Below are 72,089 nucleotides of genomic sequence, written 5' to 3'. Positions count from 1 at the left end.
AAAATTATGTTATTTTGCAAATTCTTTATTCATATATCCTTGAAGCTTTAAATCTCTTTTCAACATATTAATACTATGCTCAATTTGTTTTTGTTGGTTGCACAAGAATGTTTTGAAATATTTGCTATATCATAAATGTTCTTATGTTTTTGTGTACACAAGAATATAATTGCTTTAAATAACTACATTTATTGCTTAAGGTTATTTAGAAGAATCAATAATAATAGACGATAATAAAAATATGCTATTAGAATGGAAAAAGTTTTAAGAAGAAAAATTATTCTTAAATCTTTTACACCTTATTGTCCAGGAATACTTGACCTTCAAGATAAGAATCTAAAAATACCCTATTTGTGTTGGCCTTTTATTTTAAAATAATACTGCCAAAAATAATCCCCACCATGTTGGCTCCTATTGCCAACAAAGACAAAAGGCCGCCCCATTCGAGCATTGATCAAAGCAAAATTACCTTTGAACAAGTCACAAAACCATAACAATGTGAATTACCTTCTTTGGTGACTTACCTTTTGAATCTTCTGTAATACCAACAAATATATAATGGGCAACACAAAATCAATCTTTGGTGGTGACTTAGTTCATCATACTACAACATGATGCATTATGATATACCAAAGAAGTTTCTATCATAGGAAGAATTTAGATTAATGGATCAGCACGTCATACCAAAGTAGGATGGTTCTTTATGCAACAATGTGGGTGCAACTTTGACTTACTAATGTTTTTTTTAGTAGTATATTGACATTGAATAAAATAGGCACACCAAAACAGGTTTAAATACTTTTCATGACCCAGGCCGTAATGTGCTGACAAAATATTTCAGCCTTTGGGATCAGACTGAAGCTGAAAGCGCCTGATCCGAGTTCTACCTTTCAGGGCCAAGGCTAGTAAATCAAGTTCTTCAACATACCAGAGCTCCTTAACTGCAGCCTGCAAACACAAGGCTATCTTCAATATGCAACTCGAACAGATTTTATTCAAGTGCAGTACAAAAGATTTGTCGATTCCAAATATGCTTCACCCTGCTACAAGACATAAACATCACCGCAATTTCTGGAAGATATTCTGCAATGTTTCGTGATTCGTTCTCTACGACCAGAATTGTGTATATTGGTCCAGAATATACGCAAACATTCTATCTTTATATTAAGTCGACGTACATGTTGGAGGGAAAAAAATAAAGAAGAGGAAGCGGTCACATAAAAAGGTTCAGTGCTGGTGAAACATGCAGAACTTTTACCTTGGAGCACAGGTTTTGATTCAACTGAGAAACAAGCCCTTTCAAAATCTCCAGAACCGCATCTGCAGAATAATCCTGTTCACGGCAAAGAAACAGGACAAAAAGAGACAAAAGGCCAATTACATCAAAAGCCTAACCCAGAGGCGGTCGTTCATCAGTATTCTGTGTGCCCCTTGAGTCCACAACCCAACTTAGTTCGAGATATACTTCCTATGTTAGCAATTCTAGATTGCTTTTTAAGTGCAATAGTGCAACATGCAAGGATGCAGGAAAATACCTCAGACCCTTAAACTTACAGGTGAATTAGGAAGCCATGCTAATAAACAATTGTGATACTTACTACATCCACAAGTTTTGACTAACCTTGCGAGCTGTGAGCGGTGCACTCAAAATTCTTGCAAAAGAAGTATAAAAAATAACTGGATTATACTGTAACAGGCGTACAAACAGTGTGATTCCACATGTAAGCGCTATTGCAAGATAATACCACAGTGCAAAAGTGATTTGCAGACAACTGACAATAGAAAAGATAGGATCAAGCTCCATTCATCTGAAGCGGAGATAATTCCTACTCAATCGATACATCTAAGCGAACAATTGTAATATCAATCTCAAGTTTATGCACACATTAGTGACTGCAAAAGAAACCACTAGAACTTGAAAACAAGTGAAGAACAAACGCTGTAGAACTACAGGTAACTCACCAACTGCTTTGCTGGCGATCGAGGTAGTGCATTTCTCAACTCTTCTCTTATAACTGCCGGATCTGTGCCCTTTGATACCTGTTTGGTGCACAGAGTAAGCAAGTGGCGGCAGATGGACGACAGAAGTTATGAAGAGAAGATTCATACAAATTGTAGAAACAAACGATCACTTCGCTGAATCTCGGATCCCGACCTCGTATTTAACCAGAGCTCATGGAACAGGAAGTACCGAAACTACAAACGTTTTGATCCAGTAGTTGAAGTCGAGAAATAGAAAGAAGAGTAAGCACCTGCCAGCATCCTACGAGTACCCCAGAAGGAGTAAGTACCACTCTTTCCAGCTCTATCTCCAGAATTAGAGATTTTTCAGCTACTTGCCTCACAGCTGCAGCCTCAGAATTTATCTGAACCATAAGAGTAACCACATTACACAATGTATTAAAATACGTCACAGAAAAAGCGTGGCAAGTCCCCTAAAGAATCTACAAGCTAGGTGTCTGAAAGTCTAGTTTTCTACTACTTTAGTTCAAACTATTCCGGGTTCGCTTTGTCAGTACCTAAAATAGTACAACCAAGATCACATTTAGACTTCTCTTACCTCCTCTAGAGTGGCAGGCACTGGGTTTTGATGGTGCGACGCATGATGCATGCTAAAATGGTAAAGATCTGGATCTTGAAACCATAATCCTGGAACCATTATTAGGCAAATTAGAGGCAGATAATTAAAGTGCAGCTTAAATCAATGTTCAGCAATGTTCAGGACAGTGCAGAACATTAACTTCGATGGCAATTAAATCCATCAAACCTGAAGATTGCCGGATTCAGATAATGCTGGTAATCACCTGTTTTGGGAAAATGACGAGATAAAATACTCTCTATTGTCTGCCTGCAAAAAAGAAAGATATTCCCAACAACTTTTGTCAAAAACATTGATGAGATTTTAAGCAAAATGCTACAGGAGGTAACTGTCACGAAACTATCAATCGAAGCAGGTGCAATGGTATGCATACCAAATACCTCATGGTTTAGACCAGCCATCCTAAATCATAAGCTCAACTCCCTCGTACTCGAATTCCCACTACAAACATCAGCTCAAGGTTCAGGGCGTTTGGTTTTAACCCACACGAGAACCGCTCTATCCAGTCCACCGCAAGCATTTAAGCCAGTCTCCAGTGGAGAAAAAGAAACTAAAAAGTACCTATCTATATCCTTACAGCCATTATTTTGTACAAAATCCAGTTTACGATGCCCGTCCTAAACCAGAACTATCGCTGATCAAACCTACCCTGAATAATTCCAATTAATTGTAGACTGTCAAAACCATACTTCACATAGTAAAAGTGGCAACCAATTCGCAACCGTAACAGACTGTCAAAAAATCGGGTGAAGGATGCCCTCTACAAGGGCTAATCCAGAACAGTGTCCATTCAACAGCGAATCTACAGAGAAATAAACTTTCAAAATATTAATCGAATGTGACTGTTCCAACATGACATCTGAAATTCAACTGCAATATGAATTCAAAAATGAAACAAACATACTTTATTTCATGAGCTGCATCAGGATCAAGGTACAAGACTACTGCTCGCACTGGTGGATTTGCAACCTGTACAAGAGAAACACATAGTTGAGAGAAGCGTTTTTAAGCTTACACCAAACAACCACCTACAAGTGAAGAAGTAGCTGATACCAGTCACGCTATGGCCTTCAAATATAAATTCTCGTGTCATGATAGACCGCTTTGAGTATTCAAGCAGAAGTTCACAAGATTAAAAATACTAATAATCAGTTGTTAAAAAGAAATGAGTAACGCCAATGATGACGCTGGGTACCACTAATTTCATCCATGGATATGAACAGATTTTATGTCTGTTGTGATATGATTCTGGACAGGACTCATTAGTACAGAACTGCATTACCGACTTGGGGCAATCAAACTCAATTACGACCTACAATTGAATATTCAACAGAAGAGGTTGTGCATGACATACTTTGTGTACAGGGACAATTTTCCCATTGATTACAGAAAATAAATCTGACAACTGCACGCACACAACCAATACAGCGATTCTCAGCAAGTGAAACAGATGCGTAACCCTCTAAAACACCGACGAATGCAGCAAAGGTGCAATGTAACCAGAGCTTGCAAGCACCAACAAGAGGCAACGTAGAATGGGAATACCTTCAAAGATTGTGAGGTCTTCCCGTCCCCAAGAAATAAAGGCCCCTGTTTGTCAAGCTCCCCAGTCATGTTCTCGTACAACTTCAGCCGCTCATCATTAGAATAGCTGGATGTTCTTTCTACGATAGTAAACGATAAATGATGGTATGTAAGATCATGGAGGCTTATACAGTAGAAATTCCAGCACAATCCGAAACGATGCACAATTTACATGGTCACTGGACAACGTCGAACAGCATTAAAATTGCAGATTTTTATCGCTATCAAGGACAGTAAAACGCATGCGCATTTAGACAATTTGATATTGCCTGAGCCAAATCCTCATTGAACAATGAAAAATTCCGTTGGCATCGCAAATACTGGTCGATCGGCTATAGACTACATTTGTTGTGGCAAATGACTCGCACCAGCCAAAATTGGACAAGTGCGATTAAATCACTACTCTGATCTTGACACTGATAATAATAATAATAATAATAATAATAATAATAATAATAACAACAACAATCGCTGAGCGCAACAGCACGTAAAAATAACGTGATGAAACACATCAACACTGTCGCGATGGTGTGGGCTGAAAACTCCCCACCAGGAAAGGTATTCCTCCACCAGTTCTACACAAAGCAGCTTTAAATGATCCAAATTTTGGAAGGGAGAAAAAACCCAGAGAAAGGAATGCCTTGGAAACACAAATTTAAGGAAAATGAGCTTGGCATTCTGCCACAACATGGGAGTGGGAGCACTAGGGAGCATACTGTCATTCAAGGACTGCAGGAGCCTGCATTGCTGTACACGAATGCGTGGAGTTTGAATCAAACTCGCCAACAGCAGCCATGAGCAGAGCACTACAAACACTAGAATGTAGGCCACGTTGAGCGATCTCGTCCCCATCATCCGGGCATACCGACGCCATGCCGTTTCCATAAAAGCAAGCACCTGATCCACAGTTTTTACAAAGGCGATCAAGTTCATCTGCAGCAGCGCCCTGTTTTACATTCGGCTCCAGAAAGTATATCACATCACAGGAAACGGCACACTTCAATCTCCTCCAACGCACAATCTCCTGCCACGCTCAGATATCCTGCCAACCCAAAATAAATCTAACCAATCCAAAGAAAAGCAAAGGGTCCCTTCGTCCCGATCATCCGTTACGTGCAGGTTGTTGCAAACGAGAAGCTCTCATCCGATCGAGCAGCACGAAATCTGAATCTCAATTGCGGCCCGATCGCGGAAATCAGAGACGCGTAGCACTCCAAACCCTAAGTTAAGATTTTGTCTTGCTTCCGACGTGCTTTGAGATTCCGATCCGGTATGTGTGAAAAGGGATTCGTGGTTCGGGACAAGTCCCAGAAAAACGAATGGAGAGAAGAGAACTGAATTTTTTTATTTTTCCAAATGAAAGAAAAGTAAAAAGTAAAAAATGAAAGGACTTTTTTGGAAAATTTGGTCGCTATTGGTTGCCAAGATTTTCATTATGAACGATTTACATTCAAAGGAACAAATTTGCATTTGAAAATGAAGTATGGAGTGCTCTCTATGCTATAACAATAATTTGGCAAGGCCTTATAGATTATGGAAAACTTAATAGCTGAAAGTTCTCACAAAAAAAAATAGACAAGCATTGAAGACAAGAGAAAACTCTATTGAAAAAGATGGGACAAGTTTTGGACGGAAAATATATATAAATATATATAAATATATAATAAGTTACAAAAATAAGTATGATAATTATATAGAAATTTAGAATTCCACTTGCTTTTATAATATACAAAGTATATTATTTTAAGAAGTATAATTACTTACTTTAAGTTGTACTCTTAACTCCACCCAACAAGGAATCAGGAATTAAGCTATTCTATGGTACTTTACAACACATCAATGTATTGGATACACCCAGTCTTTGTGTCAAATAAAGGAGAAGAAAATGAAAGGATTTGAAATCCTTGAAAAGCAGGGTCATCTTGAAGGAAAAATTAATTAAAGTGCATCTTCTCGTCGAATAAATGAACGAACACATACTTTCATCCACATGGATGAAAAAGATGAACCGGTTCGCATAAGAGGTGTGAACAGACGTCGGGGGTGTTACGAACCAGGCTCCCCTCGCAAACTCGGCTGCGAGGGTTTATGGTCTCTCGCTGTTGTTGCTGCTGCTCGTCCAGCTATGGATTTGAAGCTCTCCCGCTTCCAAGAATGGTGAATGCGAAGCACCGGTGGCCTCGTGCCAGCCTCCGTATTGAGTTCCTGTCGCTCTGACCACTCTCGCGATCTCTTTCTCTCTTTGTTTTGTGAATTGAGTTGTGGGAAACAGCACTGCTTGGACTTTTGTAGGGCCAGAGTTCACTGAGAGTTTCTGGCAACTAAGCTGCAGGGATACTCATTTTTGAGACCTTAGGATTGGTGTCATCACAGAAAATGTAAGAGTGGGACTTGTTGTGCCCGCTTTAGAATTTTTTTCAGTTATTTTTTTGTCGTTGTTTGAGGACTAAGGAGAGGTATGCTGAATCGGTATATCGGGGGGAGAAATGGGAGCGTTTGTTGTCGAAGATGACCCTGCTGTTGAGAAGACGCCCCCTGTGTCTGAAGTAGGCAAGGGTGATGATCAATCCCTGGGGGAAGCTTCGCGAAAGGAGAATACATTGAAGGCGAACAAGAAGAAGCGGAAAACGATTTTTCAATACGGCAATTATAACCAGTACTATGGGTACCGGGTAATCCTCTTTTGCATTGCTGAATCTTTCGGCATCCTATGTGTGTTTTTGCCTTGTAGATCCGTGCCTGGCCAATTCTGATGTTTCGGCATGTACGTGAAATACTTGGTGTGCTACGTTTTCTTTGCTTGCAAAGCGGGCATGTAGGTCATCACTTTTCACTTCCCCTTTCTCTAATTTTTACGGTGACGATCGTGCATTGAGAGGTACTCGGGTTCCACCGTGCAGGTTGGCAGCGCTCTTGGAACAGATCCACGTATGCATTTAATGCAGAAGACCTGGTTTGATAACAAGGACGTTATTGACATTGGCTGCAACGAAGGTGTCTTTACCATTTCTTTAGGTAATCTAAGCTCATTAAATTTTAAGGTGCCCTCAATGAATATTACTAGGCGTATGATTGCTGTACTTACTTGCTTTCAGCGTTTTCTGAGACAGATTTCTGTATACAGTAACGGGATACTCACGAGTAGTTGACGGTGGTATTCTTGAACAGTTCAGAAATACCGTGTGCGAAGCATGTGTGGCATTGACATCGACCCTGGTGGGCTGTCTTACCATATGCTTTTATCATAGATTTATTTGAAATCTATAGAGCTAGCATGGTCTTCACAGCTCCAGTAGAAAGTGCTCGTATTTCTAGCTTCAACATGATAGTTTTCTATTAAATGCCTTGATTATGATAGTATCAACGTCTGCTTGCTGGATTTTGCTAATAGATTCAGTTGGAAAACCAGAAAACGCTTACACAGTTCCGATTCACTTCTGAAATGAACAGGATTAATAAACAAAGCTTCGAAAAATTTGGAACAGGCAGCTGGAAACACCGGTGGCAGGACTGTAAATAGTATATACGTTTGGGATGATTACGTTTGTGAGAATGAGCTCGACTATGATGATAAGGATGCAAGGAAGTTTTCCGTTTCGGATGTGATCCCAGAATCGACGGCGAGTGACAACGTTGTGGATGGACTACAGGGAAAAGAGCTTTTAGAAAGAGTGATTTTCAAGCATGCTAACATACTCCACTGTAATTTACGCAGCAACGTTGTTGATACTGTTCTATGGTAAGTTTTTTTGACTTTTCGATGTGGAAGGCTCTATCTTCTAACTTTTATGTCAAATATGCACAACTATATTTATCATCTGCTCATCATTATTAACATATCTCTAGCATAAGGAAAGGTGTCGTGTTTTCTTAATTGAAGTAACAAGTACTAAATTCATTTAAGTTTTTTGGTTTATCTGCAGCTTGAGTGTAGTAAAATGGATACACTTGAATTGGGGAGATGAGGGCCTTGTCGAGTTTTTTATCCAGACCTATCGAGCCCTTCGCCCGGTGCGTTGTCTTTCAAGCTTTTTTTCCTGTCCTTCTTCACTATGTCTTGATCACAGTAAGAGTTATCTGGGTATGTCAAAACGAAATGAGAATTTAGTAACAGCCACCAACTCTTTTTTAAAACTGAAAATCATGATCTCCAGGAATCAATCGTATTTGATGTAATATTCGTCTTACTGACATGGAAGTGTTTCTCCCAAAACTTGAATCTGCTAATTACTCCACTTCATAAAATATGAGCGCTTAGTGTCCGCAACACCTATGACTAAATCAGTTTCATTTGTTCTTTACGAATTTAAATAGGAGTGACTGAAAATAGCCATATTTTCAGTCTAAGATTTTCTTTTTTGAGTCCAGTGACGACGATGTAAACATTTATGTTTCTTGGAATGATTTGGGATCTTTCTTAAAGTGTCAGGTTTGACATGGACATCTCTCAAATTTCCAGCTGTGTCTGATCTAGCACATCTCACATTGATGATTGGTTAAATGTCAGGGTGGCGCATTTATCTTGGAGCCCCAACCGTGGTCGTCATATTTGAGGAATTTCAGAGTATCAGAGGTATTATTTCGATCGGAAATTTACCCTGTGTCATTGGAAATAGTTTATACAGTAATTATGTCGTCCTGGTACTATCGATAATATGATTATATATGGTTTTTGAGCGCACTCTTTCAGTCTGTTGGATGCACCGTGTCTTCTTAATAACAGCATGTTGAAAGTTCTGCACACAATTAAAGAGCGAGGGACGGTGCTTCCGTTGCAGGCATGCCGCCAAAATTTCAGAACCATGATCCTTCGACCAGATCACTTTCCTGGAATATTACTTGAACATGTAAGCTCGTAGTCTTTATACCTTTACGCATCAAGTTTTTCCAAAATCGCAGAAAGTGAAATTTGCACTGTGTCTCACGTATCTTATTTACTTGCAGGTTGGATTTAAGTTCTGTGAGGAAATTAGTCTTGAAGTTCCCAACAGCACCCAAGGGTTCAGCCGGCCCCTCTACTTGTTCACCAAGTGATTTAGATAGCTATTAAAATTTCCTGAGATGTGCGAGGTCCGGTCCGCGGAGAATTTCATGCCAAGTTTTTTGGAGGGCTGAAAGCCACCTTCAAAGTGGACGGTGTGTGCAACTATTTTTGGGATTAAGACATTACAGGACATTGAAATCAGCTGGCGATCGTCAAAGCTGAGGGTATTGAGTGTGCAGGATATGTTTTTTATGTCAGCACATCATAATCTGCTATATGTGTTCGCATTGACCAAATTGTCATGTACTCAGATTGGAACACAGCACTTGGTGCCCCTGATCTTGCACTGCTCTCTACTGTTTCAGTTTCTGCCCTATTCCAAAATGAATAAGCTTGTAAATTGCAAAAATATTTGGAAAGATGTACATGTTTTCCAACAGACGAGGAACCTGTTTTCCTGTATTTTAGTTTGCGAGTTGAAATCAGAAGCATGTTCATGGCCTTGTTGCTACATCCTTCAAATACTGAACTTGAGAATGACACAAGAGGAGCCACGTTTGTGATAAAAGACTAAGCATAGATTGATAGAGACATCTGTTGATAGTAGCAAATTAACATGTCTTTGTTACAAGGAGTTTCAAGAAATTGTGCGTCTAGAGGTGTCAAGTATTGTGGATAATATAGAAAATGTTGCGGTGGGTCTTTTTAGTAATGTTGTATCATGTATTAAAAATCTATAAGTATCAATTAAAGAACTGAATATTAAAAATATAATAAAATCAATTGGCCCAATTACAACGGAAACACTTTTTCAATGCAGAGCCAACTGGATGTACAATCACCAATGTCATCATCAATCAACAATGATTTCAAAGCAATATCAAATAAACTAGGCCAAAAGTTCGGTAAAAACATTGTTTATGCTTGTGCTCTGCAATAAGACTTAACAGGTGACCTGAACAAAAATTACTAGACATGGTTTCATGAAGAAGTATGTGAAACGCAACATGTTATGCCGGCCAATTCTCTGTGCATTTCATATGTAGAATATCAAACTACAGCTGACAGTTCAGATGTCGAAGCTGAACTCATTTTATCCCAGAACTTGCTCGAATGTTGATTAATAACAGGTACAACCTATTTGGTGTATACTAAGCAGAGGAGGACAATCAATCACCAAAAAGCTAGGTTCATCTTTGAAATATCGTGAAAATTTTAGAGCTGGGAAAGGGCAGGTTCATTCAATCACCAGCTTCAACGCTATTCAACAGAGTATTCTTGCGTACACATTTCATATAATGATTTCTCATTCAGCCCTGGCATGTCGCTTCATAAGAGCATGGATGGCTTACTTACGACATTAGAGCAACACTGCTGCCGAAATTTGATTACCACTAAACCGTGCAACTAATGGTTGCGAGCCTACCATTCTAGATGCCCCACTGTACAACCCAAAGACATTGCTTCAATCACATCCATAGTAGCAACCAATCGAGGCTTTGACGTGGCTCCAGAAGCAGTTGTTGACAAAAACACAGTACATCGGACATGACCGTTCTACATCCTCTTCCTTAATGCTAGTCGAAAGGTCACAATTGAATATCCAAATTAGACTCCCCTCTTTTAAGAAGATGCTAGAGCACGGAAGCTGCACAGAAAAATAATGCACCATTAATAGAAAAGATTCTCAGGAAATTACATGTAAGATCTCTGATCGTATATACTTTTCAATAAATTCAGAACTAACATTAACGCTAATTAAATGCAATTTCAGCAACGGGTTGAACTAAACTGAACTGGACTGGACTAAATTATCTGTTCGAATCAGCCAATAACCGAAGTGAGGAAATGAAGCCAGTAAGTGCACTTCCTACCTGGTATGAACTCCTCATCAGGAAGATACAACCTTGATGCTGACTCATCTTCGCAAGCTATAGGCTTCTGGCTGCACCATTCCAACAAATTATAATACTTGGGTTATGCCTAGAATACCACAACGTGCTACTCAATTTCATCACTGAAAAGTAATTCATAACCATTTGCCCAAGTGCTAGATTGATTTGTACAAAGAAGTCTATAAAAAATACCTAAATCATATGAAATTACAGAAAATTCATCAAACGAAACCAAATCAATACAGAAGCTGTATTGATAGATAAATGAAGCCTCGAAGATTTGGTACTTACAGTCACGTACTCTGTTTTAAAGCAGACCGAACACTAGAAACCCAGTCTCTGATCCAGCTAATGTTTTCAGCTGCTCTGCAAAGCTGCCCCTACTGTCTGTCACAATTGCCTGGTAAATATAAATGAGATCAAAGAAATAGAAAACAAGTCGATTACAGATTTCTCAAAATTTTCAATCGGAAAAAATCAAGCCAAAGGAAATACACAGTAATCGCATCCACATATAATGCTACAACCAGGCTCATATTCCACTTTCCAAAAATGTGCGTTCAGCTAAATTTAAAAGAGGTTTGACGATGACCAAAGAAGCACCTATACAGAAGATTCCTCGGCATGAATTCCTGCACAAGCAACCGACATCAAAACGCTTGATATCACATGAGATGATATATTACAATGATCTAGGAGCATAGAAATGTTAATGGTTATCATGAAATAAACAAAAACGAAAACAAGTGACAAAAAAAATAAAAATAAAAAAACTGCGTTTCAATGTTACAAGGTGCACCAGAAGCTAAATTCCAAACGATCGTTACAGAAATACACTTTATGCAATAACTACATAATTCCTTCAGACCTCTACTCAGTGTCAAATAATTATGTAAATCGTTTGTAGTCTACCTCTCATCCGTCGTTTACAAACACAAATGAGGTGTGATTCACAGCTTTACTCTTTTGATTTCATTTCGACTTCAACCAAGTATTTTAAAATGAAGTAAGCAATGACAAGTAAGATTGACGGGAACAAGGCAACGGTTTAAATTGGGCTGCTTCTACGCTCAGTGACTCCCTTGCCCTCTTATAGAGGGAACCTTACACCTGTGGAGAACCTCCATAACATACACTACATAGTAGAATCCAACTTTCATAAAGATCACAATTATGCAGAATAAAAGACTAACCTGAAAGAAACCCTTCAATCCAGTGGTTATACTCCACATTTGCAGCTCTTGAGGTTCATTTTCCTCATGCGTCTATACATGATAGGAATTCACTTGTTCAGGAAGCAAATAGGACTTCAAATAATAAATAAATAAAAGGCAGTTTGTATTAATGAACATGAAACTGATTTTTCTTAGAATTTCATTTCAACTATTGTATGGAGATCGACACTATGGTCGCAGCAAGATGTTTAGTCACCAATAGCTGCGTTCACTTGATGGCAAGAGCGCACACAGTAACCTATGTAAGGAAACTTTGGATATATCGGATTAGATTCAGGCTTTTGGAATAAGACCAAAGGCTTTCATGATCTCGTAATGTAAACTTTCTCGTTTAAAAAATTATGAACAACTCAGAACAACGATTACCTCCTTAGACTTCCGCTTGCCATCTCCATCACTGCATTGCTGTTGACGAAGGTACTGCGACCAGGCTTCCTGTTTATTATTCAGGGCTGCAATCTGCTCCCAATTACAACAGTTAACTCAACGTGACTGAAACCTGTATCAACCCAAGCTAAGAATTGTGGATTCGGGCACCTGAACGAAAGGGCTTTTTAGGGTCACATCTCACCTGAACCTTAAGTGACTTTAATTTATGCAAACGAGCTTCTTGAAACTTCTGCGTATTTTTATCTGAGGATTGCGCGTTACTTTCAAGTTCCACCAGTAAATTGTCCCTCTCCGTCTGCAACAATGAAGATTGAGATCGTCTGTCATACTGTCTATCATAACATTGTTCTACCTTTCGTTTAGAGTAATAAATAACAATTGTTACAACGAACCAGTATATTCACACAGCTTCGTTTGATTAATTGGCATTTTTTCCAGACAATGCTCATGTTGTGGATAAACTCTTGCAGGAACAGAAACTAAGTCTTACCTGCAAGTAGTTCTTGTCCTCTTCCAGTTCCGTCATTTTTTTCTCCAAGTGTTGCTTCGCAGATACTCCATCAGGACGTACAAATAGTTTGATCTATGCCAATAACCCAACACAAAATTACAAAAGTTAAACAAATCATTGTTTTATCATTCCCTTCTTACAAGACCCATCTCCAGTAGTTCGATAAATATTCTACGAATACACTTCCTATACATTATTGACTTTACTGAACTCTGTAGCGTAATACATGAAGGATATCTTTTACAAGTCATAATACCCATTCTATTTAAAGGATGCAAAAGTATTTTGAAGTACAAGAAGCAAACATGAGATAGGCAAACATAAGCACAGTTGTATAGTAAAAAAATGGTTTCAAATAACCCATTCAAAGTAAAATATCTTCACCTGTTTTCGCTCAAGGCGTTTATCTAGTTCCCGCAACTGCTTGTCAAGGTTCCCTTGCCCCGACGTGCGTTTAAACTCATTTAAAAGCGATTCGGTATTAATTTCCCCAGAAAATTCACCTTCACATTACAGAATATATTATTCAGATCATTATTTACACTAGTAGAAAGTTGGAGCATTGTCCAAATAGTCTTCGCGTAACAACAGCATGAATATCAAAGGAGGCACACACAACTTCAGATACATACAAAAGATGTATCTGATCTTGAGCACAACAAAGAGATACTCATAAATCGCATACCAGTGCGTAAATAAATATCTCCGTCAATGCCTGCAACACCAAAGCCTGGTCCGGCTGTACTCTCCCCTCTGCTTCGAGATGAGGTTGAAGAGGGAGGCCTTGGGGGAGTATAAAACGGGACTCTAGCGTGCTGCATTTGTTGTAGCTCGCATTCTAACTCCTGGATCCTAGTTACGTACTCTTTCAACATATTATCCGTCTGAATCACCGAGACAAAGTCAACAACTGAGGGACTTGAGAAAAATTATATACATAAATTACTGAAAGCAAGCCAAGTTGAAGAATGAACCATACAGTAACTTCAACCAAATAGCTTTGATGAGAACTATTGTACCTGTACGTCAAGCCCATCATCAAGTTCCTGAAAAGTTTTTCCAGATCGAAGTTGATCAAGCTTGATTCTGAGCTTGTCACGCTCCACCTGTGCACCAAAATCCAAAAAGAATTGTTTCAATGCTCCTTCATGAAATACAGCTCTTAAAATGATAGTAAATTTTTTATTACGGGTCGTTACTTATGCAATACATGCTTACTTGTGATTCTAAAGCACATTCAGAAACTGCATCAATACGTTCACGAGCCTCTTCTAGCTCACGCCGCAGGTCCATGTTGCTGGCTTCCAGCCAGGCAACCTTTTGCTTCAACATCTGTACAATTTAGAAAGATTCAACATCGCCAGTTTCTCAAACAACAGAAAATGCATGCTCGAAACCAAAGGATATGCCAAGCAAACCAAAACAAGGACTTCAAATGTAAGAGAAAGTAACTACAAATCACCTGTACTTCAGTATTTGAAGGTCCTCCTGCCCTCGCGCACAAGAGTTCTGCCTGCATAAGCTCAAGTTGCTGCCTCATTCGCTGCATTTCCGCTGCGAGAGGATCGCGATTGACCTGTTCATACAAATATAGATTCTCCTGTCAAAAAATCTCACAAGTTCTTTCACATTGATCAAGTTATTTACTGAAAATATAAAGATATATCTATATTAAAGGAATTTTACAATGTAATAGCAATTGACACCCTATTCACTCATACAATCTGCATAGATTAAGCAAGTCTCACAAAAAGAGTGCTTACAGTAGGTTTGTTTCGAATGTTGCGAGCCCTGTTCGCATATTTTAGGGTATTAATTGACTCTTCAGCATTTACATCTGCTGGACTCACACAAGCTGCAAGACACGAACTACGAGTAAGATTTGGTTTTACGAACGTTAAATTAACGAATTCATCAATAATAAATTTGAGACAACTCTGTCCATCAGCGTACTCACCAATCATAACCGTTCTGCTATTGCCTCCAAGAGAATCCTACAACCGACAGAAAAACATGAGAAAACCTTGATAAAGGAACAACAATACGAAAAAATCAAGATCAGTTCAATAGAAATATGTAATAATTCTGGAGCCTTAAAACTCAACATGATCAGAACTAAGTGATATATTTCACTCTTGACAAACTGCTAAAACATCCCAACCAAAGATTGGCGAACTCACTTGTAATAATCGTGTTAACTTGCTATCTCGGTAAGGAACGTGGCCCCCTTCTCTACGCTTTTTTTCATCACCCAAAGCACTAATCACATTTCCAAGTGCTAGTAGGCCTCTGTTTATATGCACACCTGAACAAAGTTACTTGATGTAAGCTTCTGCAGCTTTGGAACACATAACGTAAAAATAAAAAGCGCCTTCTTATCGAAAACATTTAGCAGCTCGTTCTTAAATTTTGATAATTTATGTGGTAGTTCTTGCTCACTTTGTAATAGATACTGAACAAGTAAGAGAGGTACAGCAAACGGAACAATTATTGGCCGGGGAAACGATTGTAAGAACCTTCTTTAAATCGAAGACCATCAGCTCCTGTTCGCTTAGCCCTTTCTGAACCAGCTAAATCTACAAGATGTAACTTTGCACACAAATAATCTTCACCGCAGTCCTCAGGAGAAGGGCTTCCACCATCAGGAAGTGGATCCCATTTGCGACGCTGCTCAAGTGTGATAGTGAATATCGCATGCGATCGACTACACATCAAGCAAATAGAAAAGATGAGAAATGATGAAAGATGCGATCCAACCCACTTAATTCAGTTAAGATAATATTGACACTGATAATCAGAGCTCTCTCTCTCTCTCTCTCTCTCTCTCTCTCTCTCAAATTATACAGCAGCAGGTGAATACCTGGAGTGAGAATTCATGTTTGTGCTTCCAGTAGCACGAGAAAGAGAACCGTGTTCCAAGTATGCCGCCATTTCCTCCAGACTTTTCACATCTGCCTCTGTAACACCCATCAAGGTGATTCCTCCAGCGGTAGTTTCTCGAATTTGAATGGGCGGCTTACCCACAGCTAGCGCTTTCAGACCTCCTCCAAATATGTACTCAGTCGATGGAGGATTCGGGTCCAGTAGATCATGAATTTCCTCCTTCAATATCTACACACGGACAAGACTTAGCTTTCAAACAAACAAAATACATTGACCTCATTAATGATAATGGTACTAACGAAACAGACTCTCTATTAAAGAGCTATCAAGAGGCGGATATCTTGACGAGGCTCAACCTACATACAACGTAGAGATGTCTGGTGGAAGATTCTTGGGACTAACTGCAGCAGTTCAATCAACTGAAAACATAAAATGATGCATGAGGCTGTGCACTATGCTCAAACACATCCATCTTGTACAAATTGCAAAAAAGATTCCACAACTGTGCTGTGCTGTTACAATTGGAAACAGCTACACGCATCTGATTTTGGTTCAAGACTGTGGTTGGGAACCAAAATTATTCGAATCCATAACCTGTGATTCACAATAAAAGGCATGAAAAGCAGCACACCTCAATAAATGAAACCCGAAGCTGAAAATCGGCCTTGTGCTTAAGAGTTTCTATTCTCTTGAAAATCGTCTGCATAACTTGGGGGATGACACCTTCAGTGCTCCCTCCAACTGTGTAACCCGTTCCCATTGTGTATGTTTTCCCAGATCCGGTCTGCAGCACCGAAAAAGAGGGGGGAGAGGGGTTTTCTGTTACGCAACCAATAAACAATGTGCAGCGGCAAAAACTCTCGTTTCAATTCAATCCTATTCCAATGAAATCGAGTTTTTGTTACGTATTCCACATACATGATTCTGTAAACGGTACCATGGACTACCGCGCTGGAGTGAAACTGTCCATTCGATCAGCCTTCAATGCAACAATGTATCCACAGTCCATAAAAAATATCAACGCACCTGTCCGTATGCCAAGACAGTGGCATTGTAGCCGTGGAATAGCCCCTCAACCAACGGTTTCACACATTTGTCAAAGATTCCTGGTAGTGGTGTAGCAGCTCTGCCGAAAACGTAGTCAAATGTGAAAGAGTGATGGCCAATTTGAACCTGTCACATGTACATTGATAGGTCAACGTCACTAATTCCCTCCTAAATTGATACAACAACAATGATCACGGAATTATTGTAACCTGAACATTGACAGCATGATCTCTTGTAATCCTAACAACTACTGTAATTTTTAGCTTACGCTGTACATAAACCGCCAGCAATAACTAAGTCAATGAAGGAGAATTGAGAGATAATAATTGGGAATTTCAAGAAGAATAAAAACACATACACACAGGCATGCTGAGAAAAACACCCAAGGCAGACTCAAATGTTATGTTTTAAAGATGTGCTTTGTAGTGAAGTTTGGAACCCTGAATGAAGTTGAATATCGACCAAGGCGGGTACCTGTGGTTCGCCAGGAACAACTGTTATGCAATCATTGCACCCTTGAACACGCTCCAACGGAATGAGAGGTCTTATGTTTAGAGCAACCTGTACAGCCTGCGTTGCTTCACTCTCATCCAACACATTTGCCTCTTCAAATGGCTCATTCTCGTGGCCAACTCCGTTCTCCATCACCATAGCTGTGTCAAGGTCACAGCTCAGGCTCGAAATAGGCTTCCCAGCATCTGAAGGGCACCACAAAGCGGCATAGACCACAAGGAGAGCGATCGGTTCGCAGGATGAATTGTGGGCAATGACGAGGGATCTGCTACTATGCTAGAGGGATCAAAGAAAGGAAACAACTCCCCCATGCTGTCATTCTATGAATGAATTACTACTCCCTGAAGCATTCTGATCGACGCCTCCTCCTATTTCTGGTGAAAAGAGTCAATGCCTTCAATGCTCTTCTACTGTGCCGATGCTTCCGGCTTGATTCCAATATCCCAAGTGCTGGCAACATTGCATTTCCGTGGTTTCAATGCGGAAATCCTGCTCACATCCCCAATGCTGGTTTCAATTAAAAACATGGGTAGGAGACTTATAATCCTGTCCAGCTGAGAAAAATAATATAATGGGCAGTTCGGAACCAAATCTGTTCTTAGAATCGCGTCCATTTCCAATTTGTGGAGCTGAGGCAATAAGGTACCCCCATTAAAGTGTAACAGAGCCACACAAACACAGGATCTCGTACTAATAGCATTCCGACGATCTGATGTAGGCAAGTCTGAACAAAATTTCTAAATAAACTTCAACCAGACGTTCCGAAAGTGGCAAAACATCAACTAAAATCAAAGAACTCGGAAGTACTCCCATCACATTGTACCCCCCCTTCTCCAACTCTCATCTCGTGCAAATCCCCAAGGAAGCCTCAAATCCGGCGACCACCAAACCCTTTAGAAGATTTTCGAACCAATAACTTCCGCCATGATCTCCTACGCAACGACTACATAACGCATACTTCTAGCCAGATTCTAAAAATCTACGTCCGCCTCCTGTCCTGCATAGGCTTCCTCCTCTCCAAACCCTATCCCAGACCCACTACCAAACTATCACACACTACAGAGCATCATCAAACATCGACCACAGAAGGGCGGTGCCACAAAACCTCACAAAAACACCTCCGTGGTCTCCATGATCAACCTACATACATCTACGCCATCAACCACCCTGTTCGCACCATGATGCTCAGCTGCAAATCATCCTGCATTGGAATAAAATCTCTCCCGAGTACTGCCCCCGCCGGAATAAAAGGACATTCGCAAATCACGATCTTCGGAAACCTAGGCAAAGAAATATCCAACCTAATCCATACGACAATCCACCTTGAAAATCGCAAGAAACCGATAACAACCTGCTCCCAAGGAAGGGCGTCACCCTAGAAAGACAAGCACCGTCATGGATGGACGTCGAGAGTACCTAGAAGACACGCAGGAGCGACGCCATAGCCCAGCCGAGCATCAAAGCAATCCATCCCCCTTTCAAGTGAAGAACGAGCAAACGAACTCGGCAAATAAAAACAACAACACGAGGCGCGATGTCGCCTTGAATCAAGAGAGAGCTTTAGTCTGGACTGATAGACGAAGACCGGGTCGGGTCGCCTCCCGTCACCTCGCCCGTGCTTCCCCACATGTGGGACCCGGCGCGAGTGCGGTGTCAAACCGGGATACGTGATGAGAGCCGATGATGTGGCACCTCTTTGGAACCCCTTTCACACCGTTAGATCTCGTCTCCAGCATATACTGGCTTGTACTGGCCCCTTTCCCCGGCCAGGGCTACATCCTCACTGGATGAAGCTTGCCTAGGGCAGTTTTAGGTTGCCCTTTTTTACTGTCGTTGTAGGTGTTTTTTAGTTTTGTGGTTTTTACGAGGGTGCCCGAGGAGTTGGGGAGATTACCCGTGATTGGATGCACTTGTAACCCTGACCAGACCTGAACTGAACTGACCCCCCTTCACTTGAGGAGGATGGCTAGAATTGGAGGCCTGAGGGGCTAAATTAGTGTGATATGCACACCCTGGCCATCTTCTCCCCTCCACCAGAAGAAGCAAGTCCCCATTGATAACGGGTCCCTATTTCAGCCTGAGCAATGTGAACTGGTGGGTGGGGACAGATATATGGGTGGCCATGCAAGGCGGCCTTTCATCACCAGAAAGCCCCTCGTCTTCAAACCTCTATTTTTCTTAGAGGGTTCTGTGACACCATTTGCTGAACTAACCTGTTATAGCGGCCAGGGAAAGTGTGGACCCGCTGATACCACTCTCTCCCTCCGTTGTAGTACTTCTGACAGGTCACAATCCCTGAAGAGAATTTTCATGAGCCCCGTTTTAGTGTAGCCCATTCTGTCAGATATTGACGTGAAGGCCGGAATGCATATGGATGATATATAGAGGCCCCGGTAAGAGCACCGGCAAAATCCTCCCAACTTTTCGCCCTGGAACGTCCATAGAACGTCCATGTCGACCTCTAGTATTAAAAATCCTAGCTATGTCCACCCTAACAAAAACACATCTATTGTTCCATCTTTGTTTTCAACTATCATATTTTGTCATGTGCTCCATTTCCATTGTTGTATTGTAATAAAGGTAATGGATGAAAAAGAAAAAGAAAATTAAAAAAATGTTACATTATAGAAGTTTTTATTTTTAAATATAAAATTTAATTAAGATATATTTAGATTCTTATATTTAGGATTGTTAGGTTCTTTTTTCGTTGCAAATACAATTTACCTTCTACAATAAGATGTCTAATGTATTCATAAGTTAATTTTCACATAACATAATATATTTAGTCAACCTCATGTGAAGAGCTTAAGGTGGAAAGTATTTTGTTTTTCTTTGTTTGTCTAAATTACAAAAAAAGAAGATAAGAGAGTTGAAGGAGGAGCTAAGAGTGGTACTCCAATTGGAGCTTTAAGTAAAGTTGCAAGTAGAGCTATAAGTGGAGCTATTAATAAATAAGGTATATATTTTAATTCTAATGTTTAAGTAAGTATGAAGCATTTGTTTTATTTATGCAAGAATAATAAGTTAAAGATTGCAAATAGGATATGATAAACAAAGTTTAATATACGGTTGTAGACAAAATTGACTATTTACATTTGCAACAATAGATAATTTAAATAATTTAGCCATCTTCTTTTTAAAAACATACTTCAATTCCATTTATTTTATATAATATTTAAATACTAGCTTGTAGAACAAGCTAATTATATGGTGCATATATAAAAAACTTGTCTTGCAAGTTAAAATACATATCTTCCAAAATCAATACATTTTAGAGGTCTTATAGGACATTGCCACATAACTCCTAATTAAGAGTATATATGGAGGCAAGAGTGAAGCCTTTTTTACTCTTGTCAATGCCTTTTTAGTCCTAAATCTTGTCTCAAGACTTTCTAGTCTTCTTGTCTTTGGAAATAGCCATTCTAGTTTAATATTATATCATCTTTGAGTGATTTTTTAGTTGTTTTGAGTGACACAAGAATGTATTGATATTTTAATTCTTTGAGGTTTATGATAGTTTGGATCTTCTTAGGATTCATTATAATACCATCGTTTGAAATGATGTATCCTAAGAAGTCAACTTGAGTAGTATGAAATACACATTTTTTCATCTCGGCATATAACGTTGCATCTTTTAGTTCTTATAACACATGACAAACATAAACTTCATGCTCTTCTGTGTTTTTAGAGTAGATCAAGTTGTCATCTAAATAACATACAATAAAATTGTCAAGTGACTTGCAAAAGATATCATTCATTAAATGTTAAAAAATAGCTGACAAATTTGTAAGTCTAAAAGGTATGATATCATAAAAATGATACTTTAGAAGAATATTTGCATTCTTCTTTTCAAAGACATTTTGATAATCTTAATATTATCTTGGAATGCCACTTGAAATCTTTTTTCCATCAATAATGGATATAGCATATATAACAAAAATTGATCCTTTTTTTGGAGCATGCATGAAAGTTCTTGCACTTATCAATAATAATTTGGATATATTGATCTTGTAGGTTTCTACTTGCTCAAGAAAATCTTGGGCTAAATTATGAAAAAAATCAAGATTGTAAGAAATCTAATCTACCTAAGGGTTATATTTTTTTAACCACGATGATCCTAAAAAAATTGAATCAGAACGAGATCTAATCACATTAAATATTATTAAACTATTATGACTATTAGTTTCTACTTCTATAGGAATAGTTTTATAACTAATATCCCTAAAAGAAAATGAATGATTATCTATTAATTCTGTTTGTATATGTTTGATTTTCTTAACTAAAAATATATTTTATTTTTTCACAAATTCTTCATCTACAAAAAACAGGTTGAGACTTATGAATCTAACAAGACTAAGACTTGGTAATTTTTGGTCCTAAATAAACTTCTATACTAAAATAAGGTGAAGGATCTAAGAAGAGAATATGATCTTTACTAAGAATTATATAAGATTCTAGTCGCATGGTCTCTATTATAGCTAATAAAATTTATTTTTTGACACATTGTCCTATTTAGCAACCATGTTTCTCATTTTTTTGATTGCATTGGTTCTTTGGACAATGTTGAGTAGTGTGCTTTGTCATGGACATACATTAGAAGATTCTTCGAATATTCTTCTAGAATATTCTCTAAAGATTCTCTAAAGATTCCTTTAGAAGGTTCTAGAAGATTCTTATAATATTCCCTAAAGATTCTCTTAGAAGGTTCTAGAATATTCTGATAGATTCTAGGAAGTTGCTCGAGAAGTTTCCTAATTAGTAGAAGTTGTTGGATAAGCGTCCTAGTTAGCGGAAGTAGCTCGAGAAGCTTCCTATTCAGTAGTATATATAGGAGTCGAGGCTGAAGGGTTCTTTAGTCTCGACAACACATCTCTTGGAGTTCTAGCTCACCTTTCTGGTGTTGTTCTTGTACTCATCTGTTTAATCTAGTTTTGCCACTTCTTCTTGAACTTCTTGTTAGATTTCAAGTCTGTATTTTGTGTCCGTGACAGTTTGTCGAGACTGCATTTTCACTGGTATCAGAGCTAGTTCCTTCTTGTTAGAGAGTGGATTACCCCTCTTCTTGAAGGTGTGCTAGTGTTTTAGAGGTTGCGGATTACCCTCCTCTAAACTGATATCTCTTCTTTCTCAATATTGGAGCCTTATTCTTCTTGGAGAGAGTGGATTACCCCTCATCTTGGAGTCTTAAGGCGTTTTAGAGGTTGCGGAGTACTCTCCTCTGAACCAATATTGTCATCTTGTCAAAACTCTTTTTTCTTCTTTCTGAAGGTTAGCCGAAGGTTAAGACGTTAAAATGGCTGAAAGTTTGGAATCCAAACTAGACGCCATCATAAATGCTCTTGCCTCGTTGTCACATAGGACAACAGAGATCGAAGGAGTCATGGTAGGACTCCATAACAATGGAGCATCTGGGATAGCGCCATCTAAAGCATATCAGCCTCAAACTTTTGCGCCAGAAGAAGCAGTTCTACCTCCATTTCAACAAGATCGAGTAGTCCTACAACGAAAGGAGCCTCGAGTTAGTCTTCCGGATAAGTTTGATGGAACTCGTTCCAAGTTTCGAGGTTTTGTCAACCAAATCAGGTTGATAACAATTTTACAGCCCGAACGTTATCCGACGGAGGAAGCGCGTGTTGGGCTTGTTGGAACCTTGTTTACAGCACAAGCTCTGTCTTGGTTTACTCCCTTGTTCGAGAAGCGATCGCCAATCCTGAGCAACTTTGAAACGTTCTTGGAGGCGTTTGCAGAAGCATTTGGCGAGCATGATAAAGTTCGATGGGCTACAACAAAGATCTGATCGCTACGACAAGGAACACGCTCTGCATCAGTCTATGCCTCGGATTTCAGACAATTGGCAAGTGACATTAATTGGGGTGAAGAGGCGTTGGTGAGTCAGTTTTATTGGGGCTTGAAAGATGATGTGAAGGACTTGCTGTTATCTCTTCTTGATCCTCAAACGCTCAACGAAGCTATTAGCCAAGCTGTAAAGTGTGACAACTGCCTATTCCAGCGTCGCCAAGACCAACGTCCAAGACACCAAATGACTCGTTACGACGTGACTATGTCTGCAAATAGCTTAAACTCACATTCGGAGGCAACAGACATGCAAATCGACACGGCGCGTGTCCGATCTCTTACTCCAACAGAGAAGAAATGGCGTATGGAGGAAGGGTTATGTTTGTACTGTGGAGAAGAAGGTCACAAGGTTGGAAATTGCCCAAAGAAGCAAAATTGGCACCCTGTCAAGAGTAGAAGTGCGATGATTCCGGAAAACGACGACGCCCAGCCACAGTAGGAACCATGCGGCTGGACAATCTAATATCACGACAACAATCAGGTTCCTCCTTCTCTGTCCAACCTGCCCGTTGTTTTACAATTCCTTTGTTTTTAGGCCCTCAAAAACAAAAAACTTTATCTTTATTGGATTCGGGGGCATCTACTTGTTTTTTAGATGAAGAGTTTGCTAAACACCACAAGATCCGTTTAGTACAGAAGTCCAAACCTGTTCACGTAGAGGTGATAGATGGACGACCCTTATTGTCAGGCAACGTTACCCACGAATCAGAACCTATAGAAGTGGTGTTTAAGGACCATAGTAGTCACGTTATTTTTAATATTATTAGAACCCCATCAAGCCCTGTTATCCTTGGTCTTTCTTGGTTAGAAGATCATAATCCGTCCATTGATTGGAGGCTACGAAGGATAACATTTCCTGAAAAAAATAATAATAAACCTGTTGGTAGAACCTACATGAAGAAATCCATGTTTATTGGAGCGAGAGCGTTCCTAAGATCGTCCAAGGAAGGCGCACCATTTGTCATTTATGCAGCTCCAACTAGCGGCGAGAATATCTCAACATCGAATATACCAGAGCAATATAGGGATTTTGAAGACGTGTTTCAGAAGAAGAACGCCGATATACTGCCGGAACATCGACCATATGATTGCGCCATAGACTTAGAGGAAGGAGCGCAACCACCTTTTGGTCCAATATACAACCTATCGCAGACGGAGTTGGCAGAATTGCGGAAGTACATCGATGAGAATCTAGCCAAGAATTTTATTCGACATTCAAAGTCGCCAGCTGGAGCACCAATCTTATTCGTGAAGAAAAAGGATGGCTCACTGCAGATGTGCGTGGACTACCGAGGACTCAACAAGGTGACCAAGAAAAATCGCTATCCCTTACCTTTGATCTCCGGCCTCTTAGATCAACTTGGACGTGCAAGGATTTTTACAAAGATTGATTTAAGAGGAGCCTACAACCTTGTGCGAATCAAAGAAGGAGATGAATGGAAGACAGCCTTTCGTACAAGGTATGGCCATTTTGAGTACAATGTCATGCCTTTTGGTCTTACCAATGCTCCAGCGGTCTTTCAGCATATGATGAACAACATCTTTCGGGAGTACCTCGATGACTTTGTTGTCATCTATCTGGATGATATTTTGATATTTTCCAAGAATGAAGAAGAACATGAGAAGCACGTTTGTTTGGTTCTTGAAAAACTACGCGAACGAGGACTCTACGCTAAGTTAGAGAAGTGTCAATTTCACCAGAATGAGATGGAATTTTTGGGCTTCATTGCGACTACAGAGGGCTTGAAGATGGATCCAAAAAAGGTAGAAGCAATTATAACTTGGGAAGTTCCGAAGACGGTTAGAGATGTTCAGTGTTTTCTTGGATTTGCTAACTTCTATCGGATCTTCATCAAGAATTATTCTCAAGTTGCTGCACCACTCACGCGTCTAACAAGCAAAGACAAGCTCGAATGGGGATTACAAGCAGCAAAAGCATTTCAAGATCTCAAGACGGCATTCACTACGGCTCCAATCTTAGTACACCCTGACTTTGCAAAGGCTTTCTATTTAGAGACCGATGCTTCAGATTTTGCTTTGAGAGTTGTGCTTTCACAGATGGGCATAGACAAGAAGCTTCACCCAGTTGCGTTCTATTCACGGAAGTTCTCTACTGCTGAGATCAACTACGAGATCCACGACAAAGAGTTGCTTGCTATAGTAGATGCCTTCCAAAAGTGGCGTCACTTCCTCGAAGGAGCTGCACATCCAGTGACTGTTTATACGGACCACAAGAATTTGGAGTACTTCATGACAGCTCGAATTTTGAATCGTCGTCAAGCTTGATGGAATATGTCTCTATCACGATTTGACTTTATTATCACCTACCGCCCTGGAAAACAGTAAGGATTATCTGACGCATTATCGAGGAGATCGTATCTTGCACCAAAGGCTGGAGAAGCAGCGTTTGATCAACAATATACAATATTGTTGAAACCAGAAAAATTCAGGATTTTTGCTACTATTGCAACTATCGATGACGGCTTCCTCAGCGAGGTACGTACTGCGACCATTGAGGATTCTATACCTCTTGACATCAAACAACATGTCGATAATGACAAGTTTAAGGTGGAGGGAGATCTTCTGTATTTTGAGGAGCGGTTGTATATCCCGAAAGGACCAACTCGACTCCGAGTACTTCAATCTCGCCACGACTTTCCAACTGCGAGACATTTTGGATTCAACAAGACTTTGGAGCTCATTTCACGAGATTTTTGGTGGCCCCAAATGTAGAAGGATGTGCAGGAATTTGTCCTTTCTTGTGATGTTTGTTCAAGTTCCAAGATCCCTCGACATCGTCCGTATGGACTTCTCCAGCCATTGCCTATTCCGCACCGACCATGGTCTTCAGTTTCTATGGACTTCATTACGGACCTACCGCCATCGAATTCATTTGACAGCATCTTTGTTGTGGTGGATCGATTTACAAAGATGGCGCATTTTGTGCCTTGCAAGAAAACATCGTCAAGTGAAGACACCGCAAGACTCTTTCTTGATAACATATATTATTATCATGGCCTACCAGATGATATCGTGTCGGATCGAGGTACTCAATTTGTATCCAAGTTTTGGAGGTCCCTCTTTGAGATATTGAAGGTGGATATTAAGCTCTCTTCGGCTTTTCATCCTCAAACTGACGGTCAAACGGAGCGGGTGAATCAAGTTTTGGAGCAATATTTACGATGCAGCATCAACTATCAACAAGATGATTGGACTGCATATCTACCGCTTGCTGAGTTTGCATACAACAACACTCTTCATGCGTCAACTCAACAAACACCATTCTTCTCCAACTACGGATACCACCCCAAGCTCGATTTATTGAGTTCTTCAGCAAATAACAACCCAGCAGCTGAAGGATTTGTGAAGCAACTATCGGAGCTTCAAGCGACGTTGAAGCTTCAATTGCAATCTGCCCAAGAGAGTTACAAGGCATCTGCAGATAAATATCGAAATGAGGCGCCTACTTTTAAAGTTGGAAGTAAAGTATGGCTTCTTCGACGGAATATCAAGACCAAGCGGCCATGTGACAAATTGGACTATCGGAGATTAGGGCCATTTGTTATCGGGAAGCAGATCAATCCAGTGGCATATCGTCTGGAGTTACCAGCTACTATGAAGGTACATCCAGTCTTTCACGTGTCTTTGTTGGAACCTTATCAAGAGTCAGCTTTTCCCCAAAGAGTACAAAGTCCGCCACCAAGTATCGAAATTGAAAACCATGAGGAATACGAGGTGGAAAAGGTACTAGATTCACGGCGTAATAGGAGAAAATTGGAGTATTTAGTGCATTGGAGTGGATACGACATCAATGAACGAACGTGGGAGCGTGCCGAAAATCTTGCCAATGCACCAAAAAAGGTACAAGAATTTCATCAACGATATCCTCATAAACCTAAGCCGATTCAACGATAGCTTCTTGCTGAAGCTTGCTCATCAAGTAGCATAAAAAGGGGGGAGGGCACCTCCAAAACCCATAGTTCGATAGTGTAGAACTTTATTAGCAAGTATAGTTTGCTCTCATCATTTTAGCCTTTGGACATGGATAGTCAAGATACTACACTTGTTATGTCATCTCAAGCGACTAGCTCACGAAGACGACCGCGAGATGAAGAACCGCCTACACCACGACGACGTCGGAGGATACCGAGCAACAGATCGCTAGTAATTGTATTTGAGGTCGAGCCTGCCTACGACGGTCAGCCAGAAGGTGTGTTTGGAGGACAGTTTCACAATGAAGACACAGAAGTCCACGCTTGGTCAGAGGTTGAAGGTGTTGGTCACTTCCGTTGGCTCCAAGGGCCGATGAATCATTTGCCTCGCGAACAACAATTGGAATTCATAGCGGATGTGATGCGACAAATTTTCATTTTCTTGCGTTGGTATTGACTGATAACAACATTGCTTCTCGGAGACCTCGAAGTTAGAAGAGGAGGTGATGTCATGGACATACATTGGAAGATTCTTCGAATATTCTTCTAGAATATTCTTTAAAGATTCTCTAAAGATTCCTTTAGAAGGTTTTAAAAGATTCTGATAGATTCTAGGAAGTTGCTCGAGAAGTTTCCTAATTAGTAGAAGTTGTTGGAGAAGCGTCCTAGTTAGCGGAAGTAGCTCGAGAAGCTTCCTATTCAGTAGTATATATAGGAGTCGAGGCTGAAGGGTTCTTCAGTCTCGACAACACATCTCTTGGAGTTCTAGCTCACCTTTCTGGTATTGTTCTTGTACTCATCTGTTTAATCTAGTTCTGCCACTTCTTCTTGAACTTCTTGTTAGATTTCAAGTCTGTATTTTGTGTCCGTGACATGCTTAGATTCTCTATAATGAAAGACCAAATCTTCTTGACAACAATAAATCTTTTCTTATTTAGTAAGAGGTTTAAAATATATTATATCAATTTGCATCGATTTTGACCTTAATTAAAAGATTCCAAAAACAGTTAAAAATATGCTATGTTTTTTAGAATTTGACAATTATTATCAGATTTTTATCAATTTTTTTTTTGAAATTGTAGCTTCTCTTATATGTTTGGCATGTAAAGAAAAATTTGAGTGGAGCAAAAAAATTGAAGCATCTTCTAAAGCCTTGAAGACAATATTTATTTTTATACCAATTTTGTATCATGTTGACTTTTTGAAGGCATTTTTTATGGAAATAGATGCATCAAACTTTGTTACAAGTACTGTTTTGTCACAAACATGAGCAGATGACAAGCTCTATCCAATAGATTTTCATTCCAAGAAATTTTCAGCAATCAAGATTAACTATGAGATCTATGACAAAGAGCTTCTTATAATCATGCGTTCGTTTTAAGGATGGCATTATCATCTAAAAGGCGCTTCTAGTCCAATCACTATGTATATAGATTACAAGAACCTTAGGTACTTCATGTTAGCATGTATTTTGAATCATTACCAAGCGTGCTTAAGTATGTTTTTATCAAGATTTGATTTCAAAATTACTTATGGACCCAAAAAAACAACAAGGTTTATTACATGAGCTTTCTAGACGTTCATACCTTGCATCAAAAAAACAAAATACATCTTTTAATCAACTAAAAAATAATTTTTTTGAAGTTAAAGTATTTTCTTCTTCGAGCAATAAAATCAACATTAACTATTGATTTAACTTTATCAAGTAAATTTAATCAAGTATATCCTTTGATCTTCTTATTTCTGATATCAAGAATAATTCTTCTAAGTCTCATGATACTTCTAAGTTTAAGTTCAAGAATTATCTACTCTATTTTGAGGGATGATTATATATTTTAAAAGGCAAAGCATGACTATATGTTCTTTAAGCTTGTCATGACTTTCCAATAGTTGAATATATTAGATAAAATTAGACTTTAGAGTTAATATTAAAAGATTTTTGGTGGCCTTAAATGGAGAAAGCAAATAAAGTCTTTGTACAATCATATGATATATGTTTAAGATAAAAAAAACTCCACATCATCAATCTTATGAATTTTTCCAGTCATTACCTATTCCAAAACAATTATGGTCTTTTATTTCTATGGATTTTATTACAAATCTTCTTATTTCAAGTTTGTATGATTTTATATTTATGATAGTAGATTATTTTATGAAGATGGCATATTTGGTATCATGTACAAAATCTATCACATGTGAAGAAATTGCTAAGTATTTTCTTGATACAATCTATTACTATCATCGATTATCCAAAGATGTTACATAAAATAGTAGGACTCAATTTATATTAAGATTTTAGATTATCCTTTTTAAGATTTTAAAGTTAGATATAAAACTTTTTTCAACTTTTTAACTTCAAACTAATGGACAAACAAAATAGGTAAATCAAGTTTTAGAAAAATATTTAAGATATATCATCAACTGTCATCAAGATAATTGAATAAATCTTTTGCCATTGACAGAGTTTGTATACAATAATTTAATATATTCTTTTATTCAACAAACAACTTTCTTTGCCAATTATGATTATCATCTATAATTTACTATTTTAAAATTTTTAAAATTTGATAATTCTATGGTAAAAGATTTGACAAATTATTTGTCAAACCTACATGCAACAATGAAGGTATAATTAAGGGAAGCTCAAGAATAACAAAAGCCTAGGCATAAGAAAAGACAATAGCTATTTTAATTTAATATTATATCATCTTTGAGTGATTTTTTAGTCATTTTGAGTGACACAAGAATGTATTAATATTTTAGTTCTTTAAAATTCATGTCCTTGAGACATTTTGGAGATTTATGGGATTTATTTGTTAAGTATTAAAGAATGAGTATTTTAAAAAAAATGACCATGTTACAAAGAAGTAACTATTTGAGTGGATTAAAAAGCCTAAAAAGGATCTTTAAGCAATATAATTATTAAAGAAGTTTGAAAAGAAATATTTATATTTTTAAAAAGAAGAAAAAAACAATTATTGAATCTAAGTAAAGTGAATCTTTTTCTTCAAGCAACTTATAGAGAATTGCAAGAAAAGTTGAAAATTCTTCTTAAAGATAGAGAAGAAAAAGAAGGATTGATAAGAAATTAGAAGAATATAGAAGAAATAATAGGATTTCTTACAAAAAGAAAAAAGATATAAGACATATTAGATATTCAAAGACCATTGTAAGTATTTTAAAAAAAATACCTACATTCTATTTTATATCTATGATTTAACCTTTAATGATTACATCTAAGAAAGAAAAAATGGAAATTAATGAAATCATATGTGAAATGAGAGATTTGTAAATAAAATTTGCAAAACTTTAAAAAAATAGTCAATCATTAAGGATATCAGCAAGCCAAAAATCAAGATTAGTAGAAGGGTTAGTACATAGGTGCATGTGGTGTGATAGCATAGCTTATTTAAGAAATTGTGAAGATTTTATAGAGGCGTTATATAGAAGAATTTTGTTTTTTTAAAATGGAGAAAAATTAGAAAAAAAATTTAATAAAATAAAAATGAAGATATTTGAAGGGAATGCTTTTAAAAAGCATAAATTTTTAAGTAACTAATCATTGATATATTGGGTGGAAAAAAATTCAAATGAATATCTTTGCATGAATCTTAAATTTCTAAAAGAACCTAATTCATTGTGATTAAGTGCAATGAATTATGCTAAAAACAAAACTTTATTTAAGATAATTTAAAAAGTCTTAGTAATAATATTTATTAAATTATTAAATAAGATAATTTAATAAATAGAAAATTTATTCATACACATATTATAAGAAATCAACATGAAGCATTGATAGAAGAAAAAAAGAATAATAAAAATAATAAAGAAATCACAAAAAATAACTACAAGAAGAAAAAAATCACGATAATAAAAATCCTAAATATAAACAGAGAAAAGAGAATTTTTCTGTAAAGAAATTAAAAAAAAAATTACAATTAAATACTGAAGTTGCTACATATTTAAAGAAGATTGTCACATGATATGGCATTGGGTGCCAAATTCCATCAAATGTGTGTAGCTTAGTTGGATTAGTGGTTTTTCATCCATTGAGATTTTTTTTATTAGTTGACTTTTTTAATGTCAATTAATTTTTGGATACTTAAGTAGAAAAAAATCTTTGACTTAAAATTCTTGTCAAGTCAAATCTTATGAGAGATTTTTGAGAAAGATAGAATTTGTTGTAAGATTTTGCTTGGCTATGATAATCTAGTTATTGTAATAATGTTTAGGATTTATTTATTTATTTTCACACTTATATTCTTTGATTGTTCTTTTGTGATATAAAAGATAGATTGACTTAGTTTGGTGAATAAGTTAGATAACTAATATATTGTGAATAAATTAGATTACTAATCTTTTCAATTTGAGGTATAGAAAATCAAAATAGAATAGATAAAAAAAAATTAATTGTAATATTAACTAATCATGGTTTCGAAATCAATTTGATGTCAAAATAATTATATATATATATATATATATATTTATATATTTATTTAAATTTAGCTTCTCAAATGTTACATGTATTTCCATTGTTTTAATTAGATTATGTAATATATTATTTAATGGTTCTTTTTTTATTTTCTTTAAATATTTTTTAAATTGAGCCCTTCTAAAATTATTTGGATGTATTTTTTTTATATAAATACTTTGATATAATAGAATTATAAATTATTTTATTGTACTCTAAATTTAATCTCATTTTCTTTAGTACTCTTTTTTATGATATCTTGTGCAAAATCCTTCAATACCTTCATATAATGCCATTCTACATGTTCCATCTATTGATTAGCTTCAATAGAGCAAAATAAAAAAACTAAATATTAACTTGACTCCTCTTTTTTATTATAGTTGGGACCTTCAAATTCTATTTAATGTAACTCACTTTTAAATTTCATTTTGTCTATTGCAGCCATAATATTTATTTCTTATTTATAATCCAACGCTCAATTTTTTAGAGCCTTCATTGTATCATCTAGTTCATTTGCATCTTTATTTTTTATTACCCCCTCACTTTACAAGTTACGCAAGTACCATGACTATGATTAGGAGCATAATCATCTATATAGTGCAGGATTGTAGTTTAATATTGTATTATTTTTAATATCATATATTTTTACATAATCTTTTGATATAATCAACGTTACTCTGGTTTTTTTAAAGGCATGTGAGTTTAATTTTTAGTTCACTTTTGATAAAAACTTTTTATGAAAACAATCAAGCATGCAACAGATCAAAGAAGGTTTTTGTCTTCACTTGTTTATCCCATGTATTTATCTTTCCTTGAGTTGTTTTATATAACCAATATTTTTATCCATATCATGTCTTTTAATGATTTAATATATATATATATATATATATATATATATAGTATTGCTTATGGATTTTTTTTTCTTTTATTCCTTATATGATTTTTCATTCACTATATGCCACCTACATGCTTTGTCAATGCTAGATAAAAGAATAAGATTTTGATAAAACTTGTAATTTATGACTATTTATATATTTAATATTTTTTATATTAATAAGATATTTTTTATTAATATTTTAATAGAAAAAAATTTATTCTTATATATATATTTTTTTTATTCAAATTAAATTTACATTCTATATAATTTGAAAAAAGATAATGCATAAGAAATATTTATAAATTATTTAAATTAATGAAAAAGCTAAAGAAATATGTTGAATAAGTTGAAAGTTTTAGTAATAATAGCAAAAATTGTGGTAGTAGGTAGTACATGGCAATTTATAGAAGAATAGAAAAACAAATTGTGGCATTAGCAATATATATATATATATATATATATATATTGCAAGCTAGAAAAAAATTAGCATTTTTATAAATTATTTCATATTAATTAAATCAATATCTTACAATTTGAAATAAAAAATATAATAAGTCAATTAAAAATAGCATCTTTAATACTATTAATTAAAAAATATTTATTATATTTATAAAAATATATTATAATATATTTAATATGTCTAAAGATATTTTTTATTTTTTATTAAAAAATTTACAAAAATATTTTAATAATTAGTATTATTATAGTTTAATATTATATAAGATTCCAGTGTCTTTTAATTCTTGAAACTTTGGACTTATGCTTTATTAATTATATTATTGCACATTGATATTGTTATACATGTTTGCATATACTATAACCTTTAATTATAGAGACCTTAAAAATTCTATATGAAATGGTAAAAATACCACATTATTTCTATATTTAATTTATTTTAGACAAAAAAATTGTTTAAATCATATCTATATCTATATTTTGATTAAAATAAAAAAAATAAATATATAATTTTTAATTTAACACAATATAAAAATAATTTTCTTCTTAATAAGAATAAATTCAAATGAAGTGATATTTACAAAAATAAAAATAAAAATATTGAAAATTTAAGTTTTATTGTAAATTTATATGCTATACAGTTTTAAATATTTCTAACTTAAGAATATTATTAAAAACACATACTTAATTTATTTTATTTTATTTAAACATAAATTTTTGCTTATATATATATAAATTAACTTTAATATTATATATATATATATATATATATAAACATCAATTTAAAGTATTAAATAAGCTACATAAGCATGCATTTTATACATTCTTTTGATTTAAATCAAAATTTAAAAATGTGACCTAAATTTTGAATTAAAATAATGTTTTTACTTGAATCAATCTTATTATGTTATGTAAATGTTTTTTTAGTATTATTATTATAGTTGAAATGGTGATTAGATTGGAACTACAAGACTAGTATTAGGATTATGGGTCAAAATTAAGATTGACAATTGCACTGAAGAAAAGCTTGAGATCTTGTTTATCTTTATTATTAACTTTGATTTCAATTTCTATTTCAATAATCTGACCAAAATCTATAATCTATATTTAATTTTATATTTTTATTCCTTTAATACCCATTTATTATATTAATTCAACTAATTAAAATCATTTCAAAGAATAACTTTGAAATTCCTTGGCTTTTTTATATCTTATTTACTTGAATAAGATTTTTTTGGTAATTCTAAATTATAGATATTTTAATTATAAAAAAATTATTTTTATTTGATAAATCAGAATTTGATTCATAATTTTTTAAGGATTTCATTCTATCTTTTGAACAATTATTTCTGTATTCTTGATATATTGATGAAATGATGCTAAAACTTACAATTATTATTTGTAAAACTAATCTTATTTTTTAATCTTTTCAATTTGAAGAAAATAAGCTCTTACATAAAAAAGATGTGTTTGAGTTCTTACATGTTTTTTGATAAATATTTGTTGCTCTTTGAATTAATACATGAATAGAAATAAGAAAATATAATAGATCTTATATTATGAAAATATTTCAGATCTTTTAAAAGAGACTAGACATCTAAATATAAATGATTAGAAATCAAAGGATTTTAATCACAACTAAACTTCTATCGAATACATAATTCTGATTTGGAATCCATGCAAACTCTAGCCACTAATTAATAAAAACTTAAAATTTTCAATTATAATTCTGTTGAATAAAAATTCAAATTTTTTTTATTTTTATTTTAAGAAAATTATTACTTGATTGAATACTTAAAATACCAATGTTTCTTTTTGGATTTATTATTCTAAGTTCTTTTTTTTCTTTCTTTTTTTTTTTTTTGAAAATATATATATATATATATATATATATATATATATATATTTTTGTGATCATCAAAAGCTATCTATCTATTAAAACTTTATACTTCTTTTATGTTGTTTGTAGACTAATGATAAAAAATACTTTCTATGCAATCTAAAGACAGAGATATAATTTTAAAATAACTCTAGTATATTATATATTATAAATTCTACTCTACAATTGATTAAAGTTTAATCCTTGGTGTACTAGCTTATGATTTGTTATTAGTTTCAACCATGTATTTTAATATTACAAATAATATTATCTTTAATTACTTCTTAAATAAAAAAATTGAATCTTTACAATGAATATACATACATATATATATATATATATATATATATATTTCACAGTATACTATTTTCTCCACACAATTATTTCTTTTCATTATGTATAAATTCTAGTAATTCCATAACTTTAACAAAAAAAACCTATAAAATCATAACACATATTTTATGTGTTCTGAATTATTTTCAAAATAGATCTATATAATTGGTCTTGGTTTTGTTAATGTTTATTTTTATTTTTATTTTTTTCCCAAGATGCTATCCAAAATATATAAAAAAATAATTCAAAATAGATTATTTTTATAAATATAGATTTTAGTTTTTTGGATAATTTTGTACAAAATATGAAGAATTCTTGAGATAATTGGTCTGTAATTGCTTAAATATTTGCAATTGATATCTTTTAATAGTAATATAATTTTTTTATTCATTTTTTGTATATATATTAACACATTATTGAGTATATGGATGAAATCATTATTAATATTATACAAAAATTATTAAATTGCACCATAGAGTTTATTTGCTATCCAAAAATTTAATCAGATCCAAGTTTATTAGATGTGTGATCTTAGGTTAAATAATGCCAACAAAATTTCAATACCTTCAACTTTATGTGCAGAGTTTCTAAGACATTTTTTCATAGATTTGTAAAGAAGTACACACACATTCTCTACATCTTATTTGCACTTCACGTTATTTCTACAATTGTTATAAAATGCAAAAATATATGACCTTGCACTCCTCTTTCCAATTTATATGGAAAAATATCTTTTGAATTTGACACTTCAGGTTTTCTATCTAACGCTTGAACATATGATCCCTTCTTGTTTTTTGTAATCCTAAAACATGTGTATGGTGTTTTACAGGTGCGACTGCTCTTCAATTGTTGTTGCCTATTGTCATATACTTATTCCGGATGGCGTCTGCACGGTGTGCGTTGCAACAATTTTCCAGAGTTTGACTTGATGTCGGTTCCTGTATGTCATTTCGTTGCTTGTTTGGTGTATTGTAAAGTGCTATTGTGATGATGCATGTGCTCTCGTTGTGATCATTCATGTTGCATAGTTTAGAGTACTAATTGGCTTATTTGTTGTTTAAGTTTCTAATGCAACTTCGGAGTAGAGTGTTGCTTCTTGATACATAGGTGAGAGCTGTCGATTAGGCTTCTCTGCAATAGTAACCACAAGAATACAGAGTCTCACTGCTTTGCGTGCGAAGCTTTTTGTGCACACGCCTTTGCTTGTAGTTGACGTGACTGCGTTGGCTCAGAATGCGTGATGATTGCTATTATAATGAGTTTATCGTAACAGTGTAAATCAGTCGAAGTGTTTCGTCCAAAATAACATTCCAGTTTTTATGATACTACTTGTTCGAAGTGTTGTGATACGTTGTCCACTGGTAATGGACCAGAGAATTCAGTATCTCTTTCGCAATACCAATTCAACTACTGGATTTGTTTGAAGCAAAACTTGACTCCACCCTACTCATCAAAACAGATTCCAATCAGGTGACCCCGTTTAAGTGCAGTGCTGAGAATATTGATCGATACCGACCTAACAGTTTGGAGGTGCCCACATTCGGCACCCATATCATTATACAACAAAATTTGATCCCCTCACCAAGAGAACATCACTACGATGTTGATACATGATGTTTTTACAAGAACAACGAAACAGCACAAGCAGACCAAAGTGTATGCACAACTTCAACTATATGTACATTACACAACGCGAGCGATTTCACCTAGCCTGGCTCTCAAACCGTTGTTTTCAGCTTCCAGACGACCGATTTCACCATGAAGCAACGCTATAATAATTTCATATGGAAACATTGGAATGATTCTTTGCAGGGATTCTATGGTGCAAGCCCAGTTTACCAGATCAGCGCCACCCTCTGCAACACAAAAAATCAGAGTGTAATTAGTAATCATCGCAAACCAATGCTCACACCCTCTAAAAAAGGCAGAACCAATACACACTGGATTGTCATTCGTTGTTCTTGTAAAAACATCATGTATCAATACGATTTTATGTATAACTTGGTGCCAAACAGCATGATCCGTTTCCAAGTGCTGCTGGATCAGGCCACTAACCAATGCAAAGAGCGCTATCAATGTCGAAAGGAGACTCCTCATCACCCAAGGCAGCAGGAATCACGTCGCCGTTGCTGTTCTGGTTGTGTACTGCGGGTGCTTGTTGCGGTGCTGCAGCTTCCTCTTGGGCTTCAGATTTCTGCAAACCATTAGTCGAACAAAACTTCATTTAGATAAGGTCTGTTAACGCCTACTTCGTAATAACAACAATATCTTGCTATTCAAATGGTATGTTTACAAAATAAAACAAACTGAAAATATACTAAAACCCTAAACCCTGAACCCAAAACCTAACCTATGAACAGTCTCTCAAGATTGAAAAAAACTGAAAGAAATTGACACACTGTCGCCAGATTTCTCCAAATTTTTTTTACAATTATTATTCCATCGCACATTCGCATACGAGCACTCACAATAAGCTTGTGAACGTCCAAAGTCAACGCGTGCAACCGTTTCTTCATGCCCGGATCCCAATTCAAGTGATCCCTATCCTTCTTACGGTGGTCTTCGGCGAGGCCAATCATCCGAGGATCTCCACTAAACTTCTGAGCTATTAAATAGCGATCCTCCCAGTGATTCAGCTGGTTCTTCTGCAGCCCTAGGAACTTTGTTTCACCCAAAATGCACAACCTAGCAACATCATGAGAAATTCCCACCAGTTCTCTGTCCTGACCAAAGTTAGCACTGTGAACCTTCTTGCAGCCCCTGGACCCCGTGCGCATCTCCAAATGATAACTTAGACCGCGCCTCATTACGCCAAGCGGGAGAGGCCTCTCATCTCGACCTGCCACAATGGCATCCAAGCTCTCGCCTCCTCCTCCTCCTGGAACTCTTATTCTCTGGCAATAGATTCAAAGATAGAATTAGAGCTCGTATAGAACAGCCTGCTGAGATCCTCACCCTTGTCGGCAGACGGCAGTCGGCAACGCAATTCAATTTCCAGGAACGGGGACAAAAAAATTCCGACGCCTGACATGAAGCCTCGTCAGTACGTGTTGCAGAAACCTCTCTATTCAATCGACTGGCTCCGCCATTGTGGGCCGTCGGATCGCAGCTGTCACTCAGATGCAATTTTAACCGCTGATCGGAATTCTGGGAACGGAGTGAGGGAACGTAGTGGAAGAAGGGGGCGGGCACGTTGGAAACTCAGATCTCATTCCTCATTGGCCCCGCAATGATCCACATTGACATGGGTGCTGAATTTTGTTCAGGGGCTGCCTCAGTATCCCACTTTTCAACCATCACTCTTGTTTCAATTTTTGTTTGTTTGTTTGTTTGTTGTTGTTGATATCGTACACAACAGCACTCAATGTCCATGATACTTTTGTTTTCAGGAAGAATTCTTGCAACTCATAAAATGTACTCATTAATTTTTTCTCAAACACAAATATTTTATAAACAAGGATTCATCATTGATTATTTTATTTATAGAAGAAATAATATATAGATTGGCTGATTTTAATTTAATTTAATTTTTGTAACAATTTTTTAATTTACACATATTCTATTGAAAAATGTTGTAAATTCTTATTATTATATTTTAATAAAAAATCAAGAGAACTCATTAAATTAAAATTCTCTTCAAATTTTTTTTTGATACACGATATTATATTGGTATGTTTTTTTTAGAATATTTTGCAAACCATAAAACATTTTCTACAAGCATTATGTATCTAAGTAGTTTAACAATTAAAATAAATGTGGTTGTAAAAACCACCACTAAAACGAGTCTTTTTATTATATATAATAGTAAATATCATCAAATCAAATTAAATCCTTATATGAAGTATCACATTTTGAATCCACACTCTTAATAAAAATCTAAATTTTGAAGAACAATTCTACATCTTTGTCAACATTGCATCTCTTTAAAAATATTTTTTGTGGGATTTGGCAAGCCCTCTTGTAGTGAGCCACTACCTGTGGATACATAACACAATTTTTTTTGTGAAAGACCACCCATCCTAAGTCATTGGGGTCCTGCTGCAATTTAATGTAGTATTGTAATAAAAAATTATATAAATTTTATTTTATTCATAAATATTCTTAAAATTTGTATATAAAAATTACACAATTTTTTTATTGTCTAAAGAAGTTTTTAAAATATGTATGTTAACTTGTGTTTATTAATAAATAATTTTTTACAAAATATAATTTTGAATTAATAATTTTTGTACATTATCATCATTACCATAATATTCTTGTAAGTATATAAACATGCTTCTAATACTATTAGTATTCTAAAAATAAAATAATAATTAATATGCTATTTTGTGTCAATATTTAATCTATTAATTATTTAAAAAAATTGATTGTATTAATATTTTAAATTACAAAAACTAAATTTTTTAATCATTATTTATAAAATAGTTATATTAAAGAATATTTTTTTGAATTTTTTGAGCAAAAATTCTTCCTTGAAATAAAAATATAATGTATATTAAATGTTATTATGTATAAAAATAATAAAATAAAATAAAATAAAATAAAAATAAATAAATGCTTGAAGTAAGAATGATGGTTAAAAATTGGGATTGAAAAACAATCTTGGAATAAACTTCAGCATCCATGTATGTAAGTGTGGATGAATGTAGACTCAATAAAGAATAGTTTTTGAGTTTCTAATATGTCGCCTTTTAAACTACTCAACTTCTAACCTGCTCACTCCTTGGTTCTCCCATGTTTCTTCCTTCCATTTTAAGATATTCAATCAATGGTTGAGATTTTATTTAAGGAGCAATTGCAATCTAACAACCCATAATGATAGAGCTAATTGATTGAGTAGTAATCTTTTTATGACACAATTCTATAAGATAACTTGAAGGATTAGTAGAACAAACAAAGATTATTTTTTTGCGGCTTGCCCAATTGTAATTGTAATCTTAGTCAATTTGATACGATTGACAATGCACAAGCTGACAATATACAACAAGTTCGACTTTCATAAAAGGTGGACATGAGCTCTCATTCTCTACAATGATATAATGACGATATAAGGAATCTATGAGATGATAATTATCTATATGGAATACTACATATGTAGACACCACAAGCAATTGTACATCCAAATATTTACCAAAATCTTTGAGTCAGGTAGTTTTTAATTTAGAATAGTGATGCAAAAAACCTTCATACTAACCATTCAGGTTAGGCTTTGCTATAACTTCATTAGACAATACATGATTTGTATTGAGCTCATTTCTTATCTCTACACATGTAGAAGAACCATTTTTCTTAGAAAATTGAATTATAATAGCATTATTTCTAGCATGGTGTTTAGTATATTAAATAGTGGATCTAATTAAATTGATATTGGTAAAGATGAAATGTAAATTGTAGTGAATCAAATCAAATGTTGATATTAAAAATAATATTGGTTCAATTATAGATTAAATAGCTTAAATATGAAAGCAATATTTTTATGTTTATGGCAATGATACTTTAGAATCCAATGAACTTGCCTCAAAACTTATTTCTTTTTTTATGGATTTTTTTTTGCAATATGAAATAATATCACATGCAGTGAATTTTTGCATATATGTCACTTTTTTGTCACATTTTTTTTAATATATATATATATATATATATATATATATATTAAGCCTTATTTACATTATTATGGACTTGCATCTATAGGTAGCTATAATATTATAGCAAAAAATTCAACCATGCATGTATATTAATTGTTTCTTGCACAATCAAGGGCAAGTTTAGAAATACAATGAGTAATAGTGGTTTGTGGCCATAGAAAATTTTAAAAGGGAAGAAGCTTGTGCTTAAATGCATATTTGTTAAATATACAGAGATAATTGTTGGTGGCATGGTATGTTAGTACTAATTATATTCTCTATTCTTTTCAATGAGTGATCATAGAATATAATTAAATCTTTTTGTTAACGTGTTGTATTAATGATAGTAAAGAGAAGTGGTTGTGTATTTGGTGTATAAATAGATGGATAATATATCTATTAGTGCATTACAAAATTCACTCCTATTGTTTATCAAATTTTCAATAGGATTACTATATTGTATCATGATAGAACTTAAGAAGAATTAGGCAATTTCTTTGCAATCATTTTATTCCAATGTTTGGACATCTATTTATTTGGTAAAATAAAAAGTGGCAACTATAACATATCTATGATTAGTAGTGGTTATCATTAATGATTCTATAAGATCCATACCCACCTTCACAAAAAATTCAATGATTGAATAGAAGTTAATATGTGTAACTTTACATTCTTGTTGTAAGAGTGCTTTGTAAATTCCACCTTTAAAGACCAAAAGAAATTGTCACAATAGTAGAGTCCATCATAATTCAGTCATGATTTTAAATTTTTTTAGAAATAAAATGTGAATTAACCTATTATAATATCTTATTTTAATATTTAGGATTTTATAAAGTAAATTATATATGCTCAAGTATTTTTAAAGAAATAATAAATAATAAAAATATAATTATATAATTTTATAGTAATAAACTTAGAATAAATAATAACACCATCAATCTTATATTTGATTTGGTGATATATCAAAGATAAGTGGAAAGGAGCCAAATTCCATTTGATGCCAAGGTAGCAAAAAAAAACATTGGAGTTGGTATACCAAATCAAGATCTTTAATAGTGAAGTAAGGTTCTGACTCTATGAAATTAATTTGAATTAATACATTGCTATTGGTATATAAACGTCTTAGTTAGTGGATATTTAAAAAATAATAAAATTGAAGAATTAAGGCCCTGTAAGCCAACTATCTTATTAAATAATCAAACTTTATGAGATTGCACATTGGAATATAATTAATATCAATGACAAATTGAAGATTATGGAAGTATGGTTGGAAGTGCTTCACAACAAAGATGACAATAAGACCTTTCTTATTATTGTTGCTATAGTTCTTTTTAGTTTTAGAAAGCCATTGTGAAGCATAGGTTAATACTTGTTCATCACCATCAATTTATTGATCTAAATTAGCACCAATTACATCTTATCTGACATTAATATGTAAGATGAATAATAAGTGGAAGTTAAGATAAATAAAAAGAAAAATAGAGTAGAAGGTAACCTTGAATTTGCCAAAACCAAGCTCTTTTATTTGATTAAAAAAAAAACATATCTGTTTTTATTAATTGATAGAGAAGTGCTACAATAATGGCAAAGTTATAGATAAAGAATTGGTAGTGATTAACCAAGCAAATAAAGGATTGAATAGATTTGAGATTAATAAGAGTTGAAAATTTTTAAATAATGCATAAATTATTTAGATTGGAATAAAGCTATATAAAAAAAAATAACATAGCCAAGATATCTAAATTTAGATAAGTAGATGATATACTTCTTGATTTTTAATTTTAAAATAATAGCCAAAATACAAAAAAAGATGTCTTAAAAATCATTAAGATGAGAATTAAAATCTTTAAAATATATATTGATATTATATATATATATATATATATATATATATATATATATCAAAGCACACTCTCAATAAAACTTCTTTAATACTATATCTATGAGATGCTAGGACATATACATAACATTGCATAATTGCACTACCATGGATTAGGTCTTGGCAATAAATAAAGGCAATATTTTTTTTTGATAGAATTAGAGAACAAGACTTATCAAAAGCTACCAGCTAAATCAATTGACAAGAAGATTGTAACTCTTTGCCATTAATCAAAGATATTATCAATGTATAAAAGGATATACATATTTTTTTTCTAATAATATTCAAATAATGATAGTTGATGCAAAAATGAATACAATCATCATTCTTCTCTACCAAAACAATAGACAAAGCTCAAAAAAAAAGAAGGTTGGCCATGCTTTATAAGGATAAATTTCATCCATTAGTTTAAATTACAAAAGAGCCTTAATTAAAAATTATTTTTTATTTGTGATATGAAATAAAAGAAGGAAGAATATATATATATATATATATATATATATATATATATATATATATATATATATATATATATATAGATATTGCCAAGAATAAGAATTTGATGAAAGAAAATAAACAAGCAAGATAATCTCAAAGAAGTATGAAAAAATAGAAATAAAGAAATATGTATATTAAAAAGAAACAAGAATGGCTATTTCCAAAAGATAAAAAAACTAAAGACTTCTTGAAATTAGATTAGAAGCAAGAAAAGAATTGAAAAGAGTGAAAAACACTTCACTCTTATTTCTTTATATACTACCTATCTAAGAATTATGTAATAATGTTCTATAAAACTTTCAAAATGTGTTGATTTTAAATGACACATATTTTAACTTACAAGGCAAGTTTTCTATATGAATGCTACATAGGTAGTTTGTTTTGTAGGATACCAATATGTGTATGTAAGTCCCACCAATTGTCATCGACATACATATTTATTCTAATATTTATTTATATGATTAAGTACAAGTAAGTAAAAATAGATTTATTTCATAATATTTTTTAGAGATACTTTTTAGATGCTTCAAAAATGTTGCTTTGACTTTACATGTATTTATGGTTGATTAATAGATTAGAAAATTGGTTAATAAGTTAATCACATGTTAATAGCTTGTGAAATATGCTAACTAAATGACACACATATAGAAAACTTATCTTGCAAGTTAAGATATGTATCTTACAAAGTCAACATATTTTGGAGGTTATACAGGACATCACTATATAGCTTCTAATTAAGAGTATATATAGAGGCAAGAGTGAAGCCTTTTTTTACTCTTGTCAATGCCTTTCTAGTCATTAGTCTTATTTCAAGACTTTTTACTCTTCTAGTCTTTGGCAATAACCATTCTAGTTTAAATATTCTACCTTCTTTAGTAATTTTTTAGTCTTTTTGAGTGACATAAGAGTGTGTTGAAGATTTTTTTTTTTTTTTTTTTTTTTTTTTAAGATTCATATCCTTGATAGTTTAACAAGAGTCTTAACTCATTGTTCTTATCTTGTTTTATAAGCAAATAGATTACTTTACTTCTATTGCTATGTTTTGAAGTTTGCGAATTAACCACTTTTAAACAAATTATTTAGTTTTCTAATAGTGATTTTTTTATTAAAAAGAGTGGATTATCCATCTTTATAGAAATTTTCATTTGATATCAGAAGTTTTAAATTATCTTCTTTTAATTTCACTTATGAATTTATTAAGTTATTTGAAATAGAAGGAAAAATCATAGATGCTATATTTGGTGGAAGTAAGAATAGATTTGTAACTATTGCACATCTTCACAAATTGTCAACACTCTTAAAGTAGAAATTTCATCTATTACCAATGCCAACCATAGAAACACTAATCCTATGCATATGGAAGAAGTTTAGAATCTACATCACGAAGTTGTGCAATTGAAGAAAGTAAGTAAATCGATTTCATAACTAAATCTAAAAAGTTTTACTTATATAAATATAATTGAGATACAAATTAGTATACTCAATATGTTTGATAGAATGAGATCAAAATTTTGAGGATTTTTAATATAAATCAAGCTCTATATAAGATTGCATCTCTTCTAATATCTTGATAGATTTACTCAAGTTGGATTTGTAGGCTTACTTCCATCTGGAAGTATTCTTTCTTGGTTTGTACCATTAATGAAAAAAGATTCATAATTCTTTTATGATTTGATTTTATTTCTAAAATTATATATGGTTATATTTAAAAATAGTAATAAAAAATAGAAATCAAACTCTTATTTTTACGACAAGGATTATAGTTAGCTATCAAATATGCTACTGAATTCCAAAACCTTACTTGCGATATGGACTGGAATAACAAAACCATTACTAATCAATTTTAATATGTGTTGAAGAATAACGTCAAAGATTTGTTATTGATAATGCCAAAAGTAACATCTTTAAAATAATTTATCACTCAAGCTATTAAATATAATAATTAATTATTTGAAAGGCATCAAGAATAAAAACTTGGTTGGAGAAAAGTAGGCCAAGTTATGATGGTAGCTCCTAAGTTTTCAAAAACTTATTTATCAAGGCCAAAATCAATTTAAATTGATACGATATTTTTTAAATCCTTTACTAAGTAAGAAAAGATTTAATATTATTAAGAAGATTTATACTAATATTATAGAGAAGCTAAGTATATTACTCAATATTATCCAAAGAAGCAATGTAATGACAAAATGAAGAGCACAATTGCCAAAAAAGATAATGTGTCAATAAATGAGTTTTTTTGCTACAATATGGACTATATGACTGAAATCATATATGATACATAGTAAAGGTCTTATTCTCTCGTTAGATCCCTCATCTTGTTTTACAATAGATACATATTTAGGACGTAAAAATCACAAAGTCTTTATATTATTAGATTCAAGAGCCTTAATCTCTTTTATAGACAAAAACTTTGTCAAGAAACAAAAAATATCTTTAGCTAAAAGAACTAAATCCATATATGTAGAAATTAGAGATGGTCATTCATTCTCTTTTGGAGATGTTACTCATGAAAATTTTCTTTTAGATGTAGCAATTAAAGTTCATAATATTATACTAATATTTAATGTGATAAGATCTTTTTTTAATCCAATTATTTTAGGATTATTATATTTAAAAAAATATAATCCTTAAATAGATTGGATTTTTCATAATCTTAATTTTTTTTATAGTTTAATCCAAAATTTTGATCGTGAAGTAGAAATAGATAAGCCTAATATATCTAAATCTTTATTGATATGTGCAAGAGTTTTTATGCATGTCACAAAAGAAATGTCATCTTTTGCTAAATATGCTACGTCCATTTTTTATGGTGAAAGGATGTCAAATGATAATCCTAGCTAGTATCAAGATTTTTAGGATATTTTTGAAAAGAAGAATGTAGATATTTTTCTAGAGCATTGATCCTATGATTGTTCAATCAATCTTCAAGAAAGAGCTCAACTACCATTTAAATTGATCTATAATTTATTGTAAAATGACTTGGTTGTATTAAAAGAATATATTGACGAAAAATCTCTAATACAAGTTCCTATCTTATTTGTAGAAAAAAAAGATGGATTTGTATAGATGTGCATAGACTATTGCAGCCTTAACAAAATCACCATCAAGAATAGGTATTTCTTACTTTTGATTTCAAGACTTCTTAATCAACTCAATCAAACAAAGATCTATATAAATAGACCTACAAAGAGCATACAATATGGTCTACATCAAAGAACGAGATGAGTCAAAGATTGCTTTTCAAATTAAATATAGATATTTTGAATATAATATCATGTCTTTTGGAGTCACAAATGTACCAACTTCTTTTCAATATTTCATGAATGATGTCTTTTGTGATTTTTTTGATGATTTTTTTATTTATTATTTAAATAATATTTTAATCTATTCTAAAAATATAAAAAAATATGAATTTTATGTTTATTATATATTATAAAAATTTAGAAATATAGGATTATATGCCAAGATAAAAAAGTATGTATTCTATACTATTCAAGTTGATTTATTAAGATACATCATTTCCAACAAATGATTAATAATAGATTCTAAGAAAGTCCAGACTATCATGAATTAGAAGGTCCCAAAAATAATTCAAAATGTGTAATACTTTTTGGAATTTTCTAATTATTACTAAATCTTCATCAAAGATTTTTTTCAAATTGTGGCTCCTCTTATATGCTTGACATTTAAAGACAAACTTATGTAAAGCAAAGAAGCTGAAACATCTTTTAAAGACTTAAAGATAACATTTATTTTTGTATCAAATTTATATTATGTCAATTTTTCTAAAGCATTCTTTGTAGAAATAGATGCATCAAACTTTACTATGAATGTCATTTTATCACAAATAGGAGTAGATGATAAGCTCTATTTAATTATTTTTTATTTCAAGAACTTTTCAGCAATTGAGATTAACTACAAGATCTACAATAAAGACCTTCTTGTAATTGTATATTCACTTTAAGAATGGCATCATTATTTAAAAGGTGCTTCTAGTAAAATTACCATATATATGGATTATAAGAATCTCAAGTACTTCATGTCGGCATCTAATTTGAATCATTGCTAAGTCCATTAAAATATGCCTTTATTAAGATTTGATTTCAAGATCACTTATAGACTCAAAAAACAATAAGGTTTATCAAATGCCCCTTCTAATCATTCTTATCTTAATCTAAAGAAGAAATACAGCTTTTCATTAATAAAGATTTAAAAAATAAATAAATAAATTAGAGCATTTTTATCTTTGAGCAATAAAATTAGTATTTAATATTGATTCAACTTTATTGAGCAAATTTAATCAAATATACATTAAGTTCCTTTTATTTTTGATATTAAGAATAATTCTTTTAAGTCTTATGATACTTCCAAGTTTTAGTTCAAGAATTATCTACTTTATTTTGAAAAACAATTATATATTTCAAAAAATAAAGCAAGATTACATGTTCTTTAAGCTTGTCATGATTTTTTAGCAATTGGATATTTTTGATACAATAAGGCTTTAGAGCTAATATCAAAAGATTTTAAGTGGCCTTAAATGTAGAAAGCAATTAAAAACTTTTTACAAGCATGTGATATATTTTTAAGATCAAAAACTCTTCATCATCGACCTTATGAATTTTTCCAACCATTACCAATTTTGAAATAATTATGGTCTTTTGTTTCTATAGATTTTATTATAAATCTTTTATTTTTGGATTTAAATGATTCTATATTTGTGATAGTAGATTATTTTATGAAGTTGGCATATTTTGTATCATGTAAAAAATCTATCACATGTAAAGAAATGGCTAAATTTTTTCTTGATAAGATCTATTGCTATTATGGATTATTTAAAAATATTATATAAAATAATAGGACTCAATTTGTATTAAGATTCTACAAAATCTTTTTCAAGATTCTAAAGATAGATATAAAGCTTTTTTTGACTTTTCATCTTCAAACTAATGAGCAAATGGAATAGCTAAATAAAGTTTTGGAGTAATATTTGAGATCTATCATCAACTATTATTAAGTAGATTGGATAAGTCTTTTGCCATTAATAGAGTTTGTCTATAATAACTTGATATACTCTTCTATTCAATATATAAATTAATATTTTTTCAATTATGATTATCATCTATAATTTGATTCTTTTCATTTTTCAAAACTTAATAATCTATCACAGACATATATATTTATCTCAATAGTAATTTAAATAATTAAGTAAAAGTAGGTAAATATAGAATAATTTCATAAAGTCTTCTAGAAGAGCTTCCTAGAAGCTTTATATATACGGTTTTGACTTTAGATGTGCTTATAGGTTAGAAACTTGGCCAAAAAGCTAACCATGTATTAATAGCTTGTAGAACAAATTATCTCTATGTAGTAGCTTGTAGAACAAGCCAACTACGTGGCACATATATAAATAACTTGCCTTACAAGATAAGACATGTGGCTAGCAAAGTCAACACATGTTGGAGGTCCTATAAGACATTGCCATATAGCTCTTAACTAGATATTATGTATGGAGGCAAGAGTGAAGCCTTCTTCACTCTTGCCAATGCCTTTCTAGTTTTAGTCTTGTTTCAAGACTTTCTAGTCTTCTTATTTGTGGTAATAGCCATTTTAGTAAATATTACATCACATTTTGATTGACATTTTAGTTCTCTTCAGTAATAGAAGAGTGTATTGAGGATTCTCTTTCTTCGAGATTCATATCCTTGACAGTTTGACAAGAGTGCTAACATATTATTTTTGTCTTATTTTAAAAGTGAGTGAATTACCTCACTTCTATTGTTTTGTTTCAAAGGTTGCGAACTATCCACCTTTAAATAAAAAACCTTGTTTTTTAACATTAATCATTTCTTTAAAGAGAGTGGATTATCTCTCTTTGTCGGATTTATTTTTAAAGGTTATGGATTACCTTCCTCTAATTTAACTTTTGAATTCATTTGAGTTGTCTATGGAAAGAAAGATTATGGATGCTACTGTTTATAGAAGTGAGAATAGATTTGCAACCATGGCAGATCTTCATGAGCTTGTCAATACTCTAAGAGTGGAAATCTCACGTATTTCTAATAAGAATCATGGAAGTACTATGCCTACGCCTATGAAAAAAGTTTAGAGTTTGCAGCAAGAAAGAATCAAGTAGATCAACATCACAACAAAATTCAAGGAGTTTTGCTTCTACAAGTATGATAAAGATAAGCATTAGTATGCTTGAGAATTTTGATGGAACAAGATCAAAATTTCAAGGATTTTTGCAACAAATCAAGCTCTATCTAAGATTGCATCCTTTCCAATATCCTGATGGATTTACCCAAGTCAGATTTATATGCGCACTACTATCAGGAAGTGTTCTCTCTTGGTTTGCACCTTTAATGGAAAAAGATTCATGACTCCTTTATGATTTGAATTCATTCCTAGAAGTGTTTACAGCCATATTTGGAGAAAGTGATCAAGAACAAGTAGCAAAGACCAAGCTTTTATCCTTATAGCAAAGATCACAATCAGCTACTATATATGCTGCCGAATTCCAAAACCTTGCTTGCAATGTGGACTAGAATGACAAATCACTTATCAACCAATTTTAATATGAATTGAAGGATAGCATCAAAGATTTGTTATTAACAATATCAAAAGTAGAATCTTTGGAATAATTTATTACTGAAGCCATTGCATGCAATAATTATTTATTTAAAAGGTGTCAAGAACAAAGATTTGGTTGGAGAGGAATAAGTAAAGTAATGGCGGCAGCTTCCAAGTTTTTTGAAACATATTCGTTAAAGCTGAAATCAATGCAAATTGATATGATATGTTTTAAACATCTCATGAAATAGAAAAAGACTCGACGTTGCTAAGAGGGGTTGTGTTTATATTATAGAGAAGCTAAGCACATTGCTCAACATTGTCCAAAGAAGCAACGCAATTACAAAATGAGGAGCACAATTACCAAAGAAGATAATGTGGCAAAAAATGAGTTTTTTCAGCTACAATAGGGACCATGTGGCTAGAATCATGTGCAACACCTAATAAAGGTCCTATCCTCTCCTCAAATCCCTCATCTTATTTTATAATAGAAGTATATTTAGGACATAATAATCACAAAGTCTTTGCCTTGTTAGATTCAAGAGCCTCAGCATGTTTTATAGATGAAGATTTTGCTAAGAATCAAAAAATACCTTTAGTGAAGAAAATTATATCAGTACATTTAGAAGTCATAGATGGTCGTTCATTGTCTTTTGGAAATGTTATCCATGAAACTATTCTTTTAGATGTAGCAATTAAAGATCATAACAACATAGTAGTATTTAATGTAATAAAATCTCCCTCTAATCTAATTATTATAGGATTATCATGGCTAGAAAAACATAATCTTCTAATAGATTAGATTTCTTGTAAACTTAATTTTTATGATAGTATAATCCAAGATCACGTACATAAATCCAATACGTCCAAACCTTTACTAATAGGTGCAAAAGCTTTCATGCATGGTACAAAAGAAGGATCATCTTTTGATATATATGCTACATCCATTTCTAATGGTGGAACAACGTGGAGTGGTATTCCTAACCAATATCAAGAATTCCAAGATGTTTTTGAAAAGAAAAATGCAGATATTGTCTCCGAGCATCGACCTTATGATTATTTAATTGATTTATAAGAAAAAACTCAACCACCATTTGGACCAATCTATAGCTTATCGCAGAATGAGTTGGCTGCATTAAAGGAGTACATTGATGAAAATTTGGCAAAGAACTTCATATGCCATTCTAAATCTCCAGCTGGAGCTTCTATCTTATTTGTAAAGAAAAAAGACAGATCTTTGCAAATGTATGTGGATTATTGACAATTCAACAAGATCACCATCAATAATAGTTATCATTTGCTTTTGATTTCAAGACTTCTTGACCAACTCAATCAAGCAAAGAACTATCCTAAAATAGATCTACGAGGAGAATACAACTTAATTTGTATTAAAGAATGAGATGAATGGAAGACTGCTTTTTGAACTAGATATGGACATTTTGAATACAATGTCATGCCTTTTGGACTCACAAATGCACGAGCCGCTTTTCAACATCTTATGAATGATGTTTTTTGAGAATTTTTAGATGATTTTGTTGTTTCATATTTAGATGACATTCTAATCTACTCTAAGAATAGAAAAGAACATGAGCTTCATGTTTGTTACGTGTTACAAAAACTTAGAGATGTAAGATTATATGCAAAGTTAGAAAAGTGTATATTCCACACTATTAAAGTTGACTTTTTAGGATACATCATTTCCAACGAAGGCCTTATGATGGATTCCAAGAAGGTTCAAACTATTATAGATTAGAGGATTCCAAAAACACTATGAGATGTGCAATGCTTTTTGAGCTTTGCTAATTACTATCAAATCTTCATCAAGAATTTTTCTCAAGTTGTAGCTCCACTTATACGTTTGACTTGTAAAAAAAAAATTAAGTGGAATAAAGAAACAGAAGCATGATTTGATGCTTTAAAGAAGGAGTTTATTCTTGCACCAATATTATATTGTGTTGACTTCTCCAAGGCATTTTTTATGGAAACAGATGCGTCAACTTTTGCTATAGGTGCCGTGTTGTTACAAATGGGAACAGATGAAAAATTCCACCGAATAGCTTTTTATTTGAAGAAATTTTCAGCAATTGTGATTAATTATGAGATCCATGATAAAGAGCTCCTTATAATCGTAGATTCATTTCAAGAATAGCATCCTTATCTAGAAGGCACCTCAAGTCCAATTAACGTGTATACAAATCATAAAAACCTCAGGTACTTCATATTAGCATGTGTCTTGAATTATCGTGAAGCACATTGGAGTACCAACAATTAATGGAATCAACTCAAGAGCTTTTATTTGTGGACTTACTAGATGAGACATTGCGATTTTTACAACCTTCAAGACGACAAAATCGAGATGAAGATCCTCAAGAACAACATGTCCTTCTCAAATAGATGGCAAGATACAACATATTTGATATGTCGACCTTAGAAGAGACTCCTGATGTTTAGTAATTTTATTAAAAGTAGAAAAAACTTTGAACAGTGTTTTAAATGTTTTATTTGAAGGAAGTTATGAAGGCCTCAACAATGACCAAATAAAAGGGTGGTCTTTTTACCATGGTATGGGACAAAGATCGGAGTATGTAGCAAATATAATTTGCCACATCTTGGACTTCCTCAATACATGAAAATTGCTCCTTGTAGAACTCGTCTCTAGAAAGGAGGGGGGAGATAATGTCATGGACATATATATTTACTTCAATAGTTACTTATATGATTTAGAAGAAGTAAGTAAAGATAGAATAATTTCATAAAGTCTTCTAGAGGAGCTTTCTAGAAGCTTTATAGGTACGGTTTTGACTTTAGATGTACTTGTAGGTTAGAAACTTGGCTAAAAAGCTAACCATGTATTGATAGCTTGTGGAATAAGTTATCTCCGTATAGTAGCTTGTAGAACAAGCCAACTATGTGGTGTATATATAGATAACTTGTCTTGCAAGATAAGACATGTAGCTAGCAAAGTCAATACATGTTGGAGGTCCTATAGGACATCGCCACATAGCTTTTGGTTAGATAGTATATATGGAAGCAAGAGTGAAGCCTTCTTCACTCTTATCAATGCATTCTTAGTCATTAATCTTATTCCAAGACTTTCAAGTCTTCTTGTCTTCTACAATAACCATTCTTGTTTAATAATATATCATTTTTTATTGACTTTTTATTTCTTTTTAGTGACACTAGAGTGCATTGAGGATTTTCTTTCTTTGAGATTCATGTCCTTGACATAGTCATATGGTAGAAGATTTGGAGAATTGTTTGTAAAAGCTATATACAATAATAAAGGTATAGTTAAAAGAAACTTAAGAATGAAAAAAATCAATGTAGATGCCTATTACAAGGAATAACTATAATTCAAAGTAGATGAAAAGGTATGATTACTTTGTCACAATATCAAGACTATTCATCTTTGCAACAAATTGGACTATTGTAGGCTTTAAACTTTTTTTATTAGTAAACAAGACAATCCTATTGCTTATTGATTACATCTACCAAAGTCTATGAAGATCCATCTTGTATTCTATGTGTCTCTTCTTCAGCCATATAAGATAATGAATATTTTAATAAGAAGAAAAATACCTCTTCTTCTTATAGAAATGGATAATAATCAAGAATTCGAGGTAGAAGAAGTCTTCAATTCAAGGTGGTACGAAAATAGATTGAACTATTTTATTCATTGGTATAAATATGATATTAATGAACATACATAGGAGGCAGCAAATAATCTTGTAAATACAATAAAGAAGGTTGAAGCTTTTCATCAACAACAGCCATAAAAATGAAGATAAGGAATAGTAAATATTTGCTATAAAAGAAACAAGATAAAAAATAGCATTCTATTTTATACTCTTATTTATAATTTTTGTAATGCTTGAAAGATGAGAAACCAACAAGCAACAAATTCAACTGAAAAGTTATCACTTACAAACTTAATTGGCTAAAATATTATAATTTTTACAACCTTCAAGACTATGCAATTGAAATAAAGATCTTCAAAAATAACATTTCCTTCTTTAAATAAATAGCAAGCTACAATGTATTTGATATCACAACCTTGGAAGAGACTTCCAATGTTTGGTGATTTTATTAGAAGTAGAAACACTTCCTGACTATATTTCAAATGTTTTATTTAAAGAGAGTTAGAAAGGCCTCAACAACAATCAAATAAGAAGGTAGTCTTTTTGCCCTGATATGAGACATTATTGGTAGCTGAGAAGACCTATCAATCATCTTCAAAGAAAACAAAGATTAGAGTATGTGACAAATACAATTTGTTGCATCTTGGATTTTTTCAATATATGATGATTGCTCTTCATGGAATTTGTTTCTAGAAGGGAAGATAATATCATAAAAATACATAATTATTTTAATATTTACTTATATGATAAAGTAGAAGTATATAAATATAGATTTATTCTAGAATATTTGCTTGAAATGCTACTTAGAAGCTTTATAGACATTCCTTTGACTTCACATGTGTTTATCATTAATTGGTAGGTTAGAAATTTGGTCAATAAGTTAATCACATGATGATAGCTTATGAGACAAGTTAACTATATGGCGCACATACAAAAAACTTACTTTGTAAGTTAAGATATATGTCTTGCAAAGTCAATATATTTTAGAGGTCTTATAAGATATTATAACATAGTTCTTAGTTAAGAGTATATATGGAAGTAAGAACAAAGCCTTCTTTATTCTTGTCAATGTTTTTCTAGTCTTTAGTCTCATTTCAAGACTTTCTAGTCTTTAGTCTCATTACAAGACTTTCTAGTCTTTTTATCTTTGGGAATAGCCAATCTAGTTGAATATTCTACCTTCTTTGATAATTTCTTAGTCTTTTTGAGAAATACAAGAATATATTGAGGATTTTATTTTTTAAGATTCATGTGCTTGAAACCAATGCATCTTAATTGATGAATTGATTAAAAATATAATTCTAAGTCATTTCATTATACAAATATTAAGATTAAAGAGTCTTTTTTATTATTTAAGTATTTATTAGAATTAAAAAGTATTTATAAGCTACAAAAGTCTCATTAAAAGAAAAATTATGAAAATGGAGTCTTAATAAGTCTTCAAAGAAATTATCTTAGTTAATTTGATATTTTTACTTATTATTAAGTATTAAAGATTATTTATTGAAATCAATATTTTTATTGACTTTTCATCTACATGTATTACTTATAAAAATTCAATCAATGATTAAGTAGTAGTATTTTGAAGAAGTATAAAGAGAATTTTATGTCTTTTTAGCTATTATAAAAAAATAGGATTTTTATTAGATTTAAATTTATTTTATTACTATAAAAAACTACCAAGGTAAAAAAATATAATCTTAAATAGATATTAGTATTATAAAATTATTATATGATTTTAAAGTTTTATTTAGAATTTATTTAGAATTTTTATAGAAGATTTTAAGACATTAGTAAAAGTATGTTTTATCACCTTGGAAGCCATTATAATAAGATAGAAAAAGATTTGAAGGCCGTATAAGATTTTTAGGCTATTTTGATATTTTTAAATACTGTGGTGAAATCAAAAATGTAAAATTATGAATTTTATTAGTAAAAAATAGGACGACTAATAGCTAGTCTATTCTTTAGTAAAAAAGAAGTGCACAAGTACCATATGAAATGTAGCACATTGAATAGAGTAAGGAAGATAAGACTAAGGCCTTGTGGCTTCTTTCAACAATCCATATGCACTACTTGTGAGCCTTGGTGAGGCTCAAAGTCTTGATTTTTGGAGCAAGTTATTCTTAGAGTAAAAATTATTCACTTAATTTTTTTATTATTTATATTCTATCTTTAACCTATCATAAATTATTTATGATAATTTAGATTTATATATTTTTTATGTCATTAGAAAGGAAAAAAAATAATTTTTTTAAAATATATTTTTTATTTTTTAATTTTAGTTTTTATTTGATGAAATTGTAGTAAACAGATTGTGGCTAGTTTTTTAGTGTATAATTATTTGATTGCAATTGTTTCACTTAGTTTGTGTTACTCTTCTTTGTTCTTGTTTCTTACTACTTCTACTTTAGACCACCAATTACAAATAACTAAGGCTATTTTATAATTTGAATTGAGGGATGAATATTATCCTCACAATATAACATGTGGTTAACTTGTTGACTAAGTTTGTAACCTTTCAATCATCTATAAACACATGTAAAGTCAAAGCATTATTAATGAAGCTTTTAAAAAGCTTTTTTAAAAGATATTATTAAATTAATATATTTTTATTCACTTCTATCTATTTATATTATCTAAAAAATAAATATAATAAATATATATCTCTAGCATTATCTTGTCTTCTAGAGACAAGTTCTTCAAAGAGCGATGATCATATAATGAGGAAGTTTAAGATGTGGCAAATTAAATATGCTATATATTCTTATTTTTATTTTTTTCAAAGATAATTGATGGATCTTTCAACCATTAGAAATTTTTCATTTTAAAAAAGGAAGATTATCCTATTATTTGATCATTATTGAGACCTTCATAACTTCTTTCAAATAAAATATTTATAACACTATTAGAAGTTGTTTCTAACTCCAATAAAACCACTAAAAAATAACACTCTTTTTTTAGATTATGATATCAAATGCATTATATTTTACCATCTATTCAAGAAAAAATATGTTGTATTTGAAGATCTTCATCCCTATTACATCGTCTTGAAAGTTATGATAATTGTAATGTCTCATTTGATAAGTTAGCAAATAATGGCTCTTAAATTGAATCTGCTAGCTATTGATTCTCCATCTCTTTAATGCCATAATTGCATAGAAACTACTAATAAGGATAAAAGTTAGAATGCAATCTTTCTTAAATTATGTTCTTTTTATAACAAAGATTTATTATCTTTTATTTTGATTTTGATAGATATTATTGATGAAAAGCTTTGACCTTCTCTACTGCATTTGTAAGATTTTTTACTATCTCTTATGTATATTTATTAATATTATATCTATGCCAATGAATAAGATATTTCAACCTAAGTCGGTGCCACCTCAAGTCTAAGACTTCTTCTACCTCAATTTCTTGATAATTATCCATTTCTATAAGAGACGATAGTATTTGTCTTCTTACTGGAATATCTATTATCTTATATGGCTCCAAAAGAGATACATGAAATATAGGATGGATTTTCATACACTCCAGTAGATGTAATTGGTAAGCTACTAGATTGACTTATTCACAAATAGAAAATGGTCCAAGTCTATAGTAATCCAACTTGTCATAAAGAAAAAATAGTTTTAATATTACAACAAAGTAACCATATCTTATCATCAATGTAGAAATGAGGTTGTTCCTTGCAATAGGCATCTATATTATTTATTTATTTATTTATTTTTCTTGAGTTTCTTTTAGTTATGCCTTCACTTTTGTATCTAACTAAGATAAATGATTTATCAAATCTTTTGCCACAAGATTATCAACTTTTGAAAAGCCAAAAGCATTAAGTTGTAGATAATAATCATAATTAGCAAAGAAAGGTGTTTGTTGCATAGAAAAACTTATCATGTAATTATAAGCAAATTATACCAATAAAAAAAGAGTTGTCTAATCATCTTATTGATAGTTGATGGTATACCTCAAATATTGCTCTAGAATTTGATTTATATACTTTTTTTGTCTATATGTTTAAGGATGGAAAATCAAAAAGAATTTTATATCTACATTTAAAATCTTGAAAAGTATTCTCTAAAATCTTGATACAAATTGAATTCTCCTATCCAATTTAATATTCCTAGGCAATCCATAATAGTAATAAATATTATCAAGAAAAATCTTGATATTTTTTTACTAATAATAAAACTTATACATAATACAAAATATACCATCTTGGTAAAATAATCTATTATTACAAATATAGAGTCATAAAAACCTAAAACTAGAAGTTCTATAATAAAATTCATAGAAATAAAAAGACCATAGTTGTTCTAGAATGGATAATGGCTAAAGAAGTCCATAAGATTGATGACAAGGAGTTTTTAATCTTGAGCAAATATCTCACGATTGTACAAAGTTTTTATTTCCTTTTACTATTGAAGCCACCAAAAATCCTTGGATATTAGCTTCAAAGTCTTATAGTACACAAAATATCTTTTTGCTAGAAAGTCGTGACAAGCTTGAAGAATACATAATCAAACTTCACCTTTTAGAACATACAAGTATTCTTTAAAATATAGAAGATTGTTCTTCAATTTAAACTTAGATGTATCATAATACTTTGAAGGATTTTCTTTAATATCACAAATAAGAGGATCAAAAGATATATTGGAATAAACTTGCTTAATGAAAGTTAAATCAACAATTAGTATTGATTTCATTGCTTGAAGATGAAGTTGCTTTAGCTTCAAAAGAATTTTCTATTGTTAATTAAAACTAGCATTTTCTTTCTTTTGTACAAAGTAAGATTATTTTAGAAGTGTATTTAACAAATCTTTTTTTTTTTTTTTTATTAATAAGTGATCTTGAATTGGAATCTTTACAAGGACATGCTTCAATAAGCTTGGTGATGATTCAAAATACGTCTTGATATAAAATACTCAAAGTTATTGTGATCTGTATACATAATTACTAGACTAAGAATTTCTTGTAAATAGTGGTATCATTTTAAAAATAAATCCATGATTGTAAAAATTTCTTTGTCATGAATCTTGTATTTGGTCTCAATTTCTGAAAAAAAATTGGAATGAAAAGCTATTAAGTGAAGTTTATCATTTATTTCTATTTATAATAATATGGTATCCAAAGAAAAGTTTGATGTGTTTGTTTCCATAAAAAATGGCTTAGAAAAGTCAATGTAATATAAGATTGGTGCAGAAACAAAGATTGTCTTCAAAACTTCAAATGTTGCTTTTGTTTCTTTATTCTATTGAAGTTTGTCTTTACAAGTAAAATATGTAAATGGAGTTGTAACTTAAGAGAAGTCCTTGATAAAAATCTGATAGTAGTTAGCAAATCTCAAAAAGCATTGGACATCTCTTATCATTTTTGAAATCTTTCAATTCATAATAATTTGAATTTTTTAGAATCCATTATAATTCCATCATTTGAAATGATATATTATAAGAATTCAACTTGAGTATTATAAAATATATTTTTTTTATCTGGGTATAGAGTCTAACATCTTTTAATTTTTATAATACATGACAAACATGAAGTTTATATTTTATTGTATTTTTAAAATAGACTAAGATGCCATCTAAATAATAAATAATAAAATCATCTTAAAACTCTCAAAAGACATCATTTTTTAGATATCAAAAATATACTAGTAAATTTTATAAGTCCAAAAGAAATGACATTATATTTAAAATATCTATACCTTGTTTGAAACTTAGTCTATCATTTATCTCTTGTTTTAATGCATATTAGATTGTATGCCCTTTGTAGATCTATTTTTGTATAGATCTTAGCTTAATTCAACTAATTAAGAAGTCTAGATATTAAAGATAGGAGATGTGTATTCTTGATAGTGATCTTGTTGGATTTTTAATAATTGACACACATCCACAATGATCTATATTTTTTTTTTTCACAAATAAAATTGAAACTTTTATTAGAGATTTGGAATGATGTATGAAGTTCTTGGTTAGATTCTTATCAATATATTCTTTGAGTTCAATCAACTCATTTTGTGATAAATTGTAGATTGGTCGAAATGGCAATTGTGCTCTTTTTTGAAGGTTAATTGAATAATCATAGGAATAATGTTTCAAAAGAGTATTTGCATTCTTCTTCTCAAATACATCTTTAAAATCTTGATATTTTCTAGGAATGTCATTTGAAGTCTTTCCACTATTAAAAATAAGTGCAGCATAAATGACACAAGATAATCATTCTTTTATAGCATACAAGAGAGTTCTTGCATCTACAAATATAAGTTTGGTTGTACTAAACTTATGAATTTTTACTTGATTAACTACACCCATAATTATACCTTCAACAAAATCAAGACTACAAAAAATCCAATCAACTTAAGGATTGTACTTTTTTAACGACAATAAATCAAATATGATTGAATTAAAAAAAGATTTAATGATATTAAATACTACAAAGCTACTATGACCATTAGTTAATTTTTTAATAAATTTTTCATCTAAAAAATAAGTTGAGATTCCTAAATCTAGCAAAGTAGAGGCTTTGTGATGTTTAGGTCCTAAATTAACATCTATTGTAAAATAAAGAGAGGATTTTGAGGAAAAAATATGATCTTTATTAGGAATTATATAAGGTTCTAACTTCCTAGTCCTTATTGTAATTAGATAAATTTGTTTTCTAACATACTATCTTCTTTGATAGTTGTACTTCTCAATTTATGATTGCATTGTTCTTTTGGATAATATTGAGTACTAAGCTTTGATTCTTCATAATATAAATACAATCTTTTTTGATGAAGATAAGTCTTTTCTTGCTCAATATGAAGTTTGAAATATATTACATTAATTTACATATTCTCTACTTTCAAAGATATGTATTGAGAAGACATTGATATTGCCATTGAATTGTAATAATATTGAGGCCTATTTATGCAATTCTCAAATCAAAATTCAAAAAGTTGATTATCACAATTTACAACAAAATCAATTACTTGACTCAATATTTGAAGATCAGTTAAACTAAACATCAATTTCTTTATTTCATATTATAATCCATAAAAAAAAATTAGTTAATGAGTATAGCATCATTGCACTTGATATTAATCACAAGTTTTTTAAATTATAAAATATATAATTTTATAAATTGATTTTTTATTATAAAATATAGATCTTATTTGTTGAAATACAAATTATATGATTTTTTTTTATATATAAATCAAAATTCTACCAAAAAAGCTTTTAAATTGTCCAATATTGGATCATGTTATTTAAAAAAAGATAAAAACTATGATAATGTAGAATCAAAAAATAGAGTTATAATAAACTTGACTTGTAATCTTAGAGTTGGATAGCTTTGGAATTGAAGTTCAATTATTAATTGTACTTGATTGATGAATCTTTGAAACTTTGATCTTGTACCATTAAACTTCTCAAGTAAGATAATTTTTGATTCTCTAGTGTTTGAATGGTGTTCTTCTATAAAAAAAAATGAATATAATTTGGTGAAAATATTGAAGTAGCTTCAATCATTTCTATATCTCTACTTTCTATCATTCTTATTTTTTCTTGTAGTCATAAATTGAATTAATACATTGCAAGGATTATTTCTCTCAATTGTTCTTGTATTTATTTCATTTCATTTTTTATTTCAATAAGCTTTGCACACTTAGAAAAAAAAGACATGTCTAATATTACTCAAGATGAATAAAAAAAAAAAAAACTTGAAAATAAAGAAAATACTAAAAATAATATCAATTTGAAAGAAGATAATCCACAATTTCTAATATGCTTATATTTTATTAAAAAAAAGATAATAATTTACTTTTAATTAAGAAAAGACAAAGCTTTGATACTATAAGTGCACTTTTATCAATCTATTGAGGACAAGAACTCAATGAAAGTAAATAAGCAAGTAAGACTTTTTCAAAGCAATATGAAAAAATAGAAATAAAGAAGTATATATATTAAAAAAAAATAGAATGGCTATTGCCAAAAGATAAGAAAATTAGGAATTTCTTCAAACTAGTTTAGAAGTAAAAAAAATAATTAAGAAGAGTGAAAAAAGCCTTATTCTTGCTTCTATATATACTATCTACCTAAGAGCAATGTAGCGACATTCTATAGAACATCCAAAAGATGTTGACTTTGCGCAATATGTATCTTAACTTGCAATATAAGTTTTCTATATATATGCCACATAATTAGCTTGTTCTGCAAGCACCAACATGTGTAGCATGTGATTAACTTGTTGATTAAATTTCTAACCTATCAATTAACTACAAACACACATAAAATCAAAACAATGTCTATAAAACTTCTTGCAAACTTTCTTAAAAAGTATTGTGAAATTAATTTATTTTTATCTACTTCTACCTATTTATATTACCTAAATAAGAATTACACTAAATATATGTTTAAGACATCTGTTTACTAAGTTTTCATGAATATAAAAAATAAAAATAAAAAATAAAAAATAAATTTTTAAAAAGATATTTTTTTATCTTTTTAATGGTATAAGAAATATATAAATTTTAATTATTATGAATAATTTATAAAAACTTAAATATATCAAGTAAATAAATAATTAATTAAATAAAGTTATTTTATTTCAAAAATAACTTGATTATAGATGAAGGATTTGAGCCTCACCAAAGCTCATGTATAGTGTATTTTTGGTTGCTAAGAGAGGCCACGAGGTCTTAGCCTTATCCTACTAATTACATTCAATGTTCTATACTTCATATGAAACTTGTGCATCTCTCTTCCTACAAGGACTAAATTAATTACTGGTCCTCCTATTTTGTGATAGTAAAATTAATATTTTTGCATTTTTGAGTCTACCATGGTATTAAAAAATATCTAATTAATTTTATTAACTTATATGGCCTTCAAATATTGCTCTATTTCTTCATAATGGCTCCAAAGGTTGTAAAAACTTAATTTTATCAAAGTTTTGAAAAAAAATCTAAAAATTCCTTAAAAATTCTAAAAACATTCTGAAAAAAATTATGATATTTTTATAATAATATAAAATTAAATCCATACATTCCGATTTTTTTATTTTTTATAATAATAAAATAAATTAAAATCAATTAAAAATCCTATTTCTAAAATAAATAATTAAAAAAATACGCAATTCTTTCTCATGCTTCTTTTAATTATTAACTAATATTTATAGTTTTTAGTAATATACATAGGTAGAAAGCTAATGTAGAAATATTTTGTAATTAAATAATTAAAACCTATATTTTTAATAATTCTATCAATTGAGATATATTAATAGGACTCACACACTTGCATTATAATATAACATGAAATCTTACTTGAAAATGCATCAAGCTCTTAATTGTAGAAGGTAAATAAAAAATGCAACAATAAGATCCTATCAAGTTTGATAGAATCCTAAATAAATTCTAAGTAATCTTTAATAATCTTAATCAAACTTTAATCAATTCAAAAAAAATTAAAAAAAATTTCAAAAGAAATATAAAGAAGTCATAAATTAACTTCAAAGAAAAATAATAAAAAAATCCTAAAGACATAAAAAAATAAAAACTTTACAGAAATAAAAATAATCTTTTAAAAATATTAAAAATAAATTTTTTAAATAAATCCTAAATAAATCTTAGGTAAATTTCAATAAAATCTTCATATAGTTCTAAACAAATCCTAATGAAACTCTAAGAATCCTAAAAAATCTTAATAAGATCATAAATAAAACTTAAACAAAATCTTAATCAAATTCTAAATTGTAGACGAAATCTTAATCAAATCATAATCAAATCTTAATCAAATCTTAGACCAAAATTTAATTAGATCTTAAATAAATCTTAAATACTAATTAAATCATAATTAAATATTAATCAAATCTTTAAAAAATTTAAGAAAATCCTAATTAAATATTAATCAATTATTATAGCTATTTTAAAATTTCAAAAAATATTAATTAAATTTTTGATCTTGACTCAAATTTCACTCAAATTTCAATCCACTTACAATTAACAAGCATGCAAAGTTTAAGAAGAATCAAACTCACTCATTGAAAGAAAAGCTTCTAAAACCTCTTGGATGATGGTTGCCATCCTTCTCCAACTTGAATGTTGATCTTTCAATGATGATTTCTTTTTACTCAATCATTCAATTACTTCAAAGTTTGACTAATGTGTAGATTGCTAACTCTAAATAGCTCTTATCAATTTTTGCTTCAATCAAATAAGCAAATGTTGCAAGATCATGAAATTCCTTACTAACCTTAGGTTTCAATTATTTGAGACCATAATCCACAAAAAAATTTATAACCTTCAATCTAACCACTTGATTATTATTAAATATTTTATATACATTTGAAACAAGTACAATGACAAGTTGACAAATTTTTACCTATAAATATGATACAACATTCACAAAAACATCAAATTTGTAAACTTATTTTTATTTTTCAAAATCTAAATCCATTTAGTACAACTTTTACTTTGGAAATCTCTCAAAACCCCAATACACCTCCAAATCACATGAAATCAACTTTTTAAAATCTTTTTACAAATCTTCTTCCAAATTCTACTCTCTAATCAATCAAAGAACCTTATAGTCACGATATTTGCATGGTTTTGTGCTTCTAGATCTGATTTTGACCTTGGTTTACAATTTGTCATGTCCGGATGTGAAGAATTGATATCACACCATCTCAAAATGGTTTCCTTGACTCAAAAATCCTCTTAGTTTTTTGTCACTTGAATTACTATCTTTGTTTAAATTAGCAAATTTTAATTTATCTCAATCCAATCTTGGATCAACAATACTTGCAATTAAAATTTTGCTAGCTTGCAACAAACACTATTTTGTCCATTTGAAAGATAGTATAATATACTTGTGTGACAATCTAGACGGTGCAATAGAATTAAAGTGCCTTCAACCCCAGTAGATATGGTAGAATTCTACAAACCAATAGAATTCAATTGTTTCTATAGAATTATTAAAGAACAAGCTAACTTGATTAGTTTTTAAAAAGAAAACTTGATTGTAAGTTGTAGAACCGCCATGTAATTTGAAAAAAAACTCTTTATTCAAAAATGACACATGAAAATTATATAATCAATTCCAAGGAATCTCTCTAGTAATAGCTTGATGGATCTATAAGAAAAAAATAAGACTTTATGGAAACCCATCAAAATTAAAAACAAGATTAGTTGCTCAACACTTCTAGCCAACATAAGAGATAGACTTTGATAAAGTCTTTGTACTTGTAGCCAAGTAAAAAACTATGAAATTAATAGTATTACTTTTTGCTAGCAATAATTAGCAACTTATTTATCATAGAATTGATGGATGGATTTCAAGACTCTACTACAATTGATAAAGTATATAGATTGAAAAAGACCATGTATTTTTCAAAAAATAAATTATCCAATTTCATAAAAAATAAAAAATAAATATCACTGTAATACAAGATATCAACTTGATGGAGAATAATCTACAACCTATAGCCTAGAAGATGCAACATTAACTTTTGTAAGAAGAAATATATATATATATATATATATATATATATTATACAATTTAAGTCAAAATGCAAAGTTCCAATTGTTTAAATTTTTAACAAAAATGTTGAGGATTTGTCACAAGAACCCCTAGGTTAAGCAATATCAAAAACATAAATCAAATGATCAAAAATAAAGGCACTAGATTTTAAATAAAACAAAACAACATTTAGAGTGCTCCCTAATTTTTGTTAGCAATATATGTTTGTGTTTTGACCACTACATCTTACAAAAGCTCTTGGTAATGATTTAAGAGGTCTGAAATACGTAAACAATCTAAAAGAAAAAAATTGAGAAAGTTCAGCAAGCCTATAAGGAAAATTAGGTGGTTCTAGAAAGTTTGTAAATAGTACTGTCTTAAATTATATTCATAATCTTCTAGGAGCTTCGAAAATATCTTCCAGACGCTTGTGGAAGATTATGAAAAGTTTTTCAAAATTACTAATCAACCATAAAAGGTTCTAGAATTTAGTGGAAAGTTCAAAATACAACCTTCAAAACATAAATGGCGAATTTAGAAATGAAAGTTGATTAAAAAGTTTCCAAAGTTTTAGAACAATTACAAAGCATCAATGATAGTGAGTAGGGTTCTGTCCTATGATGGAGAGTAGTTCACTTTCAGTGTCATACATAACAACTCCCTGGCTACTCACAGGACATGCATGCAGAGTTCCACGCTATCTTTTAAGCCTACTAAAACACAGAGTAATCAAAGTCACTGGACTATGCATACAATCAGTCTAGAGAAACCTAAGGTAAATATCAGACCTACGACCTTCCCTGTCAACAGACCTGCAGATTTTTACACTTCTTTCCTAGCGTTTGAAGCTCAAAAAGCAACAGACACAGTATAAAAGTTCTCATGTAGCTATTACGTCATACTGCGCTAAAAAAAAGTAGAAAAAGGTTTTTAAGGAAAGTTGACGAACACCAAGGAAGTTGGCACTCATACTAGACCTAAACAAATCTGAAGAAAAGGATAACCTGGCGACACCCCAACATGCTAACACGAGCATGGTGAGATGGTCACGTCAAACTACAGTCATATAGCCTCGTAATACAGCTGCACAAACCAATTTTACACTACAAAGGAACCGAGTCGTCTTCCTCATCGCGATCCGCTTCTGCATCTTCCATGTCAACCTCTTCATCGCTCGACGAGTCCTCAGGATCCTCCTGAGCCAGGAGTAAGCTAGCCACAGTTATGTTTCCCAAGAATGTATTCAGTATCCGGTTTCGACGTAGTACTCGGCTAGCTCTTAACTGCCTAATACGTTCCGCAAAAGTCATCCAAGTCCCTGAGGCTGTCTCTCCTTCAGACACCAAACTTTTATTGGCTACATCACTGCCAGCATCGCTCTCCTTGTATCTTCCTCTATACTCTAAACAAAATTTGGGAGGCTCCCCAGTACGAGAAATACTGAAAGCAGCAAGTGGCCATCCCACCACGCTCACATGACATATGCTGTAGGCAGCGTCGAGTTAATCAGCAGGTCAGTACAAAGATTATTTTAGAGGAAATACGTGCGTATCAACACAGAAAGGAGGCTTAGAAGACACCAGGCAAACTACTGAGCGGTGGACACTGATAAACGAGATGCACACATACCAAATGTAGTAAAGTTGATCCATTTGCTGGGTCTGAACACGACCCAGAAGTTCCACTTGAAGAACGCCTCCAATGCATACGACAGGTCGTGGCAACTTAAATACTTGCATTGAGTCCACCTTCACCCCACGACCAAAATAACCATTCTGAGCTCGAAAGCATCTTTTCACATAAAACAAGATGAAAAACATACTATACCACTTATAATCACATTATTCTGAAAACATGTTTTTAAGATCTAAATAGTCCCTACGTCATCAAATCTCCAACCGGGTGTGAGGGTAAAAACCTGTTCCATGTTGAACTTAGGTGATTCATACGTCCACACATAATCCTTCGAATTTCCAGAATGGCAGTCAGTCTTTGACATGCTTTCGTAGCCAAGACGGATCCGCACATTCATAGCGGAATATATGGGCTGCCCGATTTGGAAAAAAGCTTTAACAAAGATGACAATAACACATGCTTTCAGTAGAATATAGACGTGATGTGTGAGTGAATTCCTAACAACTTAAACATCAAAAGATTTGAGACTAAAAACCAACAAAATGAACCGCATGTAAATCGCTATACTAAGTAGCAAGAAACAGACAGGCAAATTTCACAGTACCTTGAAAGGGCCGAATGCGGACTTCATGAACCACACATAGCTGCGACAGTAGATTGTAGGTAAGAGTTTCTGGACAATTAACATCTCGCTGACCGGTACTCGACCAATAGGATGGTGTTTGCTCATCAGAGTAGCGGGGTCTAGGATATAAAGTCTGAACTATACTCTCCTCAGGATTGTTGTCTGTACTTGAAGCACTAACCGCCTCACGAATGCAAGTTTTATCAGACATGGGCTCATTTCTGAGTTCTCGAAATAGATATCGATATATACGCTCATCCCTCTCCAGATTAGCATTGAAAGATGAGCCACTAGAGCCAGCTCCATATAAATCCCTCGGTTGGTCTAGCTCAACGAACTCGGCGACCTCCTCGAATAACTTCACCTCAGGAAACTCTTTCAAACAGAGTCCTTTCCACAACCGACCTTCCAGAACTGTATGTTGAAACACCATTAGGTTCATAAGAATTTAGTGTGCAAAGAACACATATCTTGCCTAAATTAAATATTTCAACATTGGATAATATTGAATATTGACCCAGCTTTTCCTTGCTCCCCAACGTAGAGTCCAAGAAGTAAATTAACAAGGAAATCATCGTCTAAATATATACATGGTTCCGCAAAATGCTCCCCATTACGAACAGCGATTTAACTGATTTGCCCCACGGGATACTCGAATGAATAATTGGCATTTATGGGGCAGTTTCTCTCTATAGTTTGACTCGTCATCTTCCACAGCAAAGATTCACAACAATGCAAGGGCCTGATTGGCCGCTATCATCTCACCTTAATTGAGATTCACATGATTGTGTGCCCATTAGTGTCCACAAAAAGAATACTGCAGGAGAATAAGAACCCACGGGGATAAAGCAACTACAGTGACGTATGCAACGCTTGCTTACACAACCAGTGCAACAGAGGACGACTTGAGAAGCTAGCTATTTGCAATGAAGAAATCATGATGGCGACCACTTAAAGAAGATAGCTCCCTGACATCCACTGCACCTATAACCTTCGGAATCGAACTTTAGCTTCTAAAAATCTACAAGAACGCCATTAAGAGCCCAATTGCCCTAAACCTGACGCAGATACGAACCTCAACCATGCCCTTAAGAAGTACCTGCGATAAATTCACCTATCGAAAGTATTACAATTGGTGAGTAACGCCATCTACACTTGATCCATTAGCTTAAAGGAAAGGATCCAACAAGATGTGCAATCAAAAGTGTAGCTCCGCAGTCTTATGAAAGACTACGGATTCCAGATTCGAACAGTGGAGAAAACTTGGCAAATAGTAATCAGGACGACGAAGGTTCCTTCTAAACTCATGCACCACGCCAATCCCGAAATTGAGCAAGTAATGGATCTTATCAGGTACAGCATGGTGTCTGTGTGTTTGTGTGTGTGTGAGAGAGAGAGAAAGAGAGGTAGAGCTGTAGAGATAGAGAGGGAGGCACACACACACAAAAACAAAACACAAACAAAGACCAAAAGGGATTAATGCAACGGACCAAAACGACGCCAAGAGCGGCAGACACCAGTGGCGTTGGCGATGTCCTGCATCGTGTCCAAATAGTGGAGCACGTGAATAACCGTATCATCGTTCAACTTCCTCATCAAGTCGCCTCGTCCTTCTAATGTCCCGTCTCCGATCCCCTCCATCTTTGTTCCGTCTTACCTCACCCCCCGCCTGTAACCATCACCACACCAAATCCACATCATTGAAATCATCTGCACAGCACAACATCGCTTCTCCGATTGAACTTCATAAATTCCGTATTCTTAGCTCTAACAACTGGCACAACCTCGGCCGCTCGACCGCAACCAGAAATCAAAAACAACACCAACTTTCTAAATTCCATTAGAAATTTTAAATCACCACCGCCTGAGATCTTCACATCTACGCATCTTCCTTCGTCGCAGTCACTGCACTGACCTGCACAACCATAAAACGGCGATGAAGTCGGAAACCACTTTCACTTGAAGCGCATCATCGCTTCTAACCCTAATAATGCTCGTCGTATCGTATTGCTTTTGCGGTTAAGCCTCCTAGCGCCGAGCTTCTTCAATCACAGCAACACATTCCTCCAAGCCAACACAAGGAATTCTACCTGTCATTACCAGTGTCCTCCTCGCAACCAGATGGAAGGTAAAGAAAGCAAGAGTTTCCGGTAGTGCCGCGACCAGGAAAGCTGTTCTGTTCCGGTAATCTCCTCCCCGCACCAGATGAGTCTTGCATCGTCACCCTTATTGGACGAGTCTTTCACCTCAACGCCGGGCCCCGCTACGTCACCTTTGATCCACCCCAAGCGCTCAGTTTACAACTCACGCCAAACGGATTGTGGAGTTACAGCATCGGGGTCATAGGCATACTTACTTTGCACACTTAGATCCACCGTTTGCTTCTCATCTGAAGCCGAGTCTTCACCTTCTCATCATGCTCGGTGATTTGGATTCCTACACTTTCCACAGACGTCGATAACCTAGTCCCTGATAACCAAAAAGATGTCAACACAACACGATAAAACATTAAAAAAAAAGTATATATATATATATATATATCTGTTGTCGTTACGGTCCAATTTCAGCCTCCAGTTTCACAATCACGCTTATTATTACCTTCGTATTCTTACTTAGAGCGGTTTCTCTATCAAACCACTGCAAATTAAGACGGCTCCGAGCCACGAATTCAATTCCTGACCTGCTAATGTCTTCGCCGCCTCGACATTTCAACTACTAGCCAGATACGAGCGCAACACAATCCCATGTCCAGCACAGCAACACTAGGAATCCTGAATGCGATGATGTGAGATTGAATCGTAGGCAAGAAAATGGTGCGACCCTACCACGGGTATAAGGGGGGGAGGGACAGAATGGGGATTGGCCCTAGCGCTATGACCGAGCGGGAATAGGTGAGTCGACGTGTCCACGCCTGGGGTTCCCACTTGTGTTCGCAAGTCCCGTCCCGTCCTGTCCCGTGCCCCCTCCAGCGCTGTGCATGGGGGCTAGGCTGGGCTGGGCTGGGCTGGGCTGAGGTCCCACCCCCCCGGCACCTAACCCATGCCGGTGCGGTGGCCCCCCGGGGACCGACTCGTCCTCCTGGCTCCGCCCCATCCTCAGTATCATCAGCATCATCACCATCCATGTATCGATGGATGGATGGGGATGGATGGATTGATCATTGCGTGCTCCCCTTCGGATGGATCTCATCCCAATTCCTTGGACCCCCTTGGATGGATGAGATGCTTTCTGCTTCCTCTTCGTGCTTTCTACTGGGTTTCAGGGTGCGTTTTAGGGTTTTGGTAGCCGATGTTGATTTTGAAACCCTTTTCGTGGTCCCATGTTCCTTTTACAGCTTTGGTATGACTTAAAGTAAAGTTTGTATTGTCCACTTCGATTTTTTAAGGAAAAAATATATATATACATGTGTGTAGGAATTGTTCTTCTCGTTTGTATGTTATTTACTTCTTTGAAACTTAAGTATGAGCCATGGATACGGTTAGTGTATGTGTAATTAACTTTTTTGAAAACCAGATTTATTTATTTATTTTTGCTTTTTTACTAATCGAGGTCATTGAGGATGTGTAAACGGAGGTATATATGTCTCTATATGACACTTAGCACGTGGTTCATTAGAATATTGCATTCTGATTGAACGATTTATTATAACAGAGTTTTGATTAAGCATATTCATTAATAATTTGCTGACATGTCAACCTCTCAGCATTGCTATCTATAAAATTAAAGAAAAAAAATATATATCAAATCAAATCAAAGAAATGCTTCTTTCATATGTAAAATATGACTGCTGTATTTGTGTAGATTGCAGTCTTTATATCATATCATAATTTACTATTACAACAATTTCTTCAATGTAAAATTATAACATGGTGGTTGATATTTATGATCATCATATACTATTCACAAGTAAGATATTTATTTCAAAAGACGCTCAAATGTTAAACAAGTTTTATAGATTCAACCTGAGCTCACCTTTAACAGTGCATTTTTTTTTTTGTTATAGCAGGAAAATTTTGAAAATAAGACTAAACATTATAACCATCTAAATCCACTAACAGTAAAGTATTAACTAACACAAAGTTATGAAGATAAAGCATTCTAGAAGAGGGGAATAATATTGTGAAACTAATTTGAGAACCAGATTGAAAATTCTAAACATTGTTGAATTACTATTTAATTATTACCTTGTTCACATGTTCACTTGCTACCTAATTGCCATCCTTAGTTACTATATTATTTTCATTTCTTACATTTCCTTCTTAATGATCAATCATAAAACTTCTCCATTTTTTTGTATTATATCCAAGATGACTTATATAATAGATAATAATTATATAATATTCTAAGAAGTTTATTTTATATAAATTATTTAAGTTAGTATGCATGAAATTAATGTTTTATTCCTTTGACTTTACATATTATATATATATATATATATATATATATGTATTTTCTTTATTCATTAACAATTCTTATTCTAAATAGATTTATTTTAATCTTATTGTTATTATTTTTTATATAATAAAATATTAAAATATAAATAAGTTTTATTGAATATATTTTAAATATCAAATAATAATAATAATAATAATAAAATATAGTATATATATTATAATTATATTATATATATATCAATTATAAAGATTATTATTATTATTAAATAAAATTTAA

General features: G+C 32.6%; 5 protein-coding genes across 19 annotated transcripts; 1 reads left to right on the top strand and 4 right to left on the bottom strand.

Moving 5' to 3' along the window:
- Positions 1-724: 724 nt before the first annotated feature.
- LOC112294010 (uncharacterized) lies at positions 725-5,439 on the bottom strand. 3 transcript variants are annotated; one of them, XM_024544081.3, is made up of 11 exons: positions 4,900-5,439; positions 4,145-4,263; positions 3,954-4,004; positions 3,504-3,568; positions 2,805-2,848; positions 2,561-2,649; positions 2,253-2,366; positions 1,963-2,040; positions 1,622-1,687; positions 1,259-1,333; positions 725-948 (listed from the first exon to the last, which is right to left on the bottom strand). In XM_024544081.3, exons 1-11 carry the CDS (start codon positions 5,114-5,116, stop codon positions 838-840), a joined length of 1,029 nt encoding a protein of 342 aa, XP_024399849.1. In that variant the 5' UTR covers positions 5,117-5,439; the 3' UTR covers positions 725-837. The 3 variants fall into 3 exon arrangements, with proteins under 3 accessions (XP_024399849.1, XP_073396537.1, XP_024399850.1); XM_073540436.2 differs by lacking the exon at positions 1,622-1,687; XM_024544082.3 differs by lacking the exon at positions 3,954-4,004 and having other exon boundaries at positions 4,900-5,378.
- A 792-nt stretch (positions 5,440-6,231) lies between these two features.
- On the top strand, positions 6,232-9,517 carry LOC112294442 (putative RNA methyltransferase At5g51130). The gene is made up of 8 exons (XM_024544853.3): positions 6,232-6,855; positions 7,084-7,198; positions 7,352-7,399; positions 7,634-7,922; positions 8,107-8,194; positions 8,691-8,756; positions 8,962-9,030; positions 9,128-9,517. The coding sequence occupies exons 1-8, from the start codon at positions 6,670-6,672 to the stop codon at positions 9,215-9,217; spliced, it is 951 nt and encodes a 316-aa protein (XP_024400621.1). The 5' UTR covers positions 6,232-6,669; the 3' UTR covers positions 9,218-9,517.
- An 852-nt stretch (positions 9,518-10,369) lies between these two features.
- On the bottom strand, positions 10,370-19,193 carry LOC112294440 (kinesin-like protein KIN-4C). Of its 8 annotated transcripts, none has more exons than XM_024544848.3 (22): positions 19,058-19,193; positions 17,603-18,130; positions 17,108-17,254; positions 16,713-16,865; positions 16,059-16,309; positions 15,715-15,902; positions 15,379-15,503; positions 15,156-15,192; positions 14,962-15,053; positions 14,661-14,774; positions 14,417-14,530; positions 14,218-14,304; positions 13,884-14,082; positions 13,583-13,701; positions 13,178-13,270; positions 12,869-12,982; positions 12,664-12,756; positions 12,256-12,327; positions 11,666-11,694; positions 11,354-11,462; positions 11,042-11,112; positions 10,370-10,815 (listed from the first exon to the last, which is right to left on the bottom strand). In XM_024544848.3, exons 2-20 carry the CDS (start codon positions 17,777-17,779, stop codon positions 11,453-11,455), a joined length of 2,214 nt encoding a protein of 737 aa, XP_024400616.1. In that variant the 5' UTR covers positions 17,780-18,130; positions 19,058-19,193; the 3' UTR covers positions 10,370-10,815; positions 11,042-11,112; positions 11,354-11,452. The 8 variants fall into 8 exon arrangements, with proteins under 8 accessions (XP_024400616.1, XP_024400617.1, XP_024400619.1 ...); XM_024544849.3 differs by having other exon boundaries at positions 11,364-11,462; XM_024544851.3 differs by having other exon boundaries at positions 11,354-11,449.
- Positions 19,194-36,930: 17,737 nt separating this feature from the next.
- LOC112294327 (uncharacterized) lies at positions 36,931-38,475 on the bottom strand. Its single transcript, XM_024544627.3, has 3 exons — positions 37,914-38,475; positions 37,501-37,639; positions 36,931-37,301 (listed from the first exon to the last, which is right to left on the bottom strand). Exons 1-3 carry the CDS (start codon positions 38,250-38,252, stop codon positions 37,129-37,131), a joined length of 651 nt encoding a protein of 216 aa, XP_024400395.1. The 5' UTR covers positions 38,253-38,475; the 3' UTR covers positions 36,931-37,128.
- Positions 38,476-65,691: 27,216 nt separating this feature from the next.
- On the bottom strand, positions 65,692-70,239 carry LOC112294693 (F-box protein At4g00755). Of its 6 annotated transcripts, none has more exons than XM_090243748.1 (8): positions 70,099-70,239; positions 69,775-69,887; positions 69,334-69,690; positions 68,909-69,087; positions 67,398-67,832; positions 67,077-67,225; positions 66,788-66,906; positions 65,692-66,643 (listed from the first exon to the last, which is right to left on the bottom strand). In XM_090243748.1, the coding sequence occupies exons 4-8, from the start codon at positions 69,057-69,059 to the stop codon at positions 66,262-66,264; spliced, it is 1,236 nt and encodes a 411-aa protein (XP_090099874.1). In that variant the 5' UTR covers positions 69,060-69,087; positions 69,334-69,690; positions 69,775-69,887; positions 70,099-70,239; the 3' UTR covers positions 65,692-66,261. The 6 variants fall into 6 exon arrangements, with proteins under 6 accessions (XP_090099874.1, XP_090099875.1, XP_090099876.1 ...); XM_090243749.1 differs by having other exon boundaries at positions 69,509-69,690; XM_090243750.1 differs by having other exon boundaries at positions 69,509-69,690; positions 70,017-70,132.
- Between the last annotated feature and the right edge of the window lie 1,850 nt (positions 70,240-72,089).

The sequence above is a fragment of the Physcomitrium patens genome, chromosome 17 (assembly GCF_059467195.1).
Source record: "Physcomitrium patens ecotype Gransden chromosome 17, ASM5946719v1, whole genome shotgun sequence".
Taxonomy (NCBI): Eukaryota; Viridiplantae; Streptophyta; class Bryopsida; order Funariales; family Funariaceae; genus Physcomitrium; species Physcomitrium patens.
This window is presented reverse-complemented; position numbering and strand designations above follow the sequence as displayed.

Excerpts from the sequence above, each read along its gene's own strand:
- LOC112294010 (XM_024544081.3), bottom strand. The coding sequence starts at position 5,116 with ATGAACTTGATCGCCTTTGTAAAAACTGTGGATCAGGTGCTTGCTTTT. Across the intron at positions 4,005-4,144 it reads AGACCTCACAATCTTTGAAG|TTGTCAGATTTATTTTCTGT; the intron begins GTATTCCCATTC and ends GTGTGCGTGCAG. Across the intron at positions 2,849-3,503 it reads GATGCAGCTCATGAAATAAA|GCAGACAATAGAGAGTATTT; the intron begins GTATGTTTGTTT and ends TCTTTTTTGCAG.
- LOC112294442 (XM_024544853.3), top strand. The coding sequence starts at position 6,670 with ATGGGAGCGTTTGTTGTCGAAGATGACCCTGCTGTTGAGAAGACGCCC. Across the intron at positions 8,195-8,690 it reads CCTATCGAGCCCTTCGCCCG|GGTGGCGCATTTATCTTGGA; the intron begins GTGCGTTGTCTT and ends GTTAAATGTCAG. Across the intron at positions 8,757-8,961 it reads GGAATTTCAGAGTATCAGAG|GCATGCCGCCAAAATTTCAG; the intron begins GTATTATTTCGA and ends CTTCCGTTGCAG.
- LOC112294440 (XM_024544845.3), bottom strand. The coding sequence starts at position 17,779 with ATGGTGATGGAGAACGGAGTTGGCCACGAGAATGAGCCATTTGAAGAG. Across the intron at positions 15,193-15,378 it reads AGTTAACACGATTATTACAA|GATTCTCTTGGAGGCAATAG; the intron begins GTGAGTTCGCCA and ends TGTCGGTTGTAG. Across the intron at positions 14,531-14,660 it reads CTTCAAATACTGAAGTACAG|ATGTTGAAGCAAAAGGTTGC; the intron begins GTGATTTGTAGT and ends TAAATTGTACAG.
- LOC112294327 (XM_024544627.3), bottom strand. The coding sequence starts at position 38,252 with ATGAGGCGCGGTCTAAGTTATCATTTGGAGATGCGCACGGGGTCCAGG. Across the intron at positions 37,640-37,913 it reads TGGACGTTCACAAGCTTATT|AAATCTGAAGCCCAAGAGGA; the intron begins GTGAGTGCTCGT and ends AATGGTTTGCAG. Across the intron at positions 37,302-37,500 it reads TGATAGCGCTCTTTGCATTG|AGGGTGGCGCTGATCTGGTA; the intron begins GTTAGTGGCCTG and ends TTTGTGTTGCAG.
- LOC112294693 (XM_024545438.3), bottom strand. The coding sequence starts at position 69,059 with ATGGAGGGGATCGGAGACGGGACATTAGAAGGACGAGGCGACTTGATG. Across the intron at positions 67,833-68,908 it reads CCGCTCTTGGCGTCGTTTTG|TTCTGGAAGGTCGGTTGTGG; the intron begins GTCCGTTGCATT and ends TTCAACATACAG. Across the intron at positions 67,226-67,397 it reads CCGCATTCGGCCCTTTCAAG|CTTTTTTCCAAATCGGGCAG; the intron begins GTACTGTGAAAT and ends TCTTTGTTAAAG.